Source organism: Rissa tridactyla, chromosome 4, assembly GCF_028500815.1.
Source record: "Rissa tridactyla isolate bRisTri1 chromosome 4, bRisTri1.patW.cur.20221130, whole genome shotgun sequence".
In the NCBI taxonomy this organism is placed as follows: domain Eukaryota; kingdom Metazoa; phylum Chordata; class Aves; order Charadriiformes; family Laridae; genus Rissa; species Rissa tridactyla.
The window spans coordinates 4,654,237-4,716,401 of NC_071469.1; the positions used below are offsets into that span (position 1 = coordinate 4,654,237).

General features: G+C 42.0%; 3 protein-coding genes and 1 long non-coding RNA gene across 6 annotated transcripts; 2 read left to right on the forward strand and 2 right to left on the reverse strand.

The window, feature by feature from the left end:
* The first annotated feature begins 1,129 nt into the window (after positions 1 to 1,129).
* ZDHHC13 (zinc finger DHHC-type palmitoyltransferase 13) lies at positions 1,130 to 19,798 on the forward strand. The gene is made up of 17 exons (XM_054197536.1): positions 1,130 to 1,273; positions 2,339 to 2,481; positions 3,478 to 3,600; positions 4,076 to 4,153; positions 5,193 to 5,337; positions 6,591 to 6,655; positions 7,235 to 7,397; positions 8,403 to 8,528; positions 8,846 to 8,979; positions 9,761 to 9,861; positions 12,573 to 12,697; positions 13,779 to 13,841; positions 14,233 to 14,326; positions 15,745 to 15,828; positions 16,883 to 17,040; positions 18,386 to 18,483; positions 19,217 to 19,798. Exons 1-17 carry the CDS (start codon positions 1,253 to 1,255, stop codon positions 19,350 to 19,352), a joined length of 1,857 nt encoding a protein of 618 aa, XP_054053511.1. The 5' UTR covers positions 1,130 to 1,252; the 3' UTR covers positions 19,353 to 19,798.
* A 503-nt stretch (positions 19,799 to 20,301) lies between these two features.
* CSRP3 (cysteine and glycine rich protein 3) lies at positions 20,302 to 36,620 on the reverse strand. Its single transcript, XM_054197537.1, has 6 exons — positions 36,491 to 36,620; positions 29,203 to 29,334; positions 24,298 to 24,466; positions 22,782 to 22,917; positions 22,157 to 22,250; positions 20,302 to 20,997 (listed from the first exon to the last, which is right to left on the reverse strand). Exons 2-6 carry the CDS (start codon positions 29,312 to 29,314, stop codon positions 20,918 to 20,920), a joined length of 591 nt encoding a protein of 196 aa, XP_054053512.1. The 5' UTR covers positions 29,315 to 29,334; positions 36,491 to 36,620; the 3' UTR covers positions 20,302 to 20,917.
* On the forward strand, positions 26,237 to 30,657 carry LOC128908054 (uncharacterized). The gene is made up of 4 exons (XR_008465841.1): positions 26,237 to 26,496; positions 27,563 to 27,765; positions 27,882 to 27,958; positions 30,532 to 30,657. It is a non-coding gene; the product is annotated as an uncharacterized LOC128908054 (long non-coding RNA).
* Positions 36,621 to 40,636: 4,016 nt separating the features above from the next.
* E2F8 (E2F transcription factor 8) lies at positions 40,637 to 52,470 on the reverse strand. Of its 3 annotated transcripts, XM_054197535.1 has the most exons (14): positions 52,238 to 52,269; positions 51,724 to 51,862; positions 51,356 to 51,631; positions 50,882 to 51,038; positions 49,407 to 49,712; positions 48,585 to 48,746; positions 46,931 to 47,068; positions 46,404 to 46,613; positions 45,424 to 45,508; positions 44,611 to 45,133; positions 43,698 to 43,916; positions 42,700 to 42,829; positions 41,860 to 42,176; positions 40,637 to 41,275 (listed from the first exon to the last, which is right to left on the reverse strand). In XM_054197535.1, the coding sequence occupies exons 3-14, from the start codon at positions 51,455 to 51,457 to the stop codon at positions 41,102 to 41,104; spliced, it is 2,523 nt and encodes an 840-aa protein (XP_054053510.1). In that variant the 5' UTR covers positions 51,458 to 51,631; positions 51,724 to 51,862; positions 52,238 to 52,269; the 3' UTR covers positions 40,637 to 41,101. The 3 variants fall into 3 exon arrangements, with proteins under 3 accessions (XP_054053510.1, XP_054053509.1, XP_054053508.1); XM_054197534.1 differs by lacking the exon at positions 51,724 to 51,862 and having other exon boundaries at positions 49,461 to 49,712; positions 52,238 to 52,470; XM_054197533.1 differs by lacking the exon at positions 51,724 to 51,862 and having other exon boundaries at positions 52,238 to 52,470.
* Between the last annotated feature and the right edge of the window lie 9,695 nt (positions 52,471 to 62,165).

The window sequence follows — 62,165 nt, forward strand, 5'->3', positions numbered from 1 at the left end:
CATCCCTTTTCCAAGGCAGCAACACTCAGCTGAAAATACATGTGATGTGCCTGGCCAGCCTTCCTCTTACCAGATCAGAAACCCCTGCCCACAGCCCCCAAACCCAGCCAGATCTCCATCGGCTGATGCTGCATTGAGCTTGAGATTTTCCATGGATCAAGGAGGGAGAGGAGGAAGGAAGGAACAAGGGCATCTTCCAGCTGATGCCAGCCCACAGTGCTAACCAACTAGCATTTTCAGTTCTCTCCAGATAGTTGGTAACCGCTTATTTTGGCCATTTGCTGTGTACTGGGGGTGGATTTCTTTGACTGAATTTGTAGATATCGCTCTAATGATAAAGGAAAGTCTTGCTATGACTATATAAAAAAGAAAATATTTTTTCCCCCCCTTAAAAATAGTTGCAGGAACTACATACGAAGACATGCCAAATTAATGATATTAAGGTTGCAACATCAGACCCTTGAGCGTCAGAGGACAGATTTATGATTCCCTTAACTGCCGTACATGTTTTATGATGCTCGCTCCTGCTTTAACCAGCACACAGGCAGTTGTAAATGAGGCATTGTTTGTTTTGGGTTTTTTTGGACATGCGCTCACTCTGAGGCTAATTATTTCATACTGTAATGTTTGCTTACAACATTATCAGGCATCAACATGTTTACGAGCTTTATAAAGGCTGGCAACTCCTTCTCATGTTTTAACACGGACTTGTCAGCCTTTGAACCCTGCACTGGCTCCAAGCGTCCCCTCGGCTCCTCCTGTCGTACAAGGCGTGCGGGTGGGATAGGTTATAACCCCAGTTATAATCACTTATAGGCAAGGCATGGGGCTGGTATTGCTTTCAGGTGGATTCCTGAAGACTGTGCTAGCAGAAAAGGAGCTGGTCCTTGTCCTCAACCTTGGAGAGGGTCCTGTGTGAAAATTCAAGCACCCACCGCATGAGTATTTCCACGTTGTTGCTTATGGGAAAGAGAAGGAGCAGTCTGAGGCAGAACTGAAGGGAACCGGAGGCCGCCCACCTGCGGAAGAGGCCCTGCGGCAGCGGGGGAGGTCAGGGACGCCTTCCCCAGGCTCTGCCCCGCAACAGGCCGCTGCGCCCCCCGGCCCGGCGGGCGGCCGCCCGGCCCCCGTGTGCCCGGCCCCAGCCCGGTACAGCGGCCGCCCGGCCCCGCCCTCGCTGCCGCTCCCGGAGCCGGTAACCAGGAAGCGGTAGCAGGAAGCAGCGGCGGGCGCGGAGCTTCGGGCAGGGAGCATGGCCGCCGGAGGCCCGGCGGTGAGGGGAGGCCCGGGGTCGGCTGCCGGGGAGGGAAGGGTGCTGCCGGGGGCCGCCCTGCCCTCGGTCCGCCCGGCCGCGGGGAGGTGCCCGGGACCGCCCTTGCCTGAGGGCTGGGGCCGGCGGCGAAGCCCCGGGGCCCCGTGAGGCGGCGGGGCGGGGGTCGCGAGTGATTCCCGGCGGATGGTGTCCCCCGGCGGTGGCTGGCCCCGGCTGCTGCCGCGCACCGAGGAGGGAGGCCTGTGCCCCTTCTGGTTCCTCTTCTAGCGCCTCGCGTCTGGTTTTGAGGCGAGCGGGGCCGGGCGAGGGGCTCTCCGGTGGCCGTGTGCTTCCAAACCTGCTGTGGGACTCGGGGTGTCGCTTCCCGGGCCGTTGTGTCGGGAGCCGGCTCCGCAGGGTGTTCAACGCCTTCGCGATGTGGCCTGACGGACCTTAACCATTTCCCGTGTGTCCTCCTGTGTCCCTGTGGCGACTGAAAGGATTAGTCTCGTCAGGCGGTTTTAACTGTGCTTGAAATTAACTTCCTTATTTATATTAATGCAACTTGACAAGTATGTATTGCTGGAGCCCCTCTGCTGTGAGGACAGGCTGAGAGAGCTGGGGGCGTTCAGCCTGGAGAAGGCTCCGGGGAGACCTTCCAGCCCTTTCCAGTCCCTAAAGCGGCTCCAGGAAAGCTGGGCAGGGACCCTTTATCAGGGAGGGGAGCCATGGGACGAGGGGGAGTGGTTTCAAACTGGAAGAGGGGAGATTTAGATTAGCTATCAGGAAGAAATTCTTTCCTGTGAGGGTGGTGAGCCCCTGGCCCAGGTTGCCCAGGGATGTTGTGGCTGCCCCATCCCTGGAGGGGTTCAAGGCCAGGCCGGATGGGGCTTTGAGGAACCTGGTCTGGTGGGAGGTGTCCCTGCCCAGGGCAGGGGGTTGGAACCAGATGATCTTCAAGGTGCCTCCCAACCCAAACCATCCGATGATTCTACAATAAGTGTAGCATGCGCTTCTGGTAAAGAGGGAGGTGTGATGTGCAGTGTATAAATAATGTTTGTTGATAGATGTTTGGTTAACCAACAGTGTAAAAACCATTGCCATGGGCCTCATCGACCTCATGCGCACAACTGTCATAGCGCCTATGGGGATAAAGATCTGCCAGTGCTACAAGGACCGAATCCCATTGTTGAAGACCCCAGCACCTGTGATATTGTCAAGGCTACGCAGTAAGTATATGTTCTGTATGTGCAGAATGTTGAAATAGATGGGAGTGTCCCCAGATGTGAGCCAGGCTGGATAATTTTACAAAGAGAAATTTTACAGTTCCATTTTCTCCCCGTAGTTGTCATGGTTTCAGCTGGGACAGAGTTGACTTTCTTACTAGTAGCTGGTATAGTGCTATGCTTTGGGTTTGGGATGGGAAATACTGTTGATAGTGCCCTGGTGGTTTTGGTTATTGCTAGGCATCCAAGGCTTTTTCTGCTCCTCACACCACCCTGCCAGGAAGCAGGCTGGGGGGACACAAGAAGCTGGGAGGGGACACAGCAGAGACAGCTGACCCCATCTGACCAAAGGGATATTCCATGCCATACAACATCATGTTCAATATATAAAGCTGGGGGAAGAAAAAGGAAGGGGGGAAGTTCAGAGTTATGGTATTTGCCTTCCCAAGTAACCTTTACACGTGCTGGAACCCTGCTTTCCTGGAGATGGCTGAACACCTGCCTGCTGATGGGAAGCAGGGAATAAATTCCTTGTTTTGCTTTGCTTGCATGCGCGGCTTTTGCTTTACTTATTAAACTGTCTTTATTTCGACCCTTGAGTTTTTCCTCACTTCTACTGTCCGATTTCTCTCCCCCATCCCAAGTGGGGAGAGTAAGCGAGTGGCTGAGTGGTCCTGGCTGCTGGCTGGGGTTAAACCACGACAGTAGTGAAAGAAGAAAAATCATTTAAAGGTACTATTGTAAATATTTTTATCATAAACAATGGTATCTCGGCCAGGTTTGTTTTGTTTAGGCAGAAAATTCTACGCATCGAGGCTCAGCCCAACTCTTTTTGTAAGACTTCTATGAAACACAATGGGGAATTTGCTCAAGTAGGAACTGCTGGGTGGTGCTTACTGAGATTTACTTTTTCTTTAGTATATGGCTCTCTCTAAACTGGGGAATACTTAACAAATGAATGATAATTAAATAGATATGGGGGTTTTTTTCTCATTTAAGGTATGGATTTGTAGAGCGATGCAAAGAACTGGTAGAAGCAGGGTACGATGTTCGACAACCAGACAAAGAAAATGTGACTCTTCTTCACTGGGCAGCGATAAACAACAGACAGGAGCTGGTTAAGTAAGCTCTAGGGTCCTTGTGAAAGTAACACAAGTATTCTGCCACCGTTATTTATAATCACTTTGTTGCTGGTATACTTCAAAACAAAGCAACGTGCTGCTTGAGGAAAAAAAGCATAAAATTCAAATTTTAACCCAGTTACCTTGGTGAAAATGTCACTGAAATGTAAACTTACCACAGTTTCTTTGTATGTGAAATCCTGTAGGACATGAAATCATTAGATTTTCCTGGGTTTGGTTTGTTTAACAAAGATTAAAGCTGATTTTATAAGTGCCTTGCTAATTACTATATTTTTTTCTTAAATATTTTCTCAAAATAGCATCCTTTACTGAAAAAATACTCTTGTCCATTTACTTCTCTAGTGATTTTTTTTATTATTATGAGCTATTTACTACTAGAGCTACGTTACCCTTAGTTTGACGTTTTAATGTTTTATTATGTCTATTTTTAATCTTATTGTGTTGTTGTTACACAGATATTATATTTCCAAAGGGGCAATAGTGGATCAGCTAGGCGGAGATTTGAATTCAACTCCCCTTCACTGGGCCATTAGGTACGCTGCTTACAACTACTAATTGTAAACCCGGTAGTATTAACAGTTATATTTTGTGTAGCACAACAGTGCTCATCTTAAATCAAATTCTATGGTATGTTTATTTTATTGAGGTATAAGGAGCTTCACAGCGTGTCCATAATGATGCTGAAATCTGTTCTCTGATTCCTGGCAACTTTGCAGGCCACAAAGTTGTGTTATGTGCGTATCTGTGTTTCAGTCACTTGGACTCAGAATTCGAAGTTTCCCTAGGGATGAAGGAGTGCTGCTCAGACTTTGCCTCATAAGTTCTGCCTTACTGGGCAAAGAAGACTTGGCTGTGTTAGGGCACTGAAATTAATTAACTGTTGATGCTTATCAGGGCACACTTTAAGTCTGAAAAAGCTGTTGTCATGGATTCCCTCAGATCTCAGCCTGTCTAGTTAATACGCTTTCAGTTTTTTTAGCTTCTGCACTAGATTCCCCTGACGTGCTTTCGTAAGACTCAATGCTGCCAGTCCTGGACTTTAAAGCACAAGCGTGTAGCAGTAGGACCAGTGTAAGACATCTTGTTGTTCAGAGGCATGTAGAGAGGTCTTCGCCCTTCTTCCCCTGGTGGCATTAGCTTTTCCTCTCGGGCTCCTTAGAGCTGCCACTACACACACGCAGTCGCTCTGTGCAAATTCTGACATTGGAAGATCAGTTCTTTCTTCTTGTAAGAGCATGGCTCTCTTCTTATAAGAGAAGGCTATCCTAGCCTTCTGCCAAACACAGTTAGATACTTCTGAGAAAGACTGCTCACAGGAGAAATTGCTGTAGAATAATCATCGTATTCTAAATCAACAGTTTGCCTTAGATTAACATATTAAGGTATATATTTAATATAACTTTCTCATATAAACTTTTGATTTAAAAGAAGGAATTTCCTGAATAAGAACACCAGAATCTGAAAGGAAACTTTTTTGGGAGGGTATCTATGAGAATTATTAAGGCAATGCTTTTATTAAAATTTCCGTCTTTTTTTGTCGTCTCTATAGTTTCATTTCATATATCGTTACAGACAAGGACACCTACCTATGGTCATGTTACTGTTGAAATGTGGAGCGGATCCCAGTCTTATTGATGGGGAAGGATTCAGCAGCGTTCATTTAGCAGTGCTGTTTCAGCACATGCCCATTGTTGCTTATCTCGTAGCAAAAGGCCAGGTATGTTGTTGATGTCCCAAGGATTCTTTTCTACTTGCGAGTAGCTGCCTCCGTGTACCGTACATTTCAGAATTAACTGTTTTGTTTTCTAGATGATAAGCAGGTATTTGACAACTATTTCCCTGTACCATAGACTCTGTCCTGTTCTTGTCATCGCTGTACGATTCAGAGCATTTAAGGAGAGTTGTTAAGGCTGTGCAGATTTGTGGTGCTGTATAAATAACAACTGGCTTTTAAACCTGATAACAAGAAGCGGTATGTGAAGTGTATACATCATGAAGTACTTAGTATTTGATTACGAATTTGTAACTAATAATCTGTGCAATTGTCCATCAATTGAAGCATGAAGAATAGATGATCAGACTAGGTCTGAGTTTTTTATTAGAAATGTCTGGTTTCTGTATTTTCTGTAATTTTATATTGTATCCACTCTAGTTGATGTCTGCTTAGCTTACATCTGAAGTAAGCAGAATTAAGGACAAGTGTAAATTGTCAAATAAAAAGGAGAGGAGAGTTCTTATATGATCTAGACTGTTTCTTTGAAACACTGTGTGTTAAAATTTAAAGATTTGGTATTTCTTTCTCATAGAGCTCTCTTTAGTAGAGTAACTGACTTCTGGAATGTAGGTATCAATGCTATATATCACAAATTTAAGGAAGTTTTTATCCTACCGGTCTTCTACTAAAAATCTAAATGATTAAATGTTTAAGTAAATCTGGTCTGATGCAATGATGGGTGGAGACAGGGAAGAAGGAAACCTTCATTGTGAAAAGAAAGAAGATTAGGTAACACAAAGTAGATGTTTAAATAATTATGTATCTCTATATAATAAATTTTTTTGTTGTTGTTTAATAAACTAGTTTTATGTACTTGAACATTCTGTTATGTACCTCTGTTTATGCAAGGAAGATGGTTAGCGCTGGTTTGTGAGGCACACTTTATTTATAGTATTTTTGCACAAAAGAGGACAAGAAATGTGGTTAACATGGTTCCCTTAAAAGTATCCGTAGTGGAGAGTCTGCCTTAAAAATATCCATAGTGGAGACTCAGCGTATTCTGAAAGGAGTGACATGCAAGACTCAGAGGGGAAGAAATTTTTTAAATGAATGTTTGCTTCTTGGCTGGTATAATTTGGTTTCTTTCAGTACTGCAATGAAGCTAAACCTGTTGGATACCTCTGAAACTGACCATCTCTCTGTTTCCTGAAATCGCTAGTAATCACTTGCTTATAATTTTTTTTTCTTATCCTTAGAACATAGACACAACAGACTTGAATGGACAAACACCTTTAATGTTATCAGCACAAAAAGTGATTGGGTAAGTAGTGAATAACTTAAAAAGAAGCTATTTATTATACCCAAGAAGCAGTGAGATGGTTTTTCTTATGAAAACTTTTTGTTATACTCATTCCTTTCACTTTTAGTTGTATTAAAATATACAGTATTTCAGAGATCAGGAGTTATGAAGTGGTGAATTGGATATAGCAAAGAAAGTCAAAAGAATTTCTTAAGGAAGTTTAGGTTTGCAGCTGAGTTGGCTGCAGTGTTAATTCCCAGAAAATAAAATAAATGGAGGTGGGCACAGTAAAATGCCTTTAGAATAAATAAAATGTGGAGATGTAAGCTTATATACAGTGTTGTAGAAAGATATAATCTATCTATGTACCTCATATTTATTAAAATTGGAAGATAACATATTCTGGAGAAAAACCCTCAGGGCGGGTGCTGAATTATAAACTTGAATCTGTCTTTGATGAGCCTGTTCTGAGACACAGCATTGTGTAGCTGCTGTTATTTCACAGATTGGGAACAGTGGTTTTTATAAGACGTTCAAAAATTTCATCTCCAGTGCAGGTTATCTTCTGTTTGTTAACTTTTATACTTTATTTTCATCTAGACCAGAACCCACGAGGTTTCTCTTAAAGTTTAACCCCTCTCTCAATGCTGTAGACAATGTTCAAAAGAACACTGCACTGCATTGGGCAATAACATCAGGCAATACTAGTGCAGTGGATCTCTTGCTGGAAGCTGGTGCTAGCCTGGACGTAAAAAATGTCAAGGTACAGTTTCTTTCATGATATTTCATTCCATGTAGCGTGAACGTGTAAAATGAACGTAAAGAAAAATCTGAGTCCTCTCTCCTTTGGATATCCTTTGGAACAGGGGCTGACTAAGAGCCGGGCGTTCTTAGCCTTTTCCAGAAGGAGTTAGCACCTTTCGCGTGGTGTGACACGAAGTATGAATACAGATATTCTTTGCAACCTTCATTTGATGAACAGCCAATCCTTTCACTCACTCGGAACATAATTGTGTCCTTTGCGGATCCTCCCTTTTTTCTTTTTCTTTTTTTTTTTTCTTTTAAATTGTCTGTTTTCTACGTCAAAACATTGTCGTGAGGAGTAATGACTCCGGCCAGACTTTTAAAAATAACAGTATCTTGGTGTCTGGTGAGACTCTTCAAGCCTTTAAAAACATGTATGTCATCCTGTGAAAACCAGTGTTTGATAATGCCTGTTTACACGTTCAAAAGGGCCATCACATATGAAAGTATTTGTCCTAATATTTGTAAAAACTGATAATGAGAAGTGTAAGCTCTCGATTCCTATGACTATATAGATATGTTCGTACAGTGTAGCTATTCAGGGTTTGTGTATTAAGCTGTGCAGTTTTTCCGTCTGCCACTTCTTTTTATTCATATGTATGACTCTTAAGACATTGTTTGGTTTTAAAAAGTTAGCATAAACAAGAAACCTTCCTTTTCTGCTAGAATAATACATGCTTACTGACACTATAGCGTTTCAGGTTATTGGACATAGTCCAACAGATAACTCAAATGGATATAATCTGGTTGGAAGTATCAGTTTTTAGAACTACAAAGCACTGGATTAAGCATGTTAAAACTCTGAATTTAGCTTACCCTTGCCTTAAAAAAAAAAGGGGGGGGGGAGGAGAGGAGTAACTGCCAAGTGATTCTTGTTTTAGCTATATTTATTTCTAGCTTCTGGTAAAAAGGAAAGTATTTATGTGTTAAGTGCATAAAGAAACAAACATTTCTGTTGTTACAGGGAGAGACACCAGTGGACCTTGCTTATCGAAGTCTGAATCGCTTCATGGTTTATATGGTAAAAGAGGAAGAAAGAATGAGAAGCAGAAGAAATAACAGGTTACTGAAAACAGTAGAGAAATATGAGGTAATTTGACAAGTAATAACTAATGGAAATAAAACAACAGCATTCCATGTTTAGAATAATATGCAATTATCTCTTTTCTCAAGAGGATCTTCTAAGGTTTATGAAATTGAGCGCACAGAAGTAAAATGCTTTAGAAGCGTGTAGCAGTGGTTTGGGTGGGGGGGTTTTGTGTCTTCCCCCCCAGCCCCCCCTTTGATGTGTTCACGTGTCACTTTGTCTTGTCTACCTTGAGTCTTTCAGCATTTGTTATTACATGAACTGAATAATTTTGAACTAAGTCCTGCTTGAATACTTTGTCATGTTTTAACAATAACCAGGTCTTCCTGCTGTGGGCGTCTTCCTTGACGTTGATGTGGGCCATAGGACACGTGGTGAACTTAAGTTCTGATTCTTGGCTTTTGAAAGGAGGTCTGCTTCTCTTCCTGCTCTTTGGGATGGCTCTGTTTGTGAGGTTTGTGGCTTTTTCTCTCTGTATATGTATTTATTTGTTATAGATGCCATGTAAGGTATCTAATGCAGTATTCTTTTCAGAGTTTAGTTTCACTTAGCGTTAAAAATATCTCCTGAGAAATGGTTGCAGAGTGTGTGAAGGATTTAAATGCATGTGCTTTTTAGAGCGACCACAGAAATTGAATGTCTTAGGTGTATAAAATAATAGTTTCTCATCACTGAAAGATTTGGGCAAAAAGTGTTTAAGCGGTCTGTTAGCTAATTTTAATGATAAAGAGAGTGTTATTGAAGGTCTGCACCTGGTAGACACTCAGAAATGTGCTTTATCTCGACTTTTCCTTCTGTATTGGTGACACAGAATGAGTTTTAATGAACCATTCCCTCCCCCTCTGCTCCCCGGACCTCCCAGTGTTATCTGAAGCTGTGTCGCAGGTTTCCGTCTTTTGTCAACACTTACTGCAAGAGTCAGTGCTCCTTGAAATGGCGATGCTATCAGTGGCCAAATAGGCAGAGATGGCACTTTTCACCTAGTGCTGCAGTACTTCTGATACATAATTTTAGGCTGGAACAGTGCATTCATCTGTTTTATTTTTGCATTGTTAACTCCCTACGCATCTGCCTAAATAATGCTTTTGAGTGACAATTCTCGATTGCTTTAAGAGAGACATGAAATATACTTTGTGTGTGAAGTTTTTAAAATAACAAATCATAATTTATACTCTACGGGGTTAACTTTTAAATACGTTTTTAAAAAATATTTTTTTCTTTTAATGTTCTTTCAGGCAATTTGTGGGGCTCAAGAATCTAAGGTATCTTCCCACAGCATTTCTGCTAAGTTCAATTTTTTGGATGTCCGTGACCTGGTTTCTCTGGTTCCTGCCTGATATCCTTTTGGTCAAGAAATGCAATAGAACTCTTCCTAATAAGTCCAAGCCTGGTCATGCAAACAGTAATGAGCAGTCCCAGATAATTCTGCATGACTTAATGTGTGGTAAGATTGGTTTACTTCCATTGAGCAGGGGTGGAGTATCTTTGAGTTTAAATTAAAGTTTCATACGGACTAAAAATTCATACCTTCTTTCATCTTTAGCAGATATTTGTGTACAATTCTGAACTATTTCTTATGTTACTGGAATATCAAAATGAAAACATCTTTGTTATTAACCTACTTGTCCCTGTTACCACCTCCATGTGACTCTTTAATCTTCCTCATTGAGACCCTCATACAGTAATGTATTTTGGCATGTAGTGTGACTGGATAACACATGCATTAATAGTAATTTTCAAAACATCTCTTCTTTCTGAAATAACAATGATTTGATAGCTAGTGGTATTCGTGCTTCTGCTTTTAAAAACAACAACAACACCCTCCCCACCCCCGCAAAAAACAGGGAACAAATTTCTTCATGTCCCTCCAAAATAGATCTTCCAGTCTCCCATCTTTCTTTATTCACAGGTTACGCTGCATCCTCTGTGTACAGGGCATTAATGTCTACCTTTTATTTACTTTCTTTGAAAAGGCTTTGCACAAAAATAAAGTACAAAAATATTTTAGTAGCTTACACTCTCTTTTCAGTGCCCTGCTTTGTTGTTACACAGGGGGCATCTGTTTATTTATTGATTAAGTTCTATGAAAAGGCCTTTAGGGAGATACTTAGAACTGTAAATAATTTTCTACTAAACCAGCTATAGTATATTGCTACACAATTTTAATTAATTTTTAATTACTTCCTCCTTTAACTGGCATTTTCCTTTGTACTCTTCCTAATTAAGATGTTCTTATTAGAATTATCAGGATTAACTTCGATGAACTGATCAAGTATATTCCCGCTGGGGATAGACGCATATGCTTGTCTAAATGAAGATCAAGTTACTCGGTGTTGCGCTGTGAAGTTTGAAGATTTTCTTGGTGTCATCTAAATTAAAAGGGAAAAAAAAAATCCAACCATAGGGGTTTGAGTCAGACACTTTGCTGAAGATAAAGAGTGTAGCAATATTCTGGAAGGTCTAACCACAGCTTGGTGAGATGGGCAAGTGGATGGTTTTCCATTTCACTGTCCAACCCTCTTTCTCATTAATGTCTTTTCCTTCTGGAGCTGGTCACAGATCTGAGTGTTATACAAGCGTTCAGTATTCTAGTTACCTGTATTTCTGTCTGAATGAAAATCCAGCCATTCTAGTTAAGGACTACTGCCAGCTCCAAAAAATAATAGAAGTGTGAATAGACCAGCGGTATCCACAGGCAATCATTTTGACTTCTGTAGTGGACCCTGCAATTGCATCGTAACAAACGCAGCTGTACGACTGTTAATAGACAGCACCAATATTTCATAATTTATTATCTTGATTTTAATTAGAGCTGCTTTGCAGCGGTTTTAGTTTGTAAGACAAAACAACCTTGAGGTTGCAGCACTTCTTTTTTTTTTTTTTTTTTTTTTTTTTTTTTTTAAGAGTTATTCACACTGTGCAGTTTAGATAGTGACTGAGTGGTCACTGGAGATGGGAGCCAGGCTTGGGCTCCCTGGCTGTTCCTTGGTGGCATCATGGACTGTTCTTTAGGAGCTTGAGCTCTCAGGTTCAATGCTTGACTTTAATTGGTATGAAACGTATCCCACTCGGCATTCCTCTGTGGCTGTATGGAGATAGTTGATATGTTTTTCTCCCTCTTTCACCAGACGTACAGATCTCTCTACTCCATAGCGTAAAAGTTGTGTTCGTAATGACTATATGTCCTCTGTCGAGTATGATAATAATTTGTCTGCTGGAGAAGTTGGAGCAAATAACTATATATGAAAAGGACTGAATTTAAGTCTGCTAAGACTTCATGGGAGATGACTTTCTTCTATATACAGTCATTAAAACAGTCAGCCACTGGGTAAAAGCAAAGGGTCTGCAAGAATAAAAATGTCCAATTAGACCAGAAATTTGTCATTGTATCATCACGGTTTTTCTAGTATATTTGTGAGGGAAGAAGGGTTCCCAGTAGCTGCCCCATTACCTTCAGAAGTGTTTGGCAGTGTTGCGTGTTTTTTTTGAGTGACAGAAGTTGACCGAAGTTGCATTTTTTTATCTAAATATATTCAGTTTTTTTAGCTGGAACAACAAGAGAGGGCAAGACTTAGAAAACGGTCCGAGTAAGAGCCTGTTTGGTGACTTAGGGGTGTGTGCAGCAGTCAAACAAATCTCACAGCTGCTGGAAGCTTAATAACTATGCATGTCTGATTGGTATTGTTTAAATAAAATAGAAAGAATTCAGAGGGGGGAAAAAAGAAGTTGAATTAATTTTCAGTCTCTTCAATATTCAGAAGCAAAAGTCTGCGCTCTGCTAGTGAGGAGGACAGGGAGCTGTAGTGTGATGCAGCTTTATACAGTTGTAAAAGTCTTCTCTTCAACACTCAAATGACGGAATATTCAGCTTCTGTGATATAATGGCCTCCGAAGGACAGAGAGGATCCTACTATAAAAGCAAAAATCATTCTGTTCCTTTTTGTTGATTGTAAAATAGCATAAATTAATTTTGTAGAATATTTTGTTTGACAAATAGCAGTGACATGAGAATATATATAAGAATATATTCCTTAACCTGAATATTACATGTGACCAATACAATTCTTGAAATCACCGTCATGTTCAGTGTGGTGGGTCTTCTTTATTATTTTTATAAAACTTGGAGAACTGACCCTGGATATATTAAGACTTCAGAAAAAGAAAGAAAAGAGGTAGGTGAAACGAATGGAAGGGCTCACCTGGTGCAACACATACATATTTTTGGTTGGTTTTTTTGTCGTCCTGTGTAGCTTTGTTCAACTTGAGAGCAGTGAAAAAACTTTTTTTCTTTTTTTAAGTGTTTAGCTCTGTCATTGAACAACATAGATCACAGATAATTTCTTCTGCTACTGCTTGTTTCCTTATCTTCATCATCCTGACATAATTTACTTGCCTCCATCTTCTCATTGAAACGTGGGTCTGTACCAAACATCGTACAGACCCACACCACTGACATTATCTGCGATATAAATTCACATAGACCTTCACTTAATAAATATAAATTTTGAATGATTTTTCACTCTAGTTGTCAAAGGTTAGAAAGAGATACTCACAGTGCGTTTCTACAGTGTTTCATGTTTGTATGACATATCAAAGGCTAGAAACGGCTTAAATTTTGTCAGATGCTTTGAGGATGTGTATAATGGTTTGATTTTTTGGTGCTTAAGCATCGTGTAAATCGCATGCTATTTCCTAGCGCTATTTTAGAACTGCAAAAAGAAATCACAGCCAGCCAATCACTAGAGAATTTAGGATTTGGTCTCCCCAGGTTGTGGATTAAGGAAAGCATTTTGTTTGCGGTCTCTTTGCTCTCCATGAGGTGGTATTTCTTTAGATTGTCTGGGAGAATAAACTGCAATTTTAACTTGTTGCCACGGGACTAGTAAACGTTGTCTATCTAGTATTCATAAAGGGACAGTAAATACAGCAGCTCTCCTCATCTCTCTGAAGTCTGGCTGACTATATCAGAGGTACCTTGTATCTTAATACCATCTCATTTTTAAGACTATTTCATTCACATTATTTATTAATTTTGCCAACATAGAGATGCTTTTCTGAACAGTCCTGCATGAGTGAAGTTGCATTAGTCTGTTGTGTTTCTCCTGGACCTTTTTAATTTAAAAAGTGAGTTACTCCTATTGGTGCTTGTCAGTCAAAATGCTTATGAACTGCAAAAGGCCGAATGTAAAAATCTTCATAGATCTCCCTGAAAATGTGATCCAAATGCAAGCGTGAACTACTTTTGTCTTTCAGAACATTGTAGCTCTTGCAGAAGCAGGTTGCTTGGACTTCAGAACATTTTGCACATCGTGTCTTGTAAGTGAGCCTTTGGTATTTGTATTCTTTTTTTAACCTGGCTTTTACTCAATACTGTTATAAAAAGCTTATTGCTGGTCATGGAAGTGTTACATGCACAGTTTGTTGTATATTACTTAGATTTATTATTATTCTTTTACAGTGACAATAGAGATGCATTGAGATCCTTGGCCTCTAATTTTAATAAAATAGCATAATAATTATTATTATTATTAATTCAATCTCTTTTTGTAAAACTAAGATGTATAGTTCTCATCTGTGTTCTGCGATGTGGGGTCTGTTATACAGTAATTGTACAAAATGTGATCGTGCCCCTGAGATGAGGCTCCAAACTTGGAGCGAAATAAATGCTTTTGCCATGACTGTATTCTTTTCCTTCATCCTCAACTAGGTAAGGAAGCCTTTGAGATCTATGCACTGCCTGGCTTGTAATTCATGTGTAGCCAGATACGACCAGCATTCTCTGTGGATTGGACAGTGCGTAGGTGAGAGTGTTTGTTTTATCAAATTTGAAAATGCCACATATTTTAAAAGTTGCAGAAATAATGCCTTAGAGAGAGAGCACGCCTGATATAAGAATGCACCGTTGATACTGAAGGGGTTACAGGTAGGTGCCAGAGGGAAATAAGGTGTCAGAGAGAAAGGCAAATAAAATGATTGAAGGGATGGAGTGGTGCCCCTAGGAGTAGAGACCAAAAAGCCTGGGACTCTCTTCTCTTGAGGGAAGAAGGAACAGAGGACATGATTGAGAGTTGTTTTTGGTTTTTTTTTTAAAAAAAGCAATGAAGGTGGTGGCTAAAGTGATTGCAGAACTGTTATTTGCCAAGCACATCATATTAGAACTAGGGGAGGCTCAGTGAGAATAGCAATGGGATTTAGAGGTGGTAAAGAAAGAATGTCTTTACGTGGCACGTAGTGAAATTTTGGAGCTTGCTGCTGTAAGGGTTTGCAGATCCAGGCAGTATCAGAAGGTTCAGAAAGGCATTAGACAAACTTTTGGACAATGTGCCCGAAAGTAAATACTAACAGAACTGGACGAGGATGTGTGCTCTGACATTGTAATGCAGTAGCTGTGGATGAAGAGAATGAACTGTAGAAAGCAGTCAGGCTCGTTTGTCCTCCTGAACTAATGCTGCCGGTTGTCGCTGTCAGAGACAGCAGCTGGAGCAGCAGGCCCACTGAGATAACCCCGTAGGGTGTTTTTGATGTTCTTGCGTTCGTTGAGGAACAACTTCTTTCTTCCTTTCCGTCTCATTACTGGTGATGCCCAAGATAGAAAGGTTAGAGCTTTACATCTGTAGCAATATACTTTCAGCATATTTTTTGTCCAATTGCTTTTTTTTAATGTTAAATACTTGGAAGTGTTTTTACAGTGTTTGCTATTCACAAGGTGGTGAGACATCCTTCTGATGCATTGTTTCAAAGCTTTGAGCAATGCTGATTGTAATTTAAAGAAAAAATAATTGTGTATCTTCATGTAACAGTTTCTCTGTCAGAAGTCCGGCGTGGTTTTAGGCATATGTTTGCAATTCTGAAGCGCACAAAGGTCAAACAATTAAATTGAATGGCTTAGATTTTTCAGTTACATGAGACAATTGTAGTGTGCGTGGGGAGGGCTGTGGTTGCATAATTAGTCCTCATCTCACTAAAACAGTTGAAGGCATGCTCTGAAGGAGAGACAAATCCTGGTTGACTATCAGAACTCATTCTATTATATAAATTGGGGTGGCTTGCAGGAGAAAGTTGAGGCAGAAGATCAGCCTTGTCAAACTCACTTGAGAATAGCAGAGGTAATAATAAGAAGTGGTTTTGATTCTTTTTATTCTCATTAACTTAAGGGGAAATGCAAATACTGCTGAATTTTAAAATGTTGAACTGTTTTTTTTCTTTGCCTCAAATACAGGCATTGGGAACCATCGTTACTACCTATTGTTCCTGTCTTTCCTAACTATGACCGGTGTCTGGCTACTTTATGGAACTCTTCTCTGTATGTATCCATTAATTCATTTTAATTTAGCTTTCAAGGGTGCATGTGTGTGGTCCTTATTTTTCAGCTTTTCATTTCCAGCAAGTGTAATTATACCTGCGCAAGTGATACCATATTTCAGCGATTATGTTATCTTGTAATCCTGTCTTTAAATGAAAATATATCATATCTGAGTCTTTGGTCAAATACCTGATTGTGCTTGTGTTGAGTAGAAACTAAGATACAGCTCTAGTGGGATGTCCGTTGGAAAATACAATATCAGAAAGCAGTTTTGTTAGAGATGAAATAGGGAAGCCACGTGGAGGAAGGTCAACTTACAAGTTCTAGTCTGGATACCCTTTACTGCAATAGAAAGTAAGTTTGTAAATACATTATTGCAAAGGCTTTATTGATTTTGTTACTTGGAAATACCTTTGGTGCTCTTACATATGCAAAAAGTGTATTATTTTCTCCATTTCTTGTGTGTGAGGGAATGTGGGAGGAAAACCTCTTTATTGTTCTACTGACATAGAGGCAAAAAATGTTACACTGTTTTTAGTTGTTTGGGTTTTTTATAGGTTAAAGGCATATGTGGTTATTACAGTGGATATTTCAGTTTACATCTATTTAATAGTGGTAAAATAGTGGTAAAATATTGCTTCCATGGGCTTTTCACCATAATGTCGTCTCTTGTTGATGATGGTGTTTAAGAAAAATGATAAATTCTTGTCCTAAAACTACAAATAAGCGTGAAGCAAAATTTCAGAAGTCTTGACAATGAGAGATGACGATTTATTCAGTATCACTAGTTAACTGCCAAAAAAAAAAAAAGTACATAGCCAGTGCCTTGAATGTTCCCGTGGTGGATTATGACCACATGATGTAAAGATTATGCAGCCAGAATAGCAAGCAGGCACGTATCTATGTGGGTGCTTTCAGGTGGGAACACGATATATTAAATGTGGTATTTCTAGAGCATATTGCAATGTAATATTCATTTTATGCGAATAATCTTTGTTCAGTTCTTCAGTGGCCCATATTAAAAACATAATTAACTGATTATGCGTCTTGTCAGATTGGTCAAACCATTGTGCAACAAGTTATCATCAAGATGGAGCATGGACGTACTTCACCCAGATAGTATGTTGTTCTCCCTGGGTTTCCTACATCTTCACAGTAGCCTGTTTTCATACTCTGTGGGCTTCGCTAGGGCTGACTGTTCAGCTTTATCAGGTATTGTTTTGCTTCAGTCTATGCTTTTCTCTCTTAAAGAGTCATCACAGTAAGGCTTTTCCCTAGATTATTTGCTCCCAAAAAACTTTGTGCCTGCTTTCCTTGACTAATTAATGTCATATCTAGGTCTTTTTCCTAAATCTCAAGGCAGTTCTTTACGTTTCATGGGTAATTGTGCACTCAACATTCCCATGTTAAAAGTAGGATCACAGTCTGCAAATCATTCCTATAACTGAGTTCTGGGTTCACTGCTCATCAAAAATTCCAAACCTATAAAAAGGTGTATTTAAAGGCAATACACATATTTGACTAATCGAAGTGGTGTTACTGCCCCAAAAATGGCCCAAAAGTTTGATAGCACAATTAGTCCTGAATTGAAAATTCTATGGCAGAGCTCAGCAGTGCGTCATTAGACTGTATTAAATCCCATTGCTACAATAAAAATATATGACCTGGATTTTATCCTGATGAGGACTGTCACATTTCTTGTTTATGTTTTCTCAGAGAGAGCTTGGCTATGCAAACAAGATTGAGAAGAGCTGTCTTAAAACATCTAGGAAACAGCTTCTTTAGCAGCTTTTAGGAAATATGTGTCATTTGAATGTGCGTTAAGCATCCTGAGCTAAAGACTTTTTTTACATCTTGTTTAAAAAAAAAAAAAAACTGCACAATTTAAAATATGCGCTGCTGGATTTCTGTGGTGTCCAAGACACTGAGATATCATCCTCAGTCGTTTGTAAATGTACTGCTTTATGATATTCAGCGTGTCATTCAGTGAAGCAACCTTGCAGCTGTTTATAAGGGTTTATAAGATTTCTGTTGGTTAAAAAAAAAACAGGAAAAGGAATAGGTTAGCAAAAATACAGAAAAAACCCATAAATCTCATTGTGAAACTCAGTGAAAGAAGACATGGAATCAAGAAAATGAAAATGTTATTGTTGAGTCTCTGACATCTACTTCATCATTTTTGCTAGGCTACTTTGTCTTTTTTGGGGGATCTTTTTCTACTAATCTGTGTGGTAGCATATAGACAAAATCTGAGGATATAGGTGCTTAGCTGCTGTAGATCTTGCACTTCTACAGTCATCGATAAAAGTAGTCATTACAGTCATCCCAATTAAGCTTGCCATCTCAGCGGAAGCATTAATGTTACAGCTTGCTGGGTTCTGTTTTAGTCCAAGTGATGTTTAAAAACATACTTTTCAGTCATTAATTATGGCGTTATTTGCGAGATATGGCCAGCCTCCTCCCCTCCATCCCTCTGGATAGGATCTTTTTGTATGACCAGAATTTTAATATGTGGCGTTCACGTTTTAACCAATACTTATATTTTCCTTTCTGTAAGATTGCATTCTTGGGATTGACCTCGCATGAGAGAATGAACCTCCTGATACAGAGAAAATCTTCTAAGCATCCTGTTTCAGTCAGGAGAACTCCGTACAAGTGAGTATTAATGAGCAGTGTGTATTAAGCATGTATCTTTTCGGTACAGATTTGCTTCACTACTTCATAAATGCAAAAAAAAAATAAAAATGGTAGTCTGTGGATGTGTCTGTGATGAGTTGGGCTAAGAGGAGGAAATGGGCCTCATTTTCCTTGCTGAGAACTTCCTTCGCCCTAGGAAATAAACAGCCAGCATAAGAGCTACGGGGGTTCTTTCTGCATGGCTGTGTACGCAGGAAAAAGATGTGCCAAAGTCATCCATAGCTCTAATCAGTAGATGCTATTTTGGGGGTGAGGGGATGTTGTCCTTTAATTTGTTCATCAATCTCTGTGTCTGTTCTGTAGGTTCAGAAAGAGAATTAAGGTATGAACTGGCCCCTTTCTGGCTTTTCTTGCAGTATTTAGCTCAATAGAGAAATTAGTACCAAAGTTTCCCTGTTACACTAGAAGTAGGTGTTTCCTCATGTGTGTTAGCAGATGAGATCTTACTAAGTACTAGCTTTGAAATATTTGAGTTGAACTTAATCTGCTCTGGCTCTTAAATGTAGTGCAGGTTGTAGAAGTTCAGCAAAGGAATAATGCTCAATAGAGAGCTGTTCTTAAGTCTCTTCTCCCTGAGCTGTCTTCCTTGATAGCTTTATAGCTTAAGTACTGTCTTATGGCGAATGTGTATTTTTGCTGCCTGCGGTCTTCTTTTCCTAGGTTTATTAATTGATATTTCTCTCATTTTCAGTCTTGGATGCTTCCAGAATCTTGCAGACTTTTTTCAGTGCAGTTGCTTTGGTATGTTCAAACCCAATGTAGTTGACTGGACCAAGCAATACAACCTTTTTCATCTGGCAAAGGAGAAAAACATTCATTCTGTATGAGGTTGTGCTGAATTTCTAAAACTGTGGAGCTGAAAGCTAAATAAAACTGGATATTTTGTTAATTTTTACAAAATCTTCTGAAGTTGCTTGGCTTTGTTATTGTTTCAAATATTAAACCTATCTTGCGTAAGCTGCAGCAGGTTTGTATATGGAACAATCACTATATGTCTGTTTATATAGTTTGAGCTGAAACTACTTGAAATTTTATGTGATGAGATGACACTAAGAATATATTTTTTAAAGGTAAGTTTTTAGGGCAGAATTTCAAAACCGTGTTGGTACCCTTTGCTTTATTTTGCAGATAATAAAAGAAAATTATATTTGAAAATTAAGAGGAGTGTTCATATTTTAAAATTTAATATTACAATTACCCTGTAATTTTATTGCTTATGTTGTGAAAACTTCTGTTAAGTCTTTGTATTTGGAGGGTTTGCATGTAATAAAATAGAGCTTTCCTGCTTCTAAGTGTATTTTTAGAGACTGAAATAGATTCAAGGGATATGTGACCAGTGAGATATTTAAGAACAGGTTGGCACAAACCAGTAAGTAAAACATGCCTTATGTTTTGCAGGTATATATGCCCTGTTAGTGGATGAAAATGGGTAAGGTGATGATGGCAAATAGCAATGTGTCTAAAAAGAGGGAATTATTCCCAGCTGCATGCATAAATCTTTAATAGCCAGATGTCAGCCACATTCCCAGGAAAATTCTGGAGTGGACAGCTGGGCAGTGTGGTTTTGAATATAAGTCTAAGTAGGTAATAACAAAAAACAGTAGGGAAATGGATCAAGGTCAGAAAATTAAATACCGTTTAGAACTGACAACATAAAAGTAATGTAATGAAGCACAGTTCTTGTAGTTAAGAAATGAGGGATTTCATTCATCTTCGTGAAATGCATTTATCTGCAACATTGTAGAACACAAAACCACAAGTAAATTCAAGTAAGAATAATGTGAAGCAATACCAGTACTTTATTGTAGCTTGAAAACATACAATAACAAAACCTACAACACTATTCTACAAAAATGTTTTTCTTCAGAAATCTCTCCCTTTGAAAGAATTTCAAATACCTTTTAATTTTCTCGAAGTGAATAACATCTACTTTGCCATAACACAAAATGTCAGAACATTCAATGCTCCATTAGGAGTTTGGTAGAAATGTAGACGGCGTTACATTCTGAACAAAGGAAAGCATGGCCTAGCTTGGAGCATTCTGACCCTTGCGCTCCATGAAGTACCTCTGTCTTAGCGGGACAGTATGCTGAGTCTTTAGAATTCCAGACTCAAGGGACATAAATACTAGTTTAAGAAGCAGTAATGTTCCATAAGAGGTTTTTTTTGTCTTTATTTACTGTAAAACAAACATTACTCTTGTTTTATTACTGTACTTTTTAAATCTAATCTAAGGATTTCTTAAGATATATGCTCACAAGCTTTTCCTACAAGTGGAAAATATTAAACAAATGCCCTAGGTTCTTAGCAATATGTGATGTTTAATGTTTTACTCGACAGCTATCACTTGGTGGCATCAACAGCAGTTTGAGTCTATCGCGTCCATTTCTTCTCATTCACACTCTTTCTTTTCCGCTTGAGTGAGGCCACCAAACCCAATTCCTTTGGGACCAAAGTTTTTTGCATAGCAAACTGCAAAAGAAGGAGGGAGGTAAATGGTGTTCTGAATGTTTTCATACAGAGGTAAATGACTTTTGGTTTCAGTATTACAACCAAATTTAAGTTATTAAAAGGAAGGAAATCTGAAATAGTGTCTTCCCGAAGTGTCCACAGGTTCTAATAGTGAAGCTGGAATCACGTATTTGAATTAAGCAAGTCATATCTGATCTTCTCCAAAAAAAAAAAAAAAATTAAGGAATGGTATATATTTAAGGTCTAAGTAACATTTTCATTCAAGCTACTTTCCTGTCTGAAAATACTCAGTAAAACTTGGTCTGTATGGGTAATACAGGCTGAGTAGTAAGTCAGAGATTTTTCAAAGGGGGTTAAAAGAACTAGAGCATAGTCCAGAAACTATTGATGGTAGTTTAAACCAGGCCATTCTAATTCGGTGTTGCTCAGTATGTGCGGTTATTTGTCACAACTTTGCCAAGGAAGTAGTAATGGTCAGCATCTTTCTGCAAATGTGCTAATTTGATCACTTGGCAGTTGTCAGACTGCACCCAAAGTCACAGAAGTTAAGTATTCTGCTTTAGGATTCTCTGTAAAGTTTAGCCTAGGATACAAAAACTTTGTATATTTTCCCCTTTAAGCTATTGCTGAGAGTCAAGTGAAGTCTGTGAATTTTCTTGTTCTGAGAAGAACACCTGGATGTATAATTCAGCATGAAAGTGTTTTCTGTACTACCACTGTAGTTGGAAGTATCTTTTAACTCTTACTGGGAAGAAGTACAGTTTGGACCATGACCTTAAACAGACGGCCTTTGAAGATCTGTATCTTTGTGGTTGGTTTGGTTTGCTGTGGGTTTTTTGAGTGAGAGAGACAATGCAGGTACGAGAGCCTGCCCAGCAGATATGGCCAGTGTTCCTGTTAGAAGGTCTGAGAATGGATCTGAGAGATCGGCATATTTGTAGGAAAATTACAATTTTGAAATTTAAATGTTAACAGTAGAAGAGGCAACTGCAATGTTACCGTAGCTCTTTCCTTCGCTTTCAGAAAGTTGTTAAGATAAAATGAAAGTTCACTAAGTTGTTAAGCATGCAACAGGGTGAATCATGATGGCGATACTAGGTCTAATAAGAGTAACTTTAGATTGACTGGATAACGCGGTCCCGCTCATTACAGATCTTACCTTTACAGTAGAGCTCTCCATCTTTGTCTGTAACATTTGTAGATTCTAAACTCTTTCCGCAAATGGCACAGCGGAAGCACGTCTTATGCCAAGGCTGAGGAAATTAAGACAATTCATCGTATGTTACAGAAAGCGCACAGCTAGCAGAGACAAGAAACAAAGAACTATTGCTTTTTACAGTGTGAAAACGTTAAAATTGTTTTCTTGGTCTTATGGCTTCTATTTTTAGTCGTTCTAGGTAAGTCTTTTTTTTCAATTACTTTATTATCCCATATCAGTATCTCACCTAGTGACTTTGTTCTTAATGCCCAGTAAAAAGCGGGGAGCTACAAATATTACTCTTGTTTTGGCTGCTTTGATGTGCAGAAGTAATATTGTCGTGAGAGTTCCTAGAGCAGAGAGCTAGCATGTCACGTGAGACAGGCTTTTGTTTTTCTAGTCGCCGGAATTCTTTAATATAGCTGCAATTGCCACTACAACTAAACGTTTAAATTATAAATATCCCCAGAGATGGTAATAGAATGACTATCAGTAAAAATTCAAACTACAGCAGAGAGGTCCTTGGCCTTTTGTCATCCCCATTATAAGAGTATGTTTTGTTTCTAGTGCTGTAGTAACTACTTACTTTTCCTCCTCCCATGATCTTCTCTGCAGCATACACTGATTTGCCACAACGGGGACATTTATCCACATCTACTATCTTTTTGGCAAACTTGGAAGGATTAGTTGGTGTAGAAGGGCGAGCAGACTTTGGTGACCCCCTAAAACAGAAGTTTTCAGTGTTTTAAAATACTGCTTAAGATGTTACCTTCGGTCTAGAAGTAACGATGTCATGATTTTTTGGTAAGGGATAAAAAAAATACTAAATTACTGGTATTTAAGACATGCAAAAGGAGGGGAAAAAAGAGAAAATGACAGTATTCTGTTGAATTCTATGTTGCGTGATTGAAAAGCTGATACTGTAAAGAGTGATGTCACCTGGTTTGGGCTGAAGACATGGAGCTGACAGCAGCCAGATGCGGAAAAGATTAATGAAAAGTGAAAGTAAAAAAGAATTTTGTCTTATTGGGAGGCAAGGGGGGAAATACAAGCAAAAGACCTCGCTGTTCTTTGTAACTGGCTGGCTGCTGGTATTCAGCGAGTGGAAAATAAAAATTCGATTTTTGCATGCAGTTGTTTCATTAGCGAGTGTAACGTTTGGAGAGGGAACTGGCGTTCTCAGCTGGCCCAGGGTCAAAGGCGCCTCAGAAAAGCAGCTTTGCTTTGTGTTTCTGGACTTCGTGCTTTATGTCTTTGTGCTGGCGTAAAGCCTTTCACGGAATGACTTTCGAATTATCGGATTGTTGGGCTGCAACAGGTCATTAAATCTACAGGACGTGACAATTTCTGATGCAGAACTCTGCCCGTAATGGATTCATATCTTACAAGGAGCTACCGTTAAATACATTATTTAAGCTTTTATTTCCTGCGTAGCGTATTGGTTAATTGGTTTCCTTATAGTAATACCAGAAGAAAGCGTCGTTGATTTGGAAATGCGCAGCTTTGAGAATCGTAGAAAAATACTACAAAAATGTGCTGTCAGATAATTATGTGCAGCTGAGGCTTTTGGAAGATGGTATCCCATTAGAATTCCTTTGTTCAAACATATTCTCGGTGTGTTTGTAAGTGTTATGTGAGCCACAGGGAGGATTTAGAAATGTTATTTCCCCCGTTGAGAGGAGTTAACAGTATGTGGTAGTGTGATTATTTCCCTTAACAGTAAAACCTAACTGTATTTTAGCCTCTGACAGGAAAAAAAAAAATATATTCTCGTGTTCTACAGTGAATGTGACTTTACTACTGTGCTACTAATGGCAAATTACAATTGCAGTGAATATTTATGTGTGTGGTGGCGTATAAAGGCTGCTTCTGCAGAATAATTGCCCATTGAAGGAGGAGATAATTTATAAAGAAGGCTTAAAGAGCCTGAACGTCATTTAAAAACTGGCAAATTACTATGTCCACTGAAGGAAAGGTTGTAGGAAAGTCTGCTGTGCTATTTATGCTAGATGTTGTTATGGAAACAGAATAAAATATCTAAAATACCCGCCTAAGTGACAAGTAGCACCAGAAAAAGGTGTCGTCAGTGGGATTTAACTCACTGTTGCAGATTCAAGCCCAGGTGGTCGCCAGTGTCAGTGCTGAGACATCCTGCCCCTTGTCCGAAGCCAATGCCTTTGGGACCGTATTTTCTCCCGTAGCAAGTTTTGCAGTAGATTTCAGATTCGTGAGCTGCCACCGTGGTACTGTCCAGAGCTTTCCTGCAAGCCACTGAAAATGGGGAGAGACAGGCAGGGATACACATCCGTGTTTTCAAATTTGAATTTATGTGATTCAGCATAATTGCAATTAGTGGTTGGTTTTTTTTTTGGTCTATCTTTAAAAATACAGGAAAAGGAGGGTGTTAGTCTGTGGTCACTGGGTTGTTGCTAAAATAGTTGTTCGTACATGCAACGTGCTCCTCTTTTGCCACTCTGAAGTTATATCCTAACCCTAGGAAAATCGTGGGCTCGTCAAGACAATTTGTCTAGATCTGGGAAGCTTCAGATGGATTTGGGATCATCATCCTAAACTCCCAAGCCTTAAAAAAAAAAGAAAAGAAATAAAAAAAAAAAAAAGGCAGGTGTAGCGGTGTTCATTCTTGTGTGCATCTGCACCTTCCAAGATAGTCACTCGGAGTCCGTGGTGGCTTTCTCATTTCAGCCCACCCTATTTTAATGTGGGGTGTTTCTAAAGGAGGATTTAACGTACATACATTGTCCAGACGGAGTCAAGCAGGTTGTGGATTTTTTTTATTTATCTAGCCTCATTTGTTTGAGCTGTAGTGCAAGGCGAAGCAATGACCCCAAATAACTGGTAGTCGTGGATCTGTTAGAGTTCCTCCAGGATGGCGAGAGTATGACTATAGCTGTTCCAAAAACAGAAGCCTCTTCCTCATCGTGTTCGTTACAGAGAAGTCCTGCTTGGCTTAGCTCACCAGGAAAGGTCTTGGGAGGCTCCAGGACAGAAGTCGTCCTTGGGATGCCTGACATTCATAATGGAATACAAGTTCTATCCCCTACAGCACTGCTTGAACCCCAGCCTCAACTTGGAAGGACCAAAAGCTAACGAGTGCTAACAGGTGCTTATTTGGGGGTCTCATCAAGCAAGTGTCTGTGTTTTGAGAAACACAAGCTACACCTGGAGCTAATGAGTGCTGCTGAGGCCGGTCTCATGTGTGGTTATTCTCATCAGGTGGCCGTGGAAGCCAGATGACTCTCTCCCCAGTTCTCTGCTCATCTGGAACCCGCACAGTGGTTAGAGGCTGAATCCTGTTACTGGTCCAGTGGATCCCCTTGGTGCTTATGCATAAAAGTTGAACAATAATGAATGGGAATAAAAATAGTAGCTACACTCCTCATCTTGGCGCTGTTTGGGGAACTCGGTGTGAGACAGCCCCCCACCCCATCGAGAGAGGGTGAAGCTTTCTGTTTGCAGTGCCAATAGAAGAAAATCAGGGTTTTCATAGTATGCTTAAAGTTTCAACACCTCTTACAAATTGTACAGTGTCAACGGTGATAGAGAGGGGAAGAAAAAAAAAGAAAATAAGAAAATAGACTTCCTCTAGACTCTCTGACTTGCTTTGAAAAGTGCGTGTCCTACAGAGGGCATTCCAGCCAAGCATGGGCTGTTGGTAGCTTGGAAAATAAAGTTGCTCAGCTCATGTAAACATCGGAAACCTGTGAAATACACGAGTATTGAAAGTGGTTGGAAGTTCAAGCTCTAGGAGAGCTGTCCGAGTGTTTGATCAGTCCCTTTTCCCTTCCATATTTATATTAACTGTCCTGCTGTGAGTCTAAAATTCATCCACATCAGAGAATTTAAGCTGATAGTGGAACCGCTGCAGCTTTAATTCTGTCACTGTGCCGCGTAGAGGGGAGAATAATTTGCGAGGACCTTTGTAGTGAATGGAAACAAAACGAGGGGCTTCTGTAAATGCGCGAACCTGATCTGGTCGTGCTACAGTCTCTTCTGCTTTGAGGTGATAATTATGTTTGCTAAGGGAGTTGAGGGATGATGGAAACTCTAGCAGCAGATAAAGTGCTTCTATTTCTGGCACCTTGGGGATAGAGTATCAATTCACCGCGACAGATGGAGCAAAAGCCCTTGAAGGGCTATTGTTGAAATAACTTTGAGACCTGTCATCCGCCGGCAGATACTCTTCACGAGCCGGCACGAAGAAGTTTCAGGTTGATGGCGTGAGATCCTGCCAAATGTCCCTCACAGCTGCCGTTTAGGTAAAAGCTGACAGGGAAAACACGGTAGGTAAACGGCAGTCTGCATGGGAAAGAGGGTTTGTTGGAAAGAAGCTTCTCTCTCCTAATGTTTGTAGGGAAAAACTATGGAGTGGAGAGAGTGTGATTTATAGTTCAGCTTCTCTCATTCTTACGGTCTTAACAGGTTGGCTTGAACTGCTTATAGTTTTGTCCAAATTGAACTTTTTGATCAAAAAATGCTGGCGTGTTTTGTGTGTCTGGTCAAATATAATGTAAAATATAAAATATATTTTCAATATATTTAATACAAAAACATATGAAAGCTCAGTTAAATCGGTTACCTGTTTCCGTACCTGAGATTAGGTCGGGAAGGATTGTCTTTCTTCTGTTGAGAAATGAAATCCTATAATGGGTTCATTGAAAAGCTCGTGAACATGATACACGATGCTGAGTCGTCCTGAGCCGCTGATTAGTGTGTGTGAATCACGGGAAAAGTAAAGCCAATTAACATACCTCCCGCGTGCCAGCTGGGCTTAGATGCATCTTTAGGTTTTGACCTTAAACATACTTCTGCTGGGAATACTTTTTTTAGTACCTAACCTATTAATAATTTAGTTCGGACTTAAAACTACAAAGGGCAAATAACATTATGTTATTAAATTGTTATTAATAAAATAACATATATGTCTGTTGGTTATCCTGAATCACTAACAAAAAAAAATAAAATCAGTCATACCAGGAATGAAGCTTAAACTTGTTCCAATATTAGGGGGGAGAGAAATATTATTATATTAACTATGCCGTATTAGGACAGCAGCCTATTTTTGTTAGGCACTGGAGAGTCTGCTTGTTTGTCGTCTTCTGCCATATCATTTTCTAGCGTTTGATAAAGCACAAGTGTAAATTAATCCTTTTCTCATGATTACTACATTCATGTCCTTCTCCCTCCTGTTTCTCTGGGACCTAGTGTTCATTGTTATGGCAGCACATGGAAGCAACGAGTGTCTGGTTTCCACAAAAGTGAGATTTTTACCATTCTGTAAGAATTGGCTGAAGGTTGTCAATTAACTGAAAACTTTTTGAGGGAATTCTTTTTCACTCGGTCTTTTAGGCATCACTTGCCGGGCACTCAGGGAAAGGCAGAGACGACTTAAGCGTGTCCTTTGGACCGATTCTACAGAGCACTGTGTCATGTAAGCGTTTAATATCAGCCTCATGCCTCCAAACGAGAGCTCTCTATCCCTCCTGGAAAATAGAGTGAAAATTTGGATTCGGTGACTTCTGAGCCGACATGCTGGAATTCATGCCGCAAAGGTACTAAGTCTCAAGCATTGTCTGCAGAATAAACTGTTAGTCCTTTATCAAATTGTTCACTCCCTCCACAAAGGGCAAGCGGAGCTGAATTGACACCTTTTCTCTAATTTTTCAAGTGCTACCTCATCTGCAGAGAAAGTGAAATTCCCGGAATCTCCCTGCCAAACGTTACCGAGGTCCATGGAGTAAAAGAGTAAGTGAAATGGGCCTCTATGAAATATGGGGAAGGAGGAGACTGAGGCGCTTGTAGGCTGTCGGTGGGAGATTTTGATGACACCAGGGTAACCTCTTTCAGCTTTCCTGTGTGAAATGAATTAATGTTAGGATTCACCATAAAAGTAGCGATCTCCTATAATATCCTAAGACGACACATTTCTGTCTTAGGAGTTGTCTAACTTGAAACAAACCCATAATATGCTACGTTGTGGGACAGAAGGTAGGGTTTCTTGGAGATGGACCTGGAAAGGCTGAGGGATTTGGGTCTCTTCAGTCTGGAAAAAAGACGGCTGAGGGGGGATCTTATCAACACTTATAAATACTGAAAGGGTGGGTGTCAGGAGGATGGGGCCAGGCTCTTTTCAGTGGTGCCCGGGGACAGGACAAGAGGTAACGGGCACAGGCTCGAGCATAGGAAGTTCCACCTAAACATGAGGAGGAACCTCTTTCCTGTGAGGGTGGCAGAGCCCTGGCACAGGCTGCCCAGAGAGGTGGTGGAGTCTCCGTCTCTGGAGACATTCAAAACCTGCCTGGACGCGTTCCTGTGCCACCTGCTCTGGGTGACCCTGCTCTGGCAGGGGGTTGGACTAGATGATCTCCAGAGGTCCCTTCCAACCCCTGCCAGTCTGTGATTTTGCAGCACTTGTTGTGTCCCCAACAATAATCATCCAATGCAGGTTTGGAAGAAGAAAAGCTGGGAGCCTGAGAGGCAGGTTGCTCGGGGTAAAGGGCTAGAAAGGGCTTGGTAATATATTAAGAGCTGCTGTGGAGTGGCAAACTGGCATTTCAGAAAACTGGCTGCTGCTTTGAAAACTGATGTGGTAGTTTTCCATCCTTCCGTTACTAAAAGGGTGGGAAACATGTTTCACCTTTAGGTTTCTAGAGGGTGCCAGACCAGAATCGGTCTTGCTGTGCTATTTCGGGCAGGGTGGTTAACACGTTGCCCTCTGCTTCGAACTTTCCCAGAAGGAAGATGCTTTACAAAACTTTCCCCCTGTGAAATTCAGCCTGATGCTGCTTGCTTCTACCGTCCTGTGCGTTGCTCAGGGTGTTAAAAAGCCTGCTGTCAGTGGCCTGTGAGCAAGCACGTTAAATTGGGGAAACTCTGAAGCTTCTTTATTGCATGCAAAGTAATACAAAAGCAGATTTACTAGCTTTTATGGAAGATTTATACAGAGCTATGGGACTATTGTGAAGTTAGAAGAGTGTAGCCCAGCTTACTGCAGAGGAAGCACGTCTTGTGAAAACTCCTTCCATTGCACTGGATTTCCTCCGCGTGGTACACCGTCTTTTCACAGGCACCGCATTTGGCTCCTCCTCCCCAGTTCGGCATCCTGGTATCTGAAGGGTGGCCTAGAAAAATCACATTACAGAAATAAATACATCAGTGAGAGTGAATTATTTCAAGCGGAACAGTTTGATCTTAATTTTTTTTTAAATTTATTCCCCCCCCCGCCCTCTCCAGTCAACTGCTATTGCAGGGTGGCCCCGAGCCAATGTCTGCTGGTGAGAATTGCACCGCAAGTACGTGTAGGTTATCTGCTGGCAGAGAGATGAGGCGGCAGCTGGAGTCCACCCAGCTTCTATAGCCCAGCTGAGGACGGGAGACCTGGGAAGACCTTCCTTGCCGGTGGGAGCTGTGGCTGGTGTCACGGGGTTTTGGGCAGGCTGGCAGCCCACATATAGTACCTACCTGTGCGGCAGCGGGAACGTGTCCTATCCACGGGTGAAGGTGCTCCCCCAGCGCTTCGGGGGACAGGGACAGTCTAAATCCTCTGCCACCTTCTTTTGCAATTAGGATATTCCTTAGCTCAGTACGTTGTGATGGTAAATATGTGAAAGGGTTGTAAAGCGTTTCAGTAAAAAGGTGCCAGCATCACTCAAACCTCTTCTGGAGAAGTGGATCTAGGATTTATTTTCCAACAAATAGCCATTTCCTTTCAATCCTGCCCTCCCCTGTATCCCAGTGTAGCCTTTTCCCCTCCGGTTTTGCTTTATGTGTGTTGATCTGGTTTTGCGAGGCAAACTTTAATGGAAGCTAACAAACACTTTGAAGCTTTGCTGGAGTTTAAGCAAAAGTGTGGATGGTATTTGGCATTAAATTTTCTACAGAACAGTGTTCTACCTAAACTCTCTGTTAAGAGACAGCTTATAGTACCGTTTATACCTCTCCAAGTGCTTGTTCATCCAGTGCCACGTGAGCTTCCTCGGTAACGTGTACAAAGGCAATTTTCTCTGTCAGTGCGATATCGTTTGATACAATTCATACCCGGATAGTTCCACTTTGAAGTTTAACAAATGTACGATGTTATTTCAGAGGATGCTTTAATAGAAAAAGTTGTTGGCTCCTTTTCTGAATTCCTCATACAGCAGCTGCGAGATCACTGTGCTGCACAGCCGTCATAAACGAATAACAGAGAGGTTCCTGAGGGGCTTAAGGTGTGTTTTTCTTTGTCAGTTGTTTTAAAAATCTAAACATCTGATTAAAACAAAAAAAAAAAAAAAAAAAGAGGAGAGTAGTCCTTACTATTCCAGTTCTTACTATTCCAGGTGCTGTGAAGTGACCTGCCCAAGGTCACACAGGAGAGCAGTGTCGGAGCCAGGGCGGCTCAGAAAGTGCCCTTCCTGCTGACTGCGCTGTCACCCCTCTGAAGCGACTCCAGCCTACGGCGTGCCCTTTTGTTTTGCTGGTTTGAGTCATCGTTTCTGGAAAGGCTGGGACGTCATCTTGTCATCTGCCCATCGTATTATCGGCTTGTTCCGAGCTCCTGGCGCAGACCTTCCTTCTCCTTCTTGGAAAACCCGTCACCTTCTTATTATAGTTCTTTCGCAGCCTGCTTGTGCTATTCGTATTTGATTAAATGCACCGTGAGCTATTTGTAACTAAGAAAAGGATTTTGAAGGCTGAATGAGGCCCGGTCCCTGAGAATGTTCTTCTGAAGTCAAGCAAGAGAAAGAGGGGAATTTATCACAGCAGTGCCGTAACACAGCTGGTATTTTAAATGGCTGGCATTTTTGACTAACATTTTACTATGCCTGTACGTTGGACGCCAATGTCCCATGTTTATCACCATTTTAGTGACTTCTGTAGTGTATCTATCTTCTGAATTTTGGAATGAAATGAAAGACTGCCAGCTCTGCAAGCTTAACCTGAAGCCGCGGGGAATTCTTTCTGGCTGCTAACACTAAAAACCACGCAGTGGTGTAAAAGACGTGTCTGTGACCCTAAAAACCACGCAGTGGTGTAAAAGACGTGTCTGTGACCCTAAAAACCACGCAGTGGTGTAAAAGACGTGTCTGTGCAGCAACAGGAAGATAGCGCAGGAGTGTGCGCACACGCTGAAACAATGGCACTGAAGACGTAGCACGTTTTAACCATCGATGTTTGATAACAGTGGAGGTACCAGCATATCCAAACATCTCCGCTTCAGTACTGCGGTTATTAGTATATCCTTCACCCTGTTTAAGTGGATGCCCCATCCCTGGAAACATTCAAGGCCAGGTTGGACGGGGCTCTGAGCAACCTGGTCTAGTTGAAGATGTCCCAGCTCATGGCAGGGGGTTGGACCAGATGGCCGTTAAAGGTCCCTTCCAGCCCAAACCGTGCTGGGATTCTGCGATATTCACTGCTGTGGCTGTTACCTGCGGTGTGCAGCATGCCTGTCGAACTCAGGCAGGAGCCCGTCTCTCCTCCGCTTTGGGAGGCTGACCGACGCTCAGCTGAACAACCTCCCCAGCTCGATGGGCCTCGTCCTCTTGCTGTCATACATCGTTAACCTCTTTCAGACCCTATCGGTTCTCTCGGGAGGCTGCTCACCAGCCGACCTGCTCTGATAGTCGCAAAACAGTAATGATGCAAGAAGGAAAAGAAAACTCAGCTCGCCTCTAACTCTGTTTATCTGTAATGTAACAAGTAAGAAGCAAAAACCTGATGTAGCTGAAATAAGAAAAATAACTGCACGCGAGGAACAGGCTGAAGTTGGTCCCGTCTTACTCAGTGAGGACTTTACTGGATAGCACTCTTAAAATATATATTTTATATATATTTTTGAGGTGCTGGAGCATGTCCAGAGAAGGGCAACGGAGCTGGTGAGGGGTCTAGAGAACAAGTCCTGTGAGGAGCGGCTGAGGGAGCTGGGGGTGTTCAGCCTGGAGAAGAGGAGGCTGAGGGGAGACCTTCTCGCTCTCTACAACTACCTGAAAGGAGGGGGTAGCCAGGTGGGGGTCGGGCTCTTCTCCCAAGGAACAGGCGATAGGGCAAGAGGAAGCAGCCTCGAGTTGCGCCAGGGGAGGTTTAGACTGAACATTAGGAAAAATTTTTTCACTGAAAGGGTTATCAAGCATTGGAACAGGCTGCCCAGGGAAGGGGTTGAGGCACCATCCCTGGAGGTATTTGAAAGACAGGTAGACATAGTGCTTAGAGATATGGTTTAATGATGTTTTTTGTCAGAGTTAGGGTGACGGTTGGATTAAATGATCTGAAAAGTCCCTTCCAACCTAGGCAATTCTATGATTCTATGATTTTTTTTTTTATTTCTTTTAAATGGGAGATAAAAGAACAGCGAGAAATCTTTCATGGAGGTAAAATCTTCTCGTCTCATTCCTCCATTCTATATTTTCTCCTATTCTTAAAATACTTTTGTATTGGTGGCTTTTTTTTCTCTTAAAAGAATACTTCAGGTAATGCTTCAAACATTTTAAGAGAAGGAGAAGAGATGGGAGATAAAGATCAGTTTTGCGACACTTTCTTGAAAATGGAAATGAGATTTTTTTTTTTGTGTTCACAATCTTCCCTTTCAAATCACGTTTCCAGTCGAATCCCTTCCTGGCTGGAGCAGCGCTGGAGGAGACCAGTTTGTATATCCTACAACTCTAAAGTCTCTCTAAAACTGCTTTAGTTCCCCTCAAAGGCACACCAAGCGTTTCAGTCTGCGGCACTGGGATGCTCGTTAGAAAGTAGCTCCAATTACATCATTAGCTGAAGGCAAAAAATAATCTCTGAAAAGTCTGATAATGCGCGATAGCGAACCTTGTGCTGTTACGGGCCGTGGTTAGAGCTCTTAAAAGAGCCATCGCTCCTGGTGCTAAGTATAGTAACGTGACTGGGCATGCACACACATTTTCCATGTTTTCTTGGCATCACCTGATGGGAAGCTGTAGGAGAAAGAAGTCACAGTAAAAAACGTTCCGGTAAGGATGGGGGCGTGAGAACGGCAGCGGATGCCGTGGTGTCTGTGGCTGGACGAGCTGCTGGGTGAGGTACCGGGGCAAGTCCCTGCTCCTCGCATCCTTGCTTTGCTCGTCTCTCCGAGCCCTGGACGGCAGCGGCCATCCCTGCGGATGCTGCCTGTGCAGCCGCGTTACCCTGAGCAAGTAAATTCCACAGGGTGTACGGCATTCAAAGGTTTCTACCCATCTAAATTACAGCAGGGGATAAATCTCCATCCTCACAATGTGCAAATAGAAGTTGTTCTCCTATTTGTCGTAGAAAAAATTATACCCGAAGTCTTACTTAATTTCAGCGGGTGTCAGTATCTAAATCCCCTTGAAATTCCCTGCGCTTTGTTGGCTAAATCTGGTTAACGTGCCATGGCCGCCGACCACGTGGTCCTTGTTATATTTTGGTGATCTCGTGGGCAGTAGAGTGGGGCCACTCGAAATGGATTAAACACGTGACAGAGACATTTTTGAGTACGACTATTGCGGCGTGTTGGCAGGCAGGCGCGGTACTGTTAAGCTGGAGGAGCGTTCTTGGTCGTGCTCGAATAGTCTCCAGCAGCTCGTGTCGTTCCTTTTCAAAATGAAGCTACTACGGGGAGTAGAATTCATACGCGTTAGATTTGCGGCCAAGGGTACATGCCTCTCATTATTTAGAGCTTGTAACTCTGCTATATAGGCTACCCTCGGAGCAAGGAAGCCTTTGAAGTGTTTCTGTGCTCTGCATAGGCATGACAAAAAAACCACGTGAGCCGTCTTGTGTCGAGCTATTAGTCATACCGTACAAATCTGGATGTCACGCAACTGTCACAGAGCGTCTCACTCTGGTCGGAGTGCTATTGATAAGAATATAATCCAAAAATATATTTAGATCCATTGATCTAAACGGGAAGTGGGTGCAGTTCTGTCCCGACGAAGTTGCGTAGAGGAGTAAAAGGCAGCGCTGGTGTGAGACAGCGTGGTGCAAGTGGAAAAGATGTTGAAAGTAATTCCGGTGTTTCCTTGCTAAATATGAGGCTTTTCCCTTCTAAATGCTGAAGCAGTTGATAGTCTAGAGCCCAGCTCATCTCTGAATGGGCTGCAGAGGGCCCGTCTGGGGTGGCTGGGAGGATTATCTCAGGGTGCCACACGTGCTACAGGGTGGCTTTGAGGGGGATGAACAGGATGGGACGTGTCGGTCTTGATGCCGGCTGGTAGGAATGCTGACCCGGGAGCGATGGGTAGGATGTGCCTGGTGTCTCTGTTTCAGTCCCAGCTAGCTGTTTGGTCTAATCTCGGTAAAAGACTGATTCCTAACCTAATAAGTAAACAGTAATAGTATCAAATTAAATCGCTGCCTACATTGAAACGCGGGTATCACGGCTACGTTTGAAATTCTTTTCCCAGCTGAAGCCCGTGGGAAATGCCAACGCAGCCGGGACCTCATTCCGGTATCTAATCACGGCTCCGCCGCTGACCCGTCCTGTGACCACCAGGCACTCGCTCCGCCGGCCTCAGCGTTACCGGCCTCGCCAGCGCCGTGGGGATAATGACATAGAGCTTCCTTTATAAAAGCAGTAATAAAATGCTGCTGTAGTTTCTCTCTTTCTCTGCAACTAACACTCACTGTGTTACGTTTTATCTTCATGTGCCCGCAGCGTAAAGCACGATTCCCGCCACTCCACCAAAAAACAAAGCCGAAAGGTGTGTTCGTCAAAATCCACTCCATTGCAGCAAGCGTTACCCCTCGGCAGAATCGACCCACAACAGAGAAAACGTTTGTGGTTGAGGAGCGAGCTCAGTTAATGAAGGATGCAATATCGTTATGTACTTATAATCATATTTCTTATATTCCGGTGCACTCAGTGGACTATAGACACAGGTAAACTCTATTAGTTAGTGTCATAGATTGAGCCCCCACCACGATCTCATGACGACTCCCATTTTTCCTTTATTTCTGCAGTAAACCAAGGCATGGAGATCAAGGGATGGGAATTTCCACGCTGACACAGGAAAGTAAATGCTGATTTTTTTCTTTGACACTGGTGACTCTAAGTTACGGGAGCCCTTTTGAACAAAAGATTTTAAGTGACTTGATACGAAGCACATGATGTACAAAGGTGATGGAATCCCTTGCTTTCTCTAATTTTCTAATAATTTCTAATTTCTAATAATTTTATGTTATTTTCTGGCATAGTGATGTTGCATTTCTTTTAAAACTTCCTCGATCCACACTTTTGCAGAAATTCCAGGTTGCACCTCCAAAAAATAGGCACTGGAACAAGGTACTTGGTTCTGACTTGAGAAAACCAACCCCGCGCTTACACGCGCAGAGTTCAGTTTGATTCCCGTTGCTGTGGGGAAACCGCATCCTGCTGTACAAATGACCCGTTCCTTTTTCCAGACCTAATCCCGGGCTATCAGCTTTCGCTTTTCCTCCCACAAAATCCTTCTCTAAATCCTTATCCACGCACTAAGTCTTTTAAGTGCCAAGGAAAACTGTAACCGACTGCGAAATGTTGCCGTGATGATTGAGATCAGACACCGAATTATTTTATCTACCCGCAAGGCGTTATTCTTTGAAATGATCTTACCTTTAGGTAGAAAAATTTTCAAAGTAAATAATTTTTATTTTTAAACTATCGGGGCTTTTCCGAAGACTGGGCCAGTCGTGCTCATTTAATGCTTGAGTGGTGGATGTGGGAATTCTTTCATCCTGCATTCTTATCTGGCCATTTTCTGTCGAGTCTGCATAGAAGTTTTCTTCTCATTTGATATAAAACCAATATATAACCCCATTATAATAAAAACCAAATATTTTGAGCTTTTGGGGTTGTTTTTTATTTTTTGTTTGTTTGGTTGGTTTTTTTACTTCTAGAATACTTTTATCCGAGAATTTATGAAAGCACGTAAATCTGTGTGCTTTAAAAAGTATACGTACAAAGACACGCTGGTTGTAGAAAACCTAATTCTGGAGCTTTCTAACTAAATTTTGTAAAGCTTCTGAAACCTGTTACCCAGTCTTGCGTGTACTCAAAACACGTCTCTCGTTAACGAGGATCTCCACCGCCCCGTTCCTGTAACACCGGTCGCTACTACCCAAGCCGAGAAGCCCAGAAGAATCTCTCTTATCAGTTGGCTGCTCCAAGCCTAAAATACTGCTGTCAGCTCGGTAGGACTCGCCTTTCTGTACAATACCTACACCTTTTTCTTTGTCAAGCAATAAGCTCTTTCTACTACCTCTTAGGAAAAAAAATAATAATAATACCCTTATATCAGACAGGCTTGGCAGAATGCGATATATTCTACTTACCGGCGTCGCTTGATGTTTCGCCCTGTTTTCTTAGGGCTCGAAGGGTTTGAACGCGACGGATTCCAGCACTCTTTAAATGCAGTGGCCACCGCTGTCGGCCCTATAAAAGCTGGGAGGGGAGGGGAACGCGAGAGGGCTGCGGGGATCTGAGCAATGCCATTGCTATCATCGAGCTGAAAATAACCTCTGACAAAAGCCTGGCATTTTGTCCCCTTATGTCCACTTGTGAGTAGGTGGACAACAATGCAGCCCCTCGGGTTACACCTAGAGGGCATTCCGAACTGCAGCCTAACCCATCAGAAATACAGATTGAAGTTTTACGGTCGCTACCGCATTGCTTAAAGGTGAATCATAAATAACGGTTCCTGAAGCGCGGATTTACTCATAAACGGTCACATTGCTAAAAGTAATTTGCCAAAATAGCTATTAAAAAAACACCAAACACCTGTTTGTAGGAACCTCTGGAACTCAACGGTTTTGAACCAAATAGAATTTCATTCAGCAGTTCATGATCTGATAGATACAACTGGCTTGTCTTTTAGGGCACAGAGAGTTAGGCTTTTCACTCTAATCTTAAATTTTTACTGGCTTTAGGCATTAAGATGGCTGGTTAATATATATAAAGTTCAGCATTGTAGTGATATTTGCCATGCCTTGGAAATGGATGATGCTGCAGACCTATTAGAGAAGTGGAGACTAAAGTATGAAGCCCTTAAAATTCACTTTTTATAGGGTTTTATTTTAAGTGCTTGAAAGATTTAGAAGCTGATTCTCTTTTTCTAAAGGGGTGTCTGAATGTGGAAGCTTCGTTCAGTATCCTGGACTTTGCTGTGTGTGAAAGGGCCAAGCTCTCACAGCCTTGGGGTTCAACACCAGGAGTCTGAAGCCAAGAGTCTCAACTCCGGGACTTTGATGGGAGCGAAAGGAAATTAGATGCCAAATCCATGTCAGGCTCTAGGATTTTAGGGGTCTGTTTGCTGAGGCTACTTTGAAAACTCCTGGGAGCCTGTAGAACCATTGACTGATGAGTCCAGCAAAGGTTTGTTAATGCAGAGACAGATCCTTGGTGTAAAGTTGGAGGACTCTCTTCCCCTGAGCAGGAGAGCTGGACTCCATCTCTTCTTGGTCATTCTCCCTGGACAGTTAATGGAACTCTTCTGCCTATGTCAAATAAGGCTGGATGCAGAGGTGACGGAACACTGTACATGTTATGAACATCTCATCCCTGGAGACATTCAAGGCCAGGCTTGATGAGGCTCTGAGCAAGCTGATCTAGTTAAAGATGTCCCAGCTCACTGGAGGGGGGTGGGACTTAGGTGACCTTTAAAGGTGCCTTCAAACCCAACACATCCTTTGATTCTATGATTTCTCGTAAGACGGCAGCGGGGGGTTGGGTCAGGACTGAGCTTGCTGTTGGAGTTCAGGGAAAGCGCTGAGAAGCTTGTAACCACTTTGTGTTTGCACCCTCGGTGACCGGTAAGATAGGACCCTTGACATTTGAGGGAACTGGATCTTCATTGATCCTCACTCACATCGATGCCTTCTATGAGGACAGGCTGAGAGCTGGGGGGGTTCAGCCTGGAGAAAAGAAGGCTTTGGGGAGACCTTAGAGCCCCTTCCAGTACCTAAAGGGGCTCCAGGGAAGATGGGGAGGGACCCTTGATCAGGGAGTGTAGTGATAGGATGAGGGGTAATGGTTTTAAACTGAAAGAGGGCAGATTTAGATTGGATATTAGGAAGAAATTCTTGGCTGTGAGGGTGGTGAGCCCCTGGCCCAGGTTGCCCAGAGAAGCTGTGGCTGCCCCATCCCTGGAGGAGTTCAAGGCCAGGCTGGATGGGGCTTGGAGCAACCTGCGCTGGTGGGAGGTGTCCCTGCCCAGGGCAGGGGGGTTGGAACTGGATGGGCTTTAAGGTCCCTTCCAACCCAAACCATTCTATGGTTCTGTGTAGATCATGTACTTGGATGGATTCGCACCGTAACCAAGTGGAGGGAAATTTCTGGAGAAAGATTTTGCCCTGAAATGGCACTAAGTATTTTCCCTTTGAGTTTGTCAGAGAATTTAAGGGGAAAGGGCAGGGAACAACCTTTAGTTTCCTGGTATTGAGTGTCGCTTCGTTCCTGTACATCTGTGCCAACCCAGATACGGGGTGGCCCCTGGGTGCCAGTCTTGTTGAGAGGCTCTTTACGGCTCAGAGGAGCAGTCGGGCCCCTATGGGTTAGTTGGCATTTCGTATAATCCCTGGTCCACTGTGGCTATCAGGACATGATATTGGAAGAACAGACTTGAAATACGCAACTGGAGCATACACACACACGGATTTTTATATCCCTGGTGGAGCAGGAATGTAGTGTTTTCTGTAAATCAAAGGTAGGGATTAAAAAACCATGGCTGAGAGCACTGGAACGCAGCATATCAAAAGCGAAACGAGCCTGAGGGTCAGAGGGACTTCCCTGGAGCTTGGCAAGGGAGCACATCGGGCACTCGGGTCACGTTCGAGGGGAGGCGAGGCGGGCGGGAAGAGCAGCGAGCTCAGGTAGGCAGAGCCAAAAGCAAGTCTTCTGGGTAACAGAGGCAGAGAAGCGGTAGCTTTTCAGCCTGCAAAATGAACGAGAACGGAGTGCTGGGCGTTATAAAGCCCACGTGAAGAAGCAAGCAGCTGTATTTTGACAGGAGCCGAGGGACACCAGGCAGCAAGTCAGAATATATGTTAAGATTTTCAGAATGGAGCAGAGTTTGTGAGAAGGCCATTTCTCCGAGCTTAATTACTGCAGGTTCTTACTCTGTCAACTGCCGTGTCCAAAAATGAAAGGTGTGTACTTTGTTTCCTTTGAGTAATGCAAGTTCCTGTAAGTCTCTGCCTTTATACTTCTAGAATTAAATTGATAGCAGGTGTAAGGAAGATCAATCAATTACCCCTTTGGAGAAGAAAAAAAAAAACCTACTCACCACTGCAGTGAGAATTCCTCCATGTTGCACCTTTTATTCTTCTCTCCCTCTCATGTAGGAGTATTTCCTATACTGCCAGGTGTATTTTGTGTTATAACTTTGCATTACTAAAGAGCAAAGCAGTTAGTTTCACTGTTTTAGCTGTTTTACCTGTTTTTTCACCCAGTCCAAGCCTGAATCTTGGGCTGTGCTACCATTTCTCCTGTCCTACTTTGGACAGCCAGGCATGTTTCCCCTGGGGAGGCAGATCCACTGTATTTTCCTTTAATTTGTTACTTATTCTGTGTCATCTAAGATGAGCGTGAGCTGTGTGCGGAGGCTTCACCTTTCTTCCTTCAGCATAGAAGACTCTGCTGTATGTACTTACATTCAGTCGGTTTAACTTAACCTGTTTGGTACGGAATTGGAATAGCGGAGAAACAACAGTTGGAAGTTGATGTTGGTCTCAGCTAGAACGCAGAAACGACCTGTCCGGCCTCTGCACGGTGTGGGCACGTCCAAGACACGGGGCTCCCTCCTGCTGGAAGCCAGACCTGAGGTTGTTTGCAGCAGGGAACAGCCGGTGACTTCAGCGACCGCCCTGGTGATTTCTGCCACAAACCATTTCAGACGGTTAAAAAACCTTAGGTCAAATATTATGAAAACTTTCTCTTCGGCTTGAAGCCTCTCCAGTGTTGGAGAACCTCTAGAGTGTGTAGAGTAGCGTGCACCGGGCTCAAACTCTGAGCTTAATAAGAGGAGAGAGGCAAACCATGAGTGAGCATCTTCAAATCTTATGAACATTGTTTACTTCCAGGCCCAAACCTTGTAACTTCTCAGTTCTGTGATATCTGGACTGCACTTTCCAGAATGCTCCAGGGTGACAAAGGTACTCTGAATTCCAACCCTCATAACTATATTTTCCTCTAACTGTTACTATTGGGAGATGCTATTTCTAGTGATAGAGTGCAGCAGTCAGACCGAGTTACTTAAATCCCCTTCTGATGAAATACCATTTTCCCTTTCTTCAGAAGACAGAGACACCCCTGCCTGACAAAAAAAGAATTAAGAGATGCCAGTGAATACACAAGGTATTACTTAACTCAGGTAAAAAGTCAAAATTTGAGTTTTGATGTAAGTTTAATCTGAACAAATCGATTTAGAAATACAGTATAAATAATTCTTAACTTATATAAAACTTGATTAAGAATTCATTTTTTGGTTTGGGTTTGTTTGGTTTTTTTTTACTAACTTTACAAAAGAGCATTTTTGAACGTAGGAGGCAAGACATTTTAACTATGGGCTTTTTGTTAAGCCATGAAATATGTACACACTCACAGTACTTTTCTTTGTGCAAAATCTGTACTGACTGCTAGACTGTACCTTTCCGTACAAAGACAATCTCAGCTTACTTTGCATAGCAGAAAAGCAACACAAAAACCACTAGATACATAACTCTGTTGCCATAATACTTCGGGTAAGCCTTTTGGAAAAATTATTAGACATTAACTTTCTCATTAAGAGCCAGTTTTAATTCCAAAGCATTAATTAAGGCTATTCCAGTACTGAGGTCTCGCCAATAGATGTCCAAAACGCACATTGTCCATCGTACAACCCAAGATGTGTGCACTGTGTTAGCAGTAACGATGCCTGCCAACACATTCAGCAATTTGATACCCTCAAATTAGTCTTCTGACACTTCAAGTTTTCGTTGAGGAATATACAGAGTTCCTTGAGAGATTCTATTGGTACCATCTGAATTAGCAGATAGTGAAGGTCCCGTGTTCGGCCCTCCTGGGGTGCGGAAAAAGTTCTCTGTAGCTGCCTGGGGCACTTGGGGTTCCTTTGGAACACAAGGCTAAAGAGAAGAGAGAAAATTACGTTCATTTAAGGGGAAGAAAAAAAACAGTGAATTCTAGTTTTAGGTTTCTGCAGGATTTTCGCTAACTACTTTTTTTTTCCTGAAAATTCAAAATTAACAACTCTTTACTGAGAACAATATACCTGTATTCCTTGATATATCTATGAATATATATATAAACACAATTAAATAAAAATCTGGTTTCTCTAACTTGAAAGTAGATTAGGAGAGTAGCGAGAAGGAAAGATAAGATAAAGTAAAAAATGGACAATTTGCTAATAAGTCTCATCTCAGATCTGTGCAAAATCCTCCCTCTAAAACAGTTGTCTCTTCACGTATTGTCATCTCCCAGCTGGCTCCGCTTCCACAACAAGTGAGATACTTGTTCTTCCTTTCTAACCTCTCAATTATATTGCACTTACGCTGGCCTTCGCTGCCAACTCTTTTTCGACACTGCTGATTTATAAAGATTAAAAAAAAATATGTTTGTTTAAAAATGTTACCAGCTGTAAAGGAATAACTGCACTATACCCCCCACTCCACCCACCACGCTCAGGAAGTTGCAATATATTTTTACTTACCTTCTCCTCTTGCAAGTTCACATTTTCTGAGCTATGGCTGACGTTTTCTGGTTGTGAAGAGACTGGCACGTGCTGAAGAACGGGATTTGCAGGAACTTGCACACCCGCAGGTATTAGTCCTACGTGTTGCAGTGTAAAGTTCAGAACTGAAGAACTGGGATTTGGGGCAGAACTGGTATTGCTTGAATTGAGACTGGAGCCGCTCAGTACAGGTGCAGCAGCTATAGAAGTTGGCGACAGCATTATATTCAAGGGTGTTATATGAAAAGCAGGGATGTTTACTGCTTTCAGTTCAGATGCCGTCATTGGAATGACGCCTGAAAGAGAAAAATCAAGTGTTGAAGGGCATTAAAAATTGGGACCCAAGCCATTGCCTTAGTAGGATGAACGTGGCCCACAATCCTTTAAGCCAGACAGCTGTATGTGAGGACAGGCTGAGAGAGTTGGGGGGGTTCAGCCTGGAGAAGAGAAGGCTCCGGGGAGACCTTAGAGCCCCTTCCAGTACCTAAAGGGGCTCCAGGAAAGCTGGGGAGGGGCTTTTTACATGGGAATACAGTGATAGGATGAGGGGTAATGGCTTCAAACAGAAAGAGGGGAGATTTAGATTGGATATTAGGAAGAAATCCTTTCCTGTGAGGGTGGTGAGCCCCTGGCCCAGGTTGCCCAGAGAAGCTGTGGCTGCCCCATCCCTGGAGGTGTTCAAGGCCAGGCTGGATGGGGCTTGGAGCAACCTGGGCTGGTGGGAGGTCTCCCTGCCCAGGGCAGGGGGGTTGGAACTGGATGATCTTTAGGGTCCCTTCCAACCCAAACCACCCTACGATTCTATGATTTAACACTCACCAGCAATGGGTGAGCTGTAGGTAGTGTGCTGTAATGAACATATCCCAGCTTTCTCTTCATCAGGAAAGCCTGCCTTGTTGCCATGGGTGCACTGAGTAAGAGGAATAAGATAACCGGATGGAAAAAAAGTCTGAAAAAGAAAAAGACAATACGCCTTTACCCCAAATGCGTAATCAACACAAAACGAAGTTTTTCTCCAAAGTTGCGTCCCCCTTGCCTTGTTCTTATTCTTTATCCCCTGTATCCCCAGGATCCTGTATTCCATGCCTGTACTACCTTCTGTCTGAAATTAGACACAACTGACTCAAGGACACCCTCTTTAAATTAAGACTGCCCGACTGTGCAGGAGTCATCTGGCTCCATTTCCAGCTGATATCCCCAGTGAGGAACTGGAAACCCATCTGGGATTAACACAGTTCAATTACACTGGGCAAAAGAGAAATCCTGATATTGAATACTTCGGGGTTTTTTTCCAGAAGAAACATCTGGACCCCGTAATCATCGTGTCACCTCATTCTTGGGTTGTGTTTTTCCTAAGACAAATATTGGAAGACAATCCTTTTGCATTTACAAGTTCTGTTTTCATCAACAGAACTGTTCTTCATTCAGGTTTTCTACAGTAGGAAGTCTTAACTGCAGAATACCAAATTTTACTGACTAAGAGAGTTTCATGTGATTCTGTTGTAAATCAAAGTATTTGAGACTAAATATACACAAACAAAGGACTGGGGAGGTAAGGGATCTCAATGTTGCCTTCATCTACTTAGTTATGATCTTCATCCCAATGAAAGCATGAAAGTCACTTTGTGTCCTCTTACTGTTGTACTTAATGCAGAAATAGAAGTCCTACATTCCTACAAAATAAGATTTTAACAGCACACTAAAATTAATCCAACCAAAGACAATCTTTATATGTTTATTTGTTCCTTTTGCAAAGACTCCGAGTGGTGTTTTCCCAGGTAATGGCAAGCTGTGCCGTGGTGTCTGACAAAGCTTACCTCGTGAGCAGGAATGGCAAATGCTACAGGTATGTCTTGTTTGGTTTTGATTTTGCCCTCATCTTCTGGAATCTCTTCTCTTTTACACTGGTCAGAGCAATTTGCCATGTTTTGATCTAATGTTTCAGTTTTGTTCTGTCTCTCTGGCTGGAAATTGTCCATTTCACGATTCATTTGTGAGCTATTGGAAGGTGGTCGTTCATTTTTAATGGATTCTCCCTTTAAAAAAAGCACATAGAAAGACAAAGGCAGAGACTGTAAGACTTAACAATCTCAATTACAGGTCTACAATGACATTTATACAAAATTAGGAAGGCAAGTTTTCTCCTTTCTCCTGATTCCCAAGTTTGTGCTGTAAACATTTCTAGTCAGTAAGACAACCGGATCCATGTTATCCCCTCTTGCTCCTTCACAGCTCGAGGACGTTTGACACCACATGTTGTCACAACACGCTGGTAACATTTCACCACTGTTTTGGCAAGCGCAATTTAAAGCAGACTAATAATTTACAGAGCCACTAAAGCATTCAGCAACCAAGGAGCAGAAAGAAATCCAGATCGTCTCTCCATACGCATCAAGTGTTATCTGAACCTCTTATTCTCTTCATGTGCTGCATTATTACGCCTACAACAATCCAACGTCAACATGCCCATTAGACGGAAATATTTACTGTTTATTCTGCCTGATGCTTTGCAAATACCAGTAAGATTATGTGCTACTTGAGAGAGAAAGATACACGTGTGTGTAAACAGCCCCCCAAACATCAGCAAGCACAACAGATGAATGTCAACCCATTCAAGCATAATGTTATTTAAAACACCCCCACACACTAGGCTCCTAAATCACTTTGAAAATGAGTAGGTGACAACATCATTAAGCTACAAGATGGCATTTTAAAAATAGTTGAACTTACCAGCGAAGTATCAAGGCTTTCCTCATCACTTCTACACCTTTTAAATAAATTATTCTCTTGTAATGCTTGTGATCTTTTAAGGCACCGCTCTGATGAATTTTCTGATTTTGTATTCGGTCTTTCTTTAGCTGTCAGGCACTTTGTTGGATCATCTGTAGCTATCTGATTGTCCCCTTCCTCAGTGGATATTTTATTTACTACTTTTGAATTAATACTTTCAATTCCAGTTAAATTAGCACGCGGTAGAGGCTGCAACATGAAACTCGGGCTGTACGTTGTCACAGTGTGGGCTGGGGAAGGATGCAGGTAAATGGCATAGGAAACACCAGAATGCGTCTGAGGTAGGATGACTGGTGAGACTGGGCTGTGGCTTGGAGGACAGACGCCCAGTGGCTGCGGGAGAGCCGGCTGCTCAGAGGGTGCTGCAGGGCGAGGAGGTTGGGGCTTGAGGACCACCTCAGGCAAGGACAAATTACAGTCCAAAGCAGATCTCGACAATTTCATTTTCATCTCTTTTGCTTTCCTTAAAAAAAAACAACCACAAACAATCAAAAAAAGCCAAAACAATTTTTAATACCTTCATGCAGAAATTAATGCCCTGACATTCGTATATTTGTATTTTCTGCAACACAAAGACTTAACGTAAACTTGTACTTCTCAATCCACTAAACAGAAAATAAGTGAAAAAACAGCCTGCAGTATCAGGGATTACCCTTTTTTGCAGACTGTTGCCCAATTCAAACGGAGCCTAGCTTTAACTTAACAGCCAGTGACAAAATAAAGCTTCTCACCTTAATAATTGTGCTAACTTACTTTGATTGTCCTTCCAGCTGATGTTTAGCAATTACTGGAACCTGAGCCATTTTACTTGGGAAAGCTGATATATTTTGATCAGTACCTGGTTGGAGGGGGGAAAACAAAACAAACCTGTTAGTACATCAAATGTAAAAGTTAAATTTTGGCTTGAGGAGAATACATTATTTAACGTGACATATGCATCTAATGAGAAGACACTAAGACTTCATGTTATCCTCAAACCGCAGCCCAGATTGGATTTGATCAATTGGACGGTAGCTTACGTCAACCAAATTTTAAAGCCTCAGCTCCATTTTTTTTTTTTCCCTCCAAAGAGGATACCTAACGAGAACGTGAATGTTGATAGGTAATTTTCTGGCAATTTTATGGAATACAGAACTGCTTAGATAGTAAGATCTAAAGCACAGTTTCCACAACAAACCAGGGTTAGAGCAGTTCATACAGAAAGATACAATATCCAGAGAATCAGCTACACTACACAAACAGAAGGTTTGTAGCTAGTAAGACATCACACAAAGCGTAGACAGTGGTATGTTAAAAGGGATTTAATATTAATTTTAAACCCAAAATAGTAATATGCCACTCCTCGTGTATTTGGTGTGAAAGAGGCAACTGGAGTTCCCTATAGAGTGCTGAATTTGGTCCAGATCTCAATGAATATATTTACTTTGCTGCAATTGCACAAGCTGTGCCTGGATTTGTTCCACCAAACTGGAAAGAGCTTCTACTAATTGCAGAGCTTACGCGCTGAACACAGATCAGTTCAGCTTTGTCTTCACTATCAGTCCTGTAAGGCCTCAGATTTACAGGCGATGTATATTTTTCCCCATCTTGTGTATTTTTGACAGTTCTTAAGACATGTTTGTTGTAAGCAGGCATACCCACGCATCCGTATCTCCTGCGAGAAGATGGCAAGTCTGAATATTTAATGCAAGACTACATCTGAGTTAAAAACAAACTTAGAAAAAGAGACGTACTTGCACTTATTTTAACTGGACTGGTGGGAGCAGACTGGATCTTTCTTCTGTCGTTCTCTATACTTTTAACTAACTTTATTAAAGATGGATGCCGAGTGAAGTTTTGCTTTCCTCTTGAAGGAAAAAGGTTTTTCGAACACTGCTCTTTGGAAGGGATGGATTCTGAAATAGGTGGGGGAGAGGTCGTAGAAGTTGTTTCAAGTTTTGTACCTAAAAAGCAGAGAAAAACCCAGAGAGTAAATAGGTATCGTATGCAGATTCAGCAACGAAAAGCAGTTATTTGAGCCTGGCTTATAATTATTGAAGAACCAGCAGCAGCAAAAATGGAGACGTGAGAGTTTCAGTATGAGTACATCGACTACGTGGAAATACATACTGGTGTGCGGCGCTGGCAAGGACAGTGGTGTGACTAGCAAAAACTTTCTGCTTAGTTTACTCTGTGTTTTGGTCAAAAAAATTCTAGCAGAGAAAACAAAGAAACAATCAAAATCATCAGCAGAACAAAAGGAAATGACACATACACCTACCCTGAATATTTGGCAAGACCTCAGGTCCGGTCCACTTGAATGCTGGTTTTCTGCCTCTCTCCTCTGTAACATGAACTTTCTTGATAAGCTCAAGGCTACTGAGAACATTTGCTATGTCGTAAAGTCTCCTAATTTTGGCTGAAATAAAATAAACAAATGTAAAGTATAGCAATTCTGATTAACAAGTTAACATAGTTCAGATTAAAAATGTTATAACGCCCTTTTAGCAGCTAAAAGGAAAACCTTCTATTATTTTTTTATACGAAAAATTTTGTGGAACAGGTATTTATACTATGAAATAACATATCACAATATAAGATATCACAAAATTATAATTTACATAATTATATGTAATATAGAATGTCAGATACAGAGCTAGAAATTACTGCTAAGTATATTATGCTAAATATAGGAAAAAACATTTTCAAAACAAATTAGGTTCTGTGCAATGACCAAACCTATACAATAGGATTCTAAATTCTGTAGTGAAAATAAGTAGCTTAAAAGGCAGGTACACACACGCAGTGCTGAACATGGGAACTAGAGGGAAGAGACACACTAAAATCCACCGGGATAATCATCCTGCGTGGTTTTTAACTGTCTTCAGGGTGAGCAATTGGGGAAAGGTTTTAGGCAGCAGTCTCATGACAAGTGACTTCTGGGCTGCAAAGTGAACGTGCTTAGGCCAAAGCTGCTGTTACTGCAAATTTAAAGTCGAGCACGTTGTAGAAGTTGGGACTATGCTTCTTAACCAAGAACACAGTAAAACACGCGATACCTGACATACAGACACACAGATGGAATGCCCTGAAAATGCTTTTATTGCAAGACAGACATCCTGGAAGAAGACGAAAGAATGAAAGCAAACAAAAACTCCCTATTGAGCACACACCCACCCTCTCTCTCTATGTTGCCATGATGCAGTGGAAAGGAAATTACGAACTGAAACCAACAAGGATCAGGTTTTTTTTTTGCATAGACACAATTCCACTAAAAAAAAAGCAATTGAGTCTGTCTGAGACTCAAGGAAGGGTGCAATTTTCAATGAAACCCGCAATTAATTCTTGATCCCTCAAGAGCAGGCACATTTTTGATTATTCTAGACGTACACGGCTAGACCTAGAAGTACCTTTTTATTTGAATGAAGAGGAAAAGGAGGAAGCATGCAGGGAACTGAGAGCAGGGTAAAAGAATGAAGAAATAATTGGCAGTTAAGCACTGGGTTTCACTTCCTCTCACGTCTAAGTTATTAACAGGACTTTTACAGAATTTCTTTAGATTTCCAACAAATAACTTATATGAGCAGAACACAGATTTGCATGATTCTGGGGCACCTTTCATGAAATGACGCTTAAATCTTTGAAACACTGCTTGAGGAAAGGGAAAGAGAAATTGTGACCAGTAAGCAGCCTTGTGGCATTCAGGAGAGAGGATTTAATGGACTTTTTCTCTTACGTGGTCATTATGGATCCATGACTATACACAAGTGGGTCCCTATTAAAAACTGCGCAAGGTGTTTAGTGAGTTTTTGGAGGCTCAAATATCTTTATGGCAGGAAAAAGATGATGGTATTTTACACTACCTAAGCTTACACTTGATATTTCTGTTTAGAGTAAGATCAAAAAGCAGCCAGCAACAGCAGCATTTTACTTACTTTTAAATTTGCTTTTATCTAAGTCTTCTAACTGGTCTTCTCCAATCAAGATTTTAGCAGCAACTTCAAGGCTTACTATTTGAGGAGTCGACACAAGAAACAGCATCACAAATTTCTGACTCATCACTCGTAAAGACTTGTCTTTCCTGCTATTTACTGACGCTGCAGCAGACAGGAGAAAGGATTAAAGTATTAGGTGACACGCCAGCTACAGACATTTTTAAAACACTGAAGAAATTTGTCACTAACAATTATTATAACAACAAACAACACAGCAACTAGGCAGGGCTGATGTGGACTCCAGAATCGTGTTTCTACATGGCAAGAATCAGATAATTAGGTGGATACCACGTCTAACTACAAAGAAGCGCGATGTTCCCCCTTATACACGTTCCCTATCAAGTTGTACTCTTAAAGATGCTTAACTGCAGGTTATACAATGTATTTAACAACCCTTAATTAACATTTCTTCCACTAATCAAACCTAAATTAAAAAAATAGATTGAGTAATTTATACTTTCCGCTTCTATAACATTCAATGGTAACAAATCCTGCAAATTGGACTGTATGTTGGGTACATTTGATAGTTTCACCTGGTGCCCCCTTGTTCTTGCACTGTAAAAACAAAATACGCATGCAAGAATTGAATGAATGAGAACTGAAAGAGCGTAGAGCACTTTTTCTCACCACAAACAGTTGTGGTGCTTTTCAAGCACTAGCATTTCAGAAAAAAAAAAAAGGTCCAATAAATGTTTTTTCCAAGTTCATAGATATTTATCATTACAAGCATGTATTATTCTTGGCGTTACAGACTATTATTACCAGCACGAAATTCCATTCCTGGGAGCTCGACAAAAGACATTTCTGAATGCTCACTTGAGCCAAAAGATCTTGCCATTTCTTCATTTCTTTCACCATCGAAATCAAATTCGTGCTCATACTCTCTCTTCTTGATCATCTGAATTTGTTGTGTGTATTTGTTCTCTTCTCCAACTTTTTTCAAAGCCTGCAGGGTTTTGGAGAGATTGTGTCGCCCGTGCCAAGTGTATCTGTTCTTGGCAAGGCGGCTCACCATGTGGAGGCTCTCTAGCACGTTCACAATATCATATATGCGTCTACGTTCAACATCTGAAAAAAAAAAGAAAGATGAACGTGACATCTCGACTACATAAAATATGTTTCGTCAGACGTTTACCTGAAACATGGTTTGCACGGAGAAGGCATCAGTTACCTGTACTTCCCCCTTCTCTTAATACACTTCTGAGCCACTTTTGCCAATTCCTCTTTACAAAGGTTTCTGAAAATAGCCCTCATAGATCTCGCCAGCAAGGAAAACAATTCTTGTTTCAGATATAAGGACTTGCTTTTCCACAGTTACACTTGGTTTACAGCGTTCCTTAAGAAAACTTACTGTTGCCAGAAGAGCCACTCGATGGGTTTCAATACAGCTTTTAAAAAATCCCAAACCATTTTTAATTATTCATTGCATCAATTTTAGATCATCTCATTAAATATCCTGGGTAACTCATGGTAGACAACTGTTCTGCAACTTGCTTGTATACGTTACTCTATTAACACACTGTCCTTTTGACTGTTAAATTCTTGTTTTGACTAGGCATTTTCTAAAAGAGATGATATTTTGTACAGAGTATAAATAAAATAGACAATTTTGTTTAATTTGCAATTCATCCCTCTTCTGTGTCCCCCAACGTATTCTGAAGATATAATGACACCAAATATTTTATAGCAGTATAAATTGTAACTATTATCAGTGTTATAATCTGTAGAATTCTCTAATTTCATTGCTCTGATAAAAAAAAAAGCTTCAGCTTAATGTTAGCAACTCAGATTCTCCGTAGATCATTGGCGTGACTTAAAAATAGTGATAAAAAAGGAGAAAATTAAATTATCATAGAGAGCAGAAAGTTGTTTCTCACTTTGATGTCACGACTGGACAGGAAGTCATAGGTTCAGCTTGAGAAACGCTAGTTCCTGCCGCAAAAATCCAACCCCTAATCTTAGCCATCATCTCTAGATCCAAAAAAGTGCAACTGGTTATTTGTGGTATCGGCAATAATTTAGATGTTTAATATTAAACATAATTCAGAGTTTCTGAATTCAGCTCACTGAAGAAACTTCAGCTTTTTAAAAGAATTGCTCTAAGAATGAAGAGTTTAAAGACAGGTTTGAATAAGTTTGCGAGTATGCAGCAGGGACTCAGAATTTTACGGAGCAAAAATGTAGGTTATTGGCACGATTGTATGAGGAAATATATAATAGCATATACACCAACTTACTAAGCTCTTCAGCTACTTCATCCAGGCAAATGTAATTATTCTCTGCGGTGCTGGGGTAATCAGGATATCGAGCTAAGAATTTATGACACAGTAATCCTAGACTTTTCTCTTTGCGACTTGGTTGAGATTTTTCATATTCGTCTCCCGATAAGTGCTCCTGCATGGAAATAAGAAACAGAGAATTTGAAATTTTTTGCAATAAATGTGCAAACGTAGATCATTAACAGCTTTATTGTGAGCAGTGCCAAAGGACTGGTGTTTTCCTTTGTCTGTGAAATAAAACCAGCAAAACGTTGCCCATTGTAACTAGGCAATATACTAGGCAATATCGCTAGTTATATTTGGTAAATCCTCCGAAATCAAAATTTTAAAACCGTTGCAGCATGTTAATGTATAGCTTTTTATACTGAATAAACAGCCTTCAGCTAACTTTTTTAAAAAAAAGTAAATACAGAAGACAGCTTTACAATGTACCTGCAAACAGTGTTTTGCCTGTAGGACCTCACTGGGGTTGTTTGACAGCTCTCTTCTCTGCTCTCTGCTCCTAATCTCCGGACTGGCTGCGCTAATCAGCATTTTCAGGTTGGAAGTCGGCGTCCATGGATCCGCCGGGAGGATTTCTTTAGGTTTTGGGGGGGTGGTGAGAGGCTGACAGTCGGGCTGGAGCTCCGTCAACACCGAATGTGAGGTAGCTGCTTGTTTCAAAGGGGTTTTCAAAACGCTTCTGTACGGCTCGGAAGAATGATTTTCCTATGCATCAAGAAAAAAAAAGAAAGACAGGGATGTTAAAACCCAGCAGCGCCATAATCCATTTGCTGATAACAGTCAAAGTGGAATCAAACCTAATTGCATTTTTTGGGTAGCTCCAAGTCAAAGGTCGCAGCCTTGCTCTGAACCAAGGAACCTTGAAACCAGTTCTCTGGCGTAGCTTGAGCCCTGGCACCCACAGTATTCCCGAGGGAATTCTCCTTTTCTTTCCCTCTAGGGAAAATATAGTTAAGGGGAATATTAATGCGTAGCAGAAAGCTAAAAAGAATGAGTGAAAAAAACCTTTGATTAAGAAAAAAAAAAAAACCGGGGCGAGGAGGAAGTCCTGCTCGCTGCAAAGATAAGTTTTAGGAAATTCTGTTACGGATAGAAATTGAAGATAGAAATTTAGAAGAAGATAGAAATACGGATAGAAATTTTTTTTTCCCGCGCGTTCGTTGCGATCCCGGCGGCTCCACGCCCGGAGAACCCGCGCCGGGGGCTGTCACCGGCCCGACCCCGCCGCCCGCGGGAGACGGGAACCCCCGGGGGTGCGGGGAAGGGTGAGGGTGGCCGCTCGTCCCTCTCCCGCCCCTCCGGAGGCATTACCTTGTCGCCGGTCCCCATCTCCGCCTGCTGCATTCTCCCGCCGCGCAGCGTCGGGGACGGGGGACGCTCACCGGTCGCTCCGCATCGCGGGTCCCGCCGGTTCTGCGGGGCGGGAGGAGGTGAAGCGTTAACCGGGAAACCGGCGGGGGTGGGGACACACCGGCCACCGGCGCCCACCTTGGCCGGTTCCCGCCGCCGGGGACCTTCTCGTCGCCTCCCGCCTCTGGGCCCGGCCCGCGCCCGCCGCCCCAACGGCCCCGGCCCCGCCCAGCACTAGCCGCTGAGGGCGCGGCCCCGCCGATTGGCCGCCGCCGGCGGGCGGGTGGGCGGCGCCCTTCCGGGATCCGGTTTAAACATTTGGCGCCAGCACCGGGCCCGGAGCGCTGCTCCATGGCTGCTGCCGTTCCGCCGCCCGCCCCGCGTGAGAGCCGGCACCCACCGGGAGCGGTGCCGCCGCCGCCACCTGGTCCCGCTGAGGCCCGTCCCGCCGCGGCCGCTCCCGGTACCGATTTGAATTCGATCCGCTGAGCCGCCGCAGGCAGGGCCGGGGCGGCCCAGCCAATCAGCTCGCGGCCCTCCACCTCGTGCAGCCAATCCGAGCGCCGCGTTCACCGGCCGTTCCCGCCTCCCGCCGCCGCCGGGCGGGGGCGGTCGGGGCTCGCGGGCGGGGGGCGGTTTGGCGGGAAGCGGGGCGCGCGGGGCAGGGCGCGCGCCGCCTCACACCCCCCCCCCCCCCGCGCCCCAACGGCCGCGAGCGTGAGGGGGAGCGGGCGCGAAGGGGATTAGCGCGGGCGAGGGGCGCTAATTGGTTTTGCGCAGCTAATTATCTGCCGCCCGTTCTCCCTGTGTGCCAGAGGCCGAGCAGGTCGGTCGCCCCTCACAGAGGCCGCCGCCGTCCCCTCCCGGCCGCGTCTCGGGCGCCCGTTCGAGGGGCGCCGCGGCCTTTACGCCCTTTAAAACAACGAAATACTCGATCGTGCCCCAGCTAGCTGCTTCCCCGGGCCCAGACGCCCCCGGGAAGGCTCCTTCACCCGCCCCGGGCGCAGCCTGCTTCGGGAAACAGGTTCGAGTAACTCATGTGCTCTTAACTGTGAGGTAAAGCACTTAAAAAAGAGAAAAACCCCAATTTAATAACTTACTGATTGCATGGCTTATTGTGGGGGGGGATCAGCGAGTATTGACTTTCTGGCTGAGGGGTATTAGTGCCCCCTGAGATAAGATTCAGTAGCTGTCAGGTATTAAGATGGGCTTTAACGCTTATCACACACATTACAACACTTCTGTTTTGCAGGTAGCTATTTGGGATTCGAAACTGCTTTACTTTGAGCAATTCTTGTGCTAGAGCTAGGCTTGCATAAAGACAAAACCTTTCAATGTAACTTTCTGAAAGGAAATCTTTGAAAGCATGTAAATTCAAACTGAAAAATTACCAAAGCAACCTTTACTCCCTGATGTCACCAACTGTTTAACAGCCAAAGTTTATGCTCCTGCAGTGTGTACCTGCCTCACCTTAACAAGCAAGGTTTAGGATTCGGTGGACATTTGTTCTTTTTCTGTGCTTTGATGCAATTATGGCATATTGGCTTCATTTTGTAAAAGGTGCACTGGAAGGTATAATTGTTATGGTAACCCAGAATTGGTGACTCCCAAGAAGTATGATTATGAATACTAAAAAATAGTGGGCTTGTGTTTTTTTTTTTTTCCAGGGATGATCCCATGCGATACTGTGTTTGCTGGAATTGGAATTACTTAAATGAGCAAATGCATTTATGTGTTTCAGAAATCAAACTGGGAGAAAAAAATAATCAGGCTTTTACGTTCAAGCTGTCGCTTGATTACTTTTTTCATTTATGCTGAGCTTTGAAAATGACCCTTATTCCCTAATCAAGAAGCCATTATCTCTGTTCAAACACATCATAGTTCCCTTTGTTCAGGGGAGATCTTTGCTAGTCTCAAAGTTAGCCTTACAATCTGTCCGTTTTGACAGTATCGCATATTTTAAGGTAAACGTTAAAAGAACTGCTAATATTATTGCAGTTATGGAAGTAATTATTATCTTGGTAACTTGTGCGCCTCTTGTGTGGTCTTCCTTACTATGCTACTGCCTTTGCTTTTCTGAGATTATACAAATACTCTTTGTATTTCCTTCTGCTTTTGCTTGAGTTGCTCTCTGGATCCCTAGGTATAGGAAGCAGTGCTTATGTTCTCTGATAGGCACCTTTTAAAGAGAAAAGCATAAGGATTAAAAATTGTATGGCCCTGACTGGAGACCAGAAACACCAGTACCAAGTTAAGAAGAGGTCTTTTAATGTATAACCTTGAAGCATTTTGCATGATGATTCTCATGTGGGATATTTGCTAGTTTCAAGTAATGTGCTGAATCAAGATATCCCCTGATGCCAGAAATCAGTGTTGGAGAGTGATACGCAATTTTATCTATGCTAGTTCAACTTGGAGCATCGTCATGTGGATTAAAGAATATGTCATATATGCCAGTACTTTAGTCAACTCCAATGAATGATAAACTAGGATTATATGTAAGGTGGTAAATAGGAGTATGTAAATTGAAGTGCTTCTAGTGCCTGTATTGTAGTTAAGCATGCCTCCTTATCTTGCCCATAGATATTTTCCTGTAATAGCATTAGCTAAGCGCTATGCGAAAGAAAGCACTAATCTGGTTTGCTTTGCATGCTCTGCTCAGAGTTGTACTTCTTGTATAAACTTATGTTGTCAATAATGGATTTGTTTTAGCGTGATTAGAAGGTAGAAAAGTTCAACATCTTGTGCTTGTGTGTTTCATGGATGTGATGCTGTACTTCTGTCAAGTGGAATTGTAATCAGTGGCTCACATAAAACCAAATGCATATAGAATTTACTGAAATCATTCTTGTCGGGTAATTCCATGTATAAGATCACTTTCAGGTTGCCCAGGGAAGTAGTGGAATCTCCGTTCTTGGAGATATTCAAAAGCCATCTGGACATGATCCTGGACAAGGGGCTTTAGGGTGGCCCTGCTTGAGTAGAGGGTTGGACAAGGTGATCTCCAGAGGTCCCTTTCAGCCTCAGCTATTCTGTGATGGTGAGATGTATAGCGATTACATCTCTGAATGTATACCTCTACTGGAAAGTTAAAAAAAAGTCACTGATGGTATGTGAATTTAGAAGATCCTGTGGTTTGTAAAACTTTCAGAAAACTGAACTGTCTGTAACTTTCTGCCTTGCTGCCTGATTGTTCAGACTATCTTAGGCTGCTTTTCAAGGAACTAGTTTGTGATTACTCTTTCTAGGACTGGAACTGTGAATTTGTAAGCAATAGTCGCCTGTGGGAGCTTTGCAGGAAAGTGCCTCAAGTTAGGCATCCAATGCCATTGTCGAAATACTGCTTGTGGGATTCCTTATGAGTGCTGCTATTTATTGCATGCATCTCTCTCAGTTGTCAATGTTTTCTTGTAATGTTTCTTTTATCAAAGGGAATTTTAAAGGCAATAGATATCCCTTTTTTATTATACATTAATTCTAATGTCTGACGGGTATCCAGGAGAGATTGCAGTCTTCCACAGGTATGTACTTCTAGTGAAGAAGCTCACGATGCAAGCACATGCTGAAATACCTCTGAAACTCTCAGTAGAGTTGGATAAAATATTTCATATACATGTATTTTAAGTATAGGTAGTGAAATTATTTTATTCAATAAAAATGAAAAGAAGGCAGAGTAGATTCAGACATACAATGTAGTAGTCAGAAACCACAGCTTTTTCCTTATTCAGATGCTTCTGTAATGTTAATCTCTCTAGTCACTTCAAAATTCTGTAGTAATTAGGATTATAATATTTATCCTTTTGTTGTCCTCATCTTCGCTCTGGGTTGTGTTGTAACAAAATATTAAAGCTTTTAGAGCTATGAACAAAGTTTTCCAGAGTGTGATAACTTACGACTCTGCCTGTCGCAGAAGTGGTGTAAGCACTTGAGTTCACTAGAGGTCAGACTTCTTTTACTGCTTTGTCTCTACCAGACAAGACTGCTGCTGAGTCGTGGAGATGTGCTTTCAGGCTCTATTCCCATCATATTATTTACCCAGCAAAATGACGTGTAATTTTGTACAGTGTATAACAGCACTAAATGGCTTGTAAATTATTTAAAAAAAAGACTTTTAAAGATTAAATATATACAGTAGGGATATGATGGCAAATAAAGTGATATGTGGCAGATTAAAAAACCGTAGTGTCTAAAAGCGATCGCCTGTATTTTTGCCTGAAAGTGATCTCGTGTATTTTTGCCATCCGGTATCTCCACAGGCAGCGGCGAGTGGTCCGCATAGCCTGAGTGGTCAGTGAGACCAGCTCTGCAGTAGACAAATGCATCCTTAGTTGCGTGTAGGTAGCCAAAGCAATTGCTGCTGCCGCCACTGGCCTGTCTGGGGACTGGTGCGTTTGCAGGGAGGGACGGCGCGGAGGGGGGGGATAACTACCAGCCCCAAACCTGCGTACGGGAGCAGCGCTCGCTGGCCGCAGCGGCAGCAGGGTGGGAGCAGCTCGGTGCAGGGCACAGCTCCGGGGTCAGGAGGTGGCAGTGCCTGGTCCAGAAGGCGCTGCGGAGTGCTCTACTCCAGCCTTACCTAATTTCGTATTCATTAGTCTGCATAAAATTAAATCATATTAAGGCATATTATCGAACGAGTTGATTCAATTTAACTGCAGTTTATTTGCTTTCAGTTGTTACATTATCTTTTAAAATTAGGCAAATTAAATCAGCTGGTCAAACTCTGAGGTGAAGGCTGGGAAACAAACAAAACCATTGTGGAAACCTGGATTCCTAAACAAACAAATGCCTTTTTCAGGCATGCTAATTTCAGGGAATGCTAATTAAAACTTAATGCATGCAGGAGAAACTACACTGGAAGAATATTAATAGCATGGTACAAAGAGAAGCAGAGACTGTAGTGTTTCAGTGCTTCATTTCTGTAGGTATATTCTTCCTGTTAAGATGAATTGTTAGGAGAAGGTAACAGCACAGAAATGTGTGTATATTCAAGATCAAACACATCTGAGGTTCAACAGGGCACTTTGCACTGGTGCTGAGCATATAGAGCTAGGAGTTTAGAGTACTCAGTAAAGAGCATGTTTCTACTTCAAATGCATTCTACTCTTTGTAGTCAAACATTTTACAGGTAATAGCATCTAAATTATTTTAGTGTACTGAATGTAAGTTTTGTTCTTTCAGCATTTCGGAGATGAGCTATCTCTACTTAGAGTTGAGATGGTCATTTAGGTGAATCAATTTTTTTTTTTGAGAAATTAAGAGGAATTCTGCTTGCCAGAGAGAAACAAACAGACAAGTCTTTCACTGAGATGTTATTTCCTGATCTAAATCTAAAGTGTAATTTGGAGCAAAAGCCTGTTTGCTTCATGTGCTTGAACTAGGGGATTAGATTTATATTATTTTTTTACTACTTTGTGTGCTTTCTACCCAACTCACTGAAGTCAGAAGTTCGTGGTCCAGGTAAAGCACAGGGTCAACACTGTTGCTGAAAAATTATTGTAATAGTGACAGAACACACATTATGTATTAAAAATGTGTAGCATTTCTACAGAACCTGCAGATCCATGGCATGTTGCATGCCTTGGTCTTACAGGGATCTATACTGCAAGCATCAGTGTCCATCAGCCCAAGCTTCTTTGTGTTAGATGTTCTCCCAGCACTGCCTTTTGCTGATGACTGAAAGGAAGATGAGAAGATGAATGCTCAGAGAGGTTGAGACAGGAGCAATAAAGATGAGGGGTGGATAAATGAGAAGTGTCAATATTGTTTGTATATGAAATGAGCAGATAGGAGGGGCTGTGATGGTGTTCATTCTCAGTTGGGCTCTATTGAAAAGAGGTGCTCTGTCAGTGCTACTTCCATGGCATGAGGCAGTGTTGTTAGAGATAATGTCACTGTTGTGGTATCGCAGAGGTTACTGTTGGGTATGGGCCAAGCGCACATGATAGTATTAAATAGTATCTGATATTACAATTTGACCAAAAACTTGGAATGAGTATACATAGAAGTTAATTTCCTGCCAGAATGTTTTATGTGATGGAGTAAAAAAAAAAAAGCTTGCTTTTACATTGTTATTTGCAGGAGCCTTTGAAAGTATTGGGTTTGCATGGCAAGCTTTTGGTAGCAGGGAGCTACAGAGGTGGCTTCTGTGAGAAACTGCTGAAAACTTCCCCTATGTCTGATAGAGCCAATGCCAGCTGGTTCCAAAACGGACCTGTCACTGGCTGAGGCCGAGCCCATCAGTGATGGCGGTAGTGCCTCTGGGATAACATATTTAAGGGGAGGGGCGGGAAACCTGCGTGGCAGCAGCTGAAGAGAGGAGTGAGAATATGTGAGAGTAACAGCCCTGCAGACACTGAGGTCTGTGAAGAAGGAGGGGGGAGGAGGTGCTCCAGGCACTGGAGCTGAGATTCCCCTGCAGTCTGTGGTGAAGACCATGATGAGGCAGGCTGTCCCCCTGCAGATCATGGAGGTCCACAGGGGAGCATATATCCGCCTGCAGTCTGTGGAGGACCCCACGCTGGAGCAGGGGGATGCCCAAAGAAGGCTGCGATCCCATGGACAGCCCACACTGGAGCAGGGTCCTAGCAGGAGCTGAGGCCCCATGGAGAGAGGGGCCCAAGCTGGAGCAGTTTGCTGGTAGGACTTGTGATCCTGTGGGGGACCTATGCTGGAGCAGTTTGTGAAGAACTGCAGCCTGTGGGAAGGGCTTACGTTGGAGAAATTTGTGGAGAACTGTCTCTGGTGGGAGGGATGAGTGTGAGGAAGAAGAAGCGTCAGAGACAACGTGTGATGAACTGACCCCCATCCTCATTCCCTGTCCCCCTGCGCTGCTGTGGGGGAGGAGTTAGAGAACTGGGACTGCAGTTGAGCCTGGGAAGAAGGGCGGGGCGGGGGGAGTGTGTTTTAAGATTTGGTTTTTATTTCTCAGTACTCTACTCCGACTTTTAATTGGCAATAAATTAAATTAATTTTCCCGGAGTTGCGTCTGTTTTGCCTGTGATGGTAATGGATGAGTGATCTCCCTGTCCTTATCTCAACCCATGAGCCTTTCATTGTATTTTCTCTCCCCTTTCCAACTGAGGAAGGGAGTGATAGAGCAGCTTTGGTGGGCACCTGGTGTTCAGCATGGTCAACCCACTACATTCCCTAAGTGACTGTGCTACTGAAACCACTTATATTTATTTTGTGTTTCTTCTGTCACGTATTTATAGTGGAATCTAGCGTGGATTCTTAAAGCAGCCTATGAAGAGACCTTTCTTAAGACCTGATTTCATAAGGTTTTTGCCAACAAGCAGCATTTACATTCTTATTTGAAAGGATTCTTACTGCCCAGACACATCTAAAAGTTAATGCTAATTCAAAACGCAGGTTCTTGCACAAATTACATCCCCCTCCCCCCGTGCTTTAGCTGAGAAATGACATATGTAATGTTAAATGGCATGTCAATAGCAGAATACTTTGTACTGTAGGATTAACAAAACAGACTACACTGACATCGTACAGACATACTTTACTCCTCTGGTTCAGCTGAATACATTCACAATATTCTTGAGTTGAATTGTTTGGCTTAACTCATCTAGTTGGACGAATGTGGCATTCACACCACAGAATACATTTACCTCTAGTGTAAATCGACTGGTTTCAGAGGATTTACATCAGGAATTAATTTGGTTCAAGCATGTTAACAGTATTTTTTTAGTTGAAGATTTTTCTGCATTTCAGTGAAATAAATTCTCCTTTCCCTGATTTTTTGTACTGTATTATATTTGAAAGCTGTTTCTTCGTGTTTGCTCTTCATGTATCTTGCTTTAAACCTTTTGGCCTGCTCTGTCATTCTAAGTTGAGACACCTTTTCATCTTAAGATGCTTCTTGCTCTGTAGCTTCTCTTGTTCTAACTTCTGATAGCTCATTTGTTTCACGTTGACTCTCTTTAAAGTCTGCTCTTGGGCAATCCCATCCACAAGAGCTGTATTCATGCGGGATGTCAGGTACCACAGCGATGGGCACATGATAGCTACCTGCACTGAGATGTGTGTGTACATTATAATTGTCTCTAAGTTTGTGACGTACTGACGAACACATTGAACAGGGACTCAGTATTCCTCTTTCCTGCTTTCTGCCATCTTTTTGCAATCATAGCTGAAAGGATTACTTCCCGAATAACCTTCTGCAATTCGAGAAGTCTGGCTTTTTCAAAGGTACTCGGCACCATGTGTCCCAAATCCAGTCTTCCTTGTAGTAAGTACCTCTGAAAGTCAGACTATTTGTCTGTGCTGTGGATTCCATATAGTGGAATGGGTTATAAACATTCCTTACTTCTTGGAAATGGCATGCATTATAATGGCATAAAGGGAATAGGGGATTCTGAATTTCTTCCGTGTGCAATTAAAAGCAAAATTCTGTTATGAGTTGAAAACAGACATTTCTTTCCATTAGCTAGTTTTCCTATGTCTTTTGTGTGTAGAGGGAGTTATTCACAGATAACCTTTTTCTTTTTTTTCCCCTAAGAGAATGCTGATTGAGTGCAGTAAATCCACCACAAAGCCCATAATATCTGAAATAAACTTTACTTGCACCTGCCATCTTCTGTTCCAAATGCCATCTCTATTGAAACACTCCTCTACATTCTGTATATAGCATCTTAACCAAGCTGAATTATTTCATCTGCCACAAAGGGATTAAAGATGTCAACAGTAATTATCTTTGCCTTATTCTCTGGCAGTTGTTTTTCCTTAAATACGCTCAGAGGTTCATTATAACTTTCTCACTAAATCTCTTGCTGCATAAATCTATCAAGGTATCATTTGCTGGCGTAGCAAGTGCTGACACATGTGTCCACTTTTGCAAACAGAAGATGGTCAGGAGGGTTTTACTCATAAATTCTAGCCTATGTTGTTCTAGTTATAATCCCAGCTGATTTTAGGCTCTGCTTGGAAGCCTAGGCTTCCAAGCCAAGTTAGGCTGCTGCTAGAAAGTGATTCTAACCTATGAGAGGACTGAGACTTTTTGTAAAGTTTTGTGTTAATAGGAAATACTTAGTGCTTTAAATTCTAATGACAGTTGAACTGTACTGCTGACTAGGAGAACTGGCAGAGGTGAGTGAAGAGAAGAGAGCAAGCAAGAAGAATGACTCTATTGATCCTTAAGTTTCATAGACTTTTCAAAGATATACCATCCCCCAGCAATAGGCTCCTGAGTCCTGTATATTTCAGTTTATAAAGTAACTGAATAATATTTCGTAGACAGAATATTTTGAGTGATACATTTCAAAAGCTATTTGTAATTCTTAGTGTTAAAATAGGTGTGGGGCTCTAACAAAGAGCCTTTTTTTCTCCCGAATAATCTGACACAGGAAAATTTTGCATCCAGTGAAGATTATGATTAACTGGGGTTTTCACTGTGAATTCCCTCCTGGCTGTACTCCAAAACCTGGCCTGTCAGTCAGGTACATAAGATTTGCAGAGTTTGCTCCTTTTTCCCCTGAAGGGCCTGATACGGTGTTTAGCCGCAATGGAGAGTTGTCCATTAAAATGACAGGGGCCTGGAAAGACGTTCGGCACGCTGCCCTCATGAGATGAAGCATGTTAACAGTCTGTTAAGGCTGTTAACAGTCATGTAGGCACCTTTTTCAAGGGCCATTTATCCTGAAGGAAGCTTGCCGTGCATCCTCTCAACTAAGGGATGCCTTTTCCTTGTTCGTTTTAAAAAGGGATACATCCTCTTTAGAGACCTTTGCCATGTGAAATGATGTTCAGTGGTGTGTCTGTGTACCTGGCAGGTCCAGCTTCTCTGCAGTGGGAGGAGACTGTGGGTGAAGGTTTGTGAATAGGGTGGGATGGCAACCACTTGGATTTACACCTGTTTGCTATTGCTGCTTCTTGTCTG

Coding starts and splice junctions, on each gene's coding strand:
- ZDHHC13 (XM_054197536.1), top strand. CDS start 1,253: ATGGCCGCCGGAGGCCCGGCG. Junction 7,398..8,402: donor TGGACGTAAAAAATGTCAAG/GTACAGTTTCTT, acceptor CTGTTGTTACAG/GGAGAGACACCAGTGGACCT. Junction 13,842..14,232: donor CATTTTGCACATCGTGTCTT/GTAAGTGAGCCT, acceptor ATCCTCAACTAG/GTAAGGAAGCCTTTGAGATC.
- CSRP3 (XM_054197537.1), bottom strand. CDS start 29,314: ATGCCGAACTGGGGAGGAGGAGCCAAATGCGGTGCCTGTGAAAAGACG. Junction 24,467..29,202: donor CAAGACGTGCTTCCTCTGCA/GTAAGCTGGGCT, acceptor CCCCATTTTCAG/TGGCTTGCAGGAAAGCTCTG. Junction 20,998..22,156: donor TGGAGAGCTCTACTGTAAAG/GTAAGATCTGTA, acceptor CTTCTTTTGCAG/TTTGCTATGCAAAAAACTTT.
- E2F8 (XM_054197533.1), bottom strand. CDS start 52,270: ATGCAGCAGGCGGAGATGGGGACCGGCGACAAG. Junction 48,747..49,406: donor AGGAATGGAATTTCGTGCTG/GTAATAATAGTC, acceptor TGTCTGCTGCAG/CGTCAGTAAATAGCAGGAAA. Junction 45,509..46,403: donor TCCAGTTAAAATAAGTGCAA/GTACGTCTCTTT, acceptor CCCTCCAACCAG/GTACTGATCAAAATATATCA.